Source organism: Chionomys nivalis, chromosome 9 (genome assembly GCF_950005125.1).
Source record: "Chionomys nivalis chromosome 9, mChiNiv1.1, whole genome shotgun sequence".
Lineage (NCBI taxonomy): Eukaryota > Metazoa > Chordata > Mammalia > Rodentia > Cricetidae > Chionomys > Chionomys nivalis.
In genome coordinates, this window is record NC_080094.1 from 4,666,279 (window position 1) to 4,738,367 (window position 72,089).

The 72,089-nt window shown below is 45.7% G+C and overlaps 2 protein-coding genes across 6 annotated transcripts in view; both read right to left on the reverse strand.

Moving 5' to 3' along the window:
• Window positions 1–19,971: 19,971 nt before the first annotated feature.
• Npepl1 (aminopeptidase like 1) lies at window positions 19,972–57,919 on the reverse strand. Its single transcript, XM_057780222.1, has 14 exons — window positions 57,886–57,919; window positions 56,883–56,956; window positions 52,928–53,522; window positions 52,237–52,422; window positions 51,681–51,851; window positions 49,157–49,246; window positions 48,684–48,765; window positions 47,065–47,207; window positions 23,175–23,252; window positions 22,141–22,241; window positions 21,759–21,882; window positions 21,377–21,553; window positions 20,916–21,026; window positions 19,972–20,577 (listed from the first exon to the last, which is right to left on the reverse strand). The coding sequence occupies exons 3-14, from the start codon at window positions 53,075–53,077 to the stop codon at window positions 20,416–20,418; spliced, it is 1,575 nt and encodes a 524-aa protein (XP_057636205.1). The 5' UTR covers window positions 53,078–53,522; window positions 56,883–56,956; window positions 57,886–57,919; the 3' UTR covers window positions 19,972–20,415.
• A 4,361-nt stretch (window positions 57,920–62,280) lies between these two features.
• Stx16 (syntaxin 16) overlaps window positions 62,281–72,089 on the reverse strand; it is a 25,950-nt gene continuing 16,141 nt past the window's right edge. For 4 of the 5 annotated variants that reach the window (XM_057780227.1, XM_057780226.1, XM_057780224.1 and 1 more), the window contains 5 exons: window positions 72,027–72,089; window positions 71,047–71,138; window positions 70,494–70,637; window positions 69,454–69,534; window positions 62,420–67,652 (listed from right to left, as the gene is read on the reverse strand). The exon at window positions 72,027–72,089 is cut by the window's right edge and continues 103 nt beyond it. In XM_057780227.1, the coding sequence (XP_057636210.1) occupies window positions 67,548–67,652; window positions 69,454–69,534; window positions 70,494–70,637; window positions 71,047–71,138; window positions 72,027–72,089 (485 nt within the window). In that variant the 3' untranslated portion in view covers window positions 62,420–67,547. The other variant, XM_057780225.1, reaches the window with a different exon arrangement.

Sequence of the window (72,089 nt, forward strand, 5' to 3'; positions counted from 1 at the left end):
CAGAATTCTTGGTCACAGTTGTTTACTTTCAGAGCTTAGAATGTTCCTTTCCATATTCTCCCAGCCTTATGTTTGCTGATGAAAACTCTGGGGTAATGCTGACATTTCTGCAGTAGTCTGGGAGTTGACCCTTTTCCATGCTGCTTTTAGGATTATTTCTATACTTTGTATTTTTCACATCCTAATTATAATACGTCATGGAGAGTTTCTTATTTGGTCACATCTATTTGGAGTTCTGTGTGCCTCTTGTATTTGGATTCCTGATTTTTTCCATAAACTTATGGGATTTTTCTGCTATAATTTAACTAGCCTATCTATTCCATTTAATTTTACCTCTACTCCTTCCATACCTTAAATTGTCAGGTTTGGCCCCATGGATGCATCCCAGTCTTCTTGAAAATCTTGCTCATGCTTCTTTTTCCCCCTTATATAAGTCTGTCTATATTAGCATCTTAACTCTATCCTCCCTAAGTCTGTCTATATTAGCATCTTAACTTTATCCTCCATAAGTCTGTCTATATTAACATCTGAATTTTATCCTCCATCCCTGAAATTCATTCTTCTGCATGGTCTTGTCCATTAACTTTTTAAAAATTTGATTGACCATCTCTTCCATTTCAAATCTTTCTGTTTGCTTCTTTTCAATGTTTCTACTGCCTCACAAAGTGCTCACTGGTCCCTCTGGAACCAGAGGTCTGGTCCTCTGAATTCTTGCCTTTTTGGTCATAAGCCTTAATCTTCAAAGGCTGAGCCACCTCTCCAGTCTGGTCCTCTGCTTTCTTAAAATTGGCACTTACAACTATAAACTTATATTCCATAGGTTTTTGGTAGGTTATGTTTTATTATCATTAAATTTTGGGGATGACTTCTCCAAAGAGAAGTTCATTCATTCATTGTTCAATAGTTTGTTGTTTAAACCTCACAATTTTGTGTTTGTTCTGGGATTTTTCTTGCTGTTGGCTTAGTCTTATTCTACTGTAATCAGAAAAAATATAAGGTATTATTTCAGTTTTTCTATATTTGTTAAGATTTGCACTATATCCTAAAAGATGATCTATTTTACAGAAAGTTCCATGGACTGCTGAAGAAAAAAGAATATTCTACAGTATTTGGATAAGGTATTCTGTAGATGTCTATAAGTCCATTTGGTCTAAGATCTAGTTCAGGTATTCCTATGTTTATATTTGTTGAGATCATCTGTTGATTGAGGAGAATGACATATTGAAGTCACCCACTATGATTGTGCTGGGTCAACCTGAGATTCTATATACAGTATTATTTATTTTATGAAGTTGGAGACACTCATACTGGGCATATATGTTTAGAATAGTAATTTCTTCTTGGTTTATTGTTCCCTTAATCAATAAGAAATGACTATCTTCATTTTTTTCCCAGCAGCTTTGGTGTGAAGTCAGGTATTTCAGTGGTGAAACCTGCTTGCTAGCTAGGGTCAATGGCTTGGAATATCTTTGCATCCTTTCCCCCAGTGCTGAGATATATTTTGTGAAGACAACACATAGTTGGTTCCTGTGTTTTGATCAGTTCTACTAGTCTGTGTCTTTTGATTGAGAAATTGAGGCTACTAATATTTATAATTATTCTTAAAAGTGGTGTATAGATTCCTGTTATTCTGTTTATTTTGTAAGGGTTGCATTGCTTTCCTTTACCTCTTGCTTAGAGCCCTATTCCAGCCTGACTCTTGTTCTTTCCTGTGGAGACTCATTTGCTCTCTCGTCTACAGAGTTCTTACAAGTGTCCTCCGTAGAACTGGCTTTGTGGTCATAAATTCCTTTGGCCTGTTTTTATCATGGAAACTTCTTATTTTTCCTCTAAGTGTGACGGAGAGTTTTGCTGGGTATAGTAGCCTAGGTTGGCAGTTGTTGTCCTCTTCCATAGCTTTAAATAGAGCATTCCAGGCCCTGCTGACTTTCAAAGACTTAGTTGTGGAATCTGATGTGACTTGTGTTTCTCTCTTGCCACTTTCAACATACCATTTTTGTTCTCAATATTTAGTATTTGAGGTCGTTAATCTTGGTTGTGAATTTTGCTGGGCATGCCTGTAAGGGGTTTTTTTTTTGTTTGTTTGTTTGTTTTAAATTAGAGTATTTGAGGTGGGAAGACCCACCCTGAATCTAACTATACCTTCTAGTGGCAGCCCGCATCCAATGATACAGAAGAGAGCTCTTGCTATTTGCCTGCTTCCTGTTCCTCTGGCAAGTTTGTCTATCCTGTTGCTGCATCATTTATTCGATCCAATGTCCTTAAATTGATTCCAATGAAGACTGAAGACTAGGAGCTCTCCAGAAATCCTCCAGACCTCCAGCACCAGATTGGGAGTGCTGAGACATCCAGCCTCATGGACTGAACACCTACTGTATCCTTAGCCTTGCCATTGTGAGACACCACTGTTGGACCGCCTGGACCACATCCTGTGAGCCAGTCTGATAAGCCTCATTCACTTTATCAATTCTAGCCTTTAGAGAGTGTTTTCAATATAAACGGGGAGGGAAGGATCCTTTCTGGTCTTGTCTGGTTAGTGTTCAAAATGCCTCCTATACCTGAATTGGCTTCTTGTTTCCTAACTCTGGAAAATTTTATGCTTTGATTCTTTTGAAAATGTTTTCTGTATCTTTAGAATGACCTTTTTCTTCATTTTCTACACCTGTAATGCAAGCAGTTTGTCTTTTCAGAGTTTCCTGTATATCTTGGCAATCCTAACAGTCATTCTTTTTGGTCCTTTAATTTATTAGACTGTTTCTGTCGCCCATCAAGTCTTCAGACTCAGATATTCTGCCTCCTCCTTGATCCATGCTTTTACTGAGATGCTCTCCCTCCCCCCCAGGTTTTCTTTGGCTTCACCTCTTCCCCCCCCCCAGGTTTTCCGGGCTTCACCTCCCCACCCCAGGTTTTCCATGACTTCACCTCCCCACCCCCAGGTTTTCCCTGGCTTATTATACTGTGTTTTTAGCATCTCAGATGAATTTGCTCCAGTGTTTTCCATCTCTTTGTGGAAGTCCTCTTCGTATCATCTGCTGCCTTCCTTCTCTTGCTCAGCTGTTATGTGTTATGTCTTTGAATATACTTATGATCATCACCTGAGTTCTCTATCTGGGATTTAATTATGCTGCCTTAGCTTCTTGTGTTTCTTCAGTTAATGCATTGAGATTTATGACTCTGTTGCTACTTCTTTACTTGGCTTAACTTTTTCAGCTGTATTTTTTTAGTTGCAGTACCTGCATTGTTCAAATGGGATTTGAAGGTGGTAATTCAGGAAGTAATTCTGCAGTTTGGAGCCCCCGGTACCTGGTGTAGTAAGTGGTACAATATCCCCTGAGCAGGGTATTAATTTAGGAAGTAATTCTGCAGTCTGGAGCCCCCAGTACCTGGTGTAGTAAGTGGTACAATATCCCCTGAGCAGGGTATTAACTGGGGAGCATTCACAGATGTTTGGCATTGTCACAATAGTTAATTAATACAGTGACCTCTTAGACATCAAAAAGACTGGAGGATGCTGGGAGTGCTGGCACACACCCTTAATCCCAGTACTCAGAAGGCAGAAGAAGGTGGATCTCTGTGAGTTTAAGGCCAGCCTGGTCTACAGAGTGAGTTCCAGGATAGCCAAAGCTATGTAGAGAAGTCTCAAAAAAATGGCTGGGGAATAAACAATCAAGGATAGTATAGAATGTGCGCAGATTTTAGTTAAGATTAGGAGTGGGAGGGGATGGGTAAGGATAAGGACTAGACCAACCTTGAAAAGATGGGGTCGGTAGCAATAAGGATTAAGTATTAGATCAACTTTGAAGAAAAGAGAAAAAAATCAAAGTGGGTAAAGTAGCTGAGAGATGAGAGCTGGGTACTGTCAGGTCTACAGATTTTAGGGATTGTTGAGCTAATATACAAGGTGATAACTAAGAAGTAAAAGGAAGAACTAGAGGAATCTCAGTGGTTAGAGCACTGGCTGCCCTTACAGAGAACCCGGGTTCAATTCCCCACAGCCACATGGTAACTCACAACCATCTGGAGCGGTAGTTCCAGGAACTGGATGCCGTCTTCTGGTCAAGCACACATGGTGCACAGACATATGTGCAGACAAGAGCTCACAGACAAAAAAACCAAAATAACAAAATTTAAAATATTTGAAAGAAGTAAAAGGAGGAGGACATACAGACAAGAGAAAGAAGGAACAAAGAACTGGGAGCGTGTGTGCTGAGAGGATAATAAAGAATATCGTCTAGCAGACACGGCAGAGAACCATGAGCCTAATCCCAAAGTAACGGAGTGATGTGTGAATAAACGCAAAACCATCAGGAGACATCAATGTAAAAGCAGAAGGTAAATTCATTTAAACTAAGAGCTAAAAGCATACCTGCAGGATGAATTACTGACACAACTCTCCTGAGTTGAAAGATGACATTCTCACATCCCTCTGGTTCTAGTAGGTTCCATGTGGTGCTGTATGGCCAAGGGGAAATGAGAGCTGTTGATCTCTCCAACCTGAGTGTTTTTTGGGATCTCTGGGGTTCTGGGAGCTGGAGGCCTGCTTTCCTGGGTGGTTTCTGGCCCAGGGCTGTCCTCTGAATCCTTGGCATTCTCCTGTCCTATGGTGTTCCCTGATTTCTTCTGCTTTCATGGCCCTGGAATGTTTTCTGGCCCCCTGTTGTTTAATTTGTGGGTACTTTATATATTCTGGGTATTGATCCCTGTTAGAATTGTACCTGGCAGAGACTGTCTTCCCTCACAGCTCTCTCTTCTCTGTGGTAATTGTTTCCTTTGCTGTGGGGAGCTTTTGGGTTTGATACAAGTCCATTTGTCAATTCCTGCTATTCTTCCCTGAGCAGTTGGAGCCCGTTCAGAAAGCAGTCGTTCATCTATACTGAGTCTAGAGGTGTTTCCCACAGTAGCTTCAGAGTTTCAAGTTTACGTTAAAGTCTGTAATACCTTTTGATTTGGGTACAGAGTAAGGAACAGGCTTTGTAATTCTGCCTGCAAATACCCAGTATTCCTAGCTCACATGCTGAAAGACTGCCTTCCCCCAATGATTTTGTCCCTTTCATAAGAAACCAGGAGCTGTATTGACAACTTAGCAGGTAAGGCACGGGCTGTGCAAACACTATATCTTGAGTCTGGTGCTCATGAATGGCGGTGTGTACATGGAATCCCAGTGCTGGCACAGAGAGACAGAGAACTCCACAGGGCTCTCTGGCCAGCCAGCCTTGCGTGACTGGTGAGTCTCAGGTCCCAGTGAGAGATTCTATCTCAAAACAAGGTGGTGGCTCTTGAGGAATCACATCCAAGATTGACTTCTGGTCTCCACAAGCATATGGACATAAATACATGGGCACACACACACACAGGTGCGCGCTCTCTCTCTCTCTGTCTCTCTGTCTCTCTCTCTCTCTCTGTCTGTCTCTCTCTCTCTCACACACACACAGATGCACACAGGCACACATACCACATGCACCCTCACTCAAGAAAGAATTAGATAGTTGTCACTGTGAGGATTCATTTCTAGGTCCTCTATCCCATTCATGTGGTCTGTAGGTTTGTTTTTGTGATGGTACCACAACATCTTTGTTACTATAACCTGATATTGTAATTTGAGATCAGACATCGAGATCTTTCCTTTGTTCTTCTTTTTTAAAATAAATACCCATTTATTTAAGCTCAGTGTTAAGTTTCTAGATGGTTTTTAAAGCCTACCCAGTTCTTTTTTCTTCATTGTTTTATTCAGCCACACATTTTTGTCTGCTCCCTCCCTTCCTCCCTTCCCCTTCTACCCTGTCCCATGACCCCCATGCTCCCAATTTAATCAGGAGATCTTGTCTTTTTCTCCTTCCTGTGTAGATCTATGTGTGTCTCTCTTAAGGTTCTCCTTATTCTCTAGGTTCTCTGGGGTTGTGGCCTGTAGGGTGGTTTTTCTTTGTTTTATATCTAAAGTCATTTATGCATGAGTACATATTATATTTATCTTTCTGGGTCTGGGTTACCTCACTCAGTATGTTTGGTTTTCTAGATCCATCCATTTGCCTGCAAATTTCAACATGTCATTATTTTTTACTGCTGAGTAGTACTCCATTGTGTAAATGAACTACATTTTCTTTATTCATTCTTCAGGTGAGGGGCATCTAGGTTGTTTTCAGGTTCTGGCTATGAAAAACAATGCTACTATGAGCATCATTGAACACATGTCCTTGTGGTATAATTGAGCATCCTTTGGGTATATACCCAATGGTGGTATTGCTGAGTCTTGAGGTAGATTGTTTCCTAATTTTCTGAAAAATTATGATACTGATTTCAAAAGCAGCTGTACAAGTTTGCCCTTCCACCAGCAATGCAGGAGTGTTCCCTTTTCCCCACAACCTCTCCAGCTAAGTTGTCATCAGTGTTTTTGATCTTGGTCATTCTCATAGGTGTAAGATGGAATCTCATAGTTGTTTTGATTTGCATTTCTCTGATGTCTAAGGATGTTGAGCATTTCCTTAAGTGTCTTTCATCCCTTTGAGATTCATCTGTTGAGAGTTCTCTGTTTAGGTCTGTACTCCATTTTTATTGGACTATTTGTTGTTTTGATGTCGAGTTTCTTGAGTTCTTTATATATTTTGGAGCTCAATCCTCAGTCCAATGTGGGGTTGGTAAAGATCTTTTCCCATCTGTAGGCTGCCTTTGTTGCTCTTTTGTTCAAAATTGCTTTCTCAAATTCTAGATCTTTTGTGATTCATTTTACCTTAATATTTATTTTTCTAGCTCTGGGAAGAATATCTTTGGAATAGTGGTGTATATATTATTGAGTCTATAGATCCCTTTTGCTTTATCCTATAGTCATTTTCATAGTGTTAAAATTTTTATAATATTTTCTTTTTATGTGCATGGGTGTTTTTTCTCTGTGTAACACCTATGTTTTCAGTGTCTGTGGAGGTGAGAAGTAGGTGTTGGATCCCCTGGATGTAATGCCAGACTCTTTCTGAATTTTTTGTTTAATATAGGCTCTTAAAACTATAAATTTTCTTTTTATAATTGTCTTCAGTGGCTCCCAAGTTATGGGTAAGTCTTTTTCTCTTTCATTTAATTCTTCATTGGTCCACCATCTCTCAATCTTATGTTGCTCAATCTCCCCATATTACTTTCTTATTAAATTCTGATTGTATTCCATTATGGTTTGATAAAGTACAAGAAACTATTTCAGGATTTTTGTTTGTTTTTTGCATTTGTTAAGACTTTTCTTTGTGGCCTAAAATATGAGAATTTCATAGAAGTTTTTAGGAACTTTTGAGATGAACGTACAGTCCTTCACTGCTCAGGGAAATGGTCTGTGAACAGCAAATGCCTTTCAAATTCATCTGGTGTCTGCTGATGTCTAAGTCTGTCGTTTCTTTGTTGCTTATTTTCTCTGGGTGATCAACCTTCTGATGAGGGCAGGGGACTGAGATCCTAAACTGTTATTGTGTCTGGGCCCATCTGCTCGTGTATGTCCAGTAATGCTTGTTTTGTGGACTAGGATGCCCCGCTACAGCCCTAGCACTGAGTAGATTATAGTTATGTACTGAGAGATAGGAATACACACACACACACACACACAGGCACACACACAGGCACACACACGGGCACACACACATGTATAGATATTTAACAATTATTGAAAAAGAGGTCATGAATTTGAAATAGAGCAAGGAGTATGTGGGAGGATTTAGAGGGAGAAAAAGGAAGGGGAAAATGGTGAAATTATACTACAATATCAAAACTCTATTACATTTATTTATTTTATCTGTGTGCATGCATGTCTCTCTGTATGTTTTCAGGGCTGACCATTTGGTATTGGGTATCCAATCGGTGTGCTCCTCCCTGGGAAAGACTATATCTTCAGCTCTGTGCATTTCAGCACATCTGCCTAAACACGAGCTGACCAAAGGTAACAGCAATAGACAAGCTCACATGGACAGGGGACGCCTCATAAGGGCTCAGCCCTACATAAAGAAATTTTAAAGAAAAATTTGGAGAGGAGAGATGGCTCCGCAGTTAATAGTATGTACTGCTCTTGCAGAAGTCCCAGCTGCCCTGCTGGGCAGCTCACAACCATCTATAATTTGCAGCCCACCTCTGACCTCTGTGGGACTTGCACTTACATAGATACATACAGATAAACATAATTGAAAACAGAATTTAAGAAAAAAAGAAAAATATTTTTCTGCATCGATCTCTTTCATTGAGTTCAGGGACAACACTGTCCCACGAGTCCCCGAGCCACCCACCTCCTGATACATTTTGTTTTCCTCTCCGTTCTTCAGACGGAACCATTTCTGTTGGCCTTGAACCAGCTCACTGACCCTGCCCTCCATCTTCTTCATCCTGCTGTGACCCCACTCCGGGTCATTATTTCAGATATGGTCTCCTCTTCAATTCTAGAACTTTGATCTAACTGGTTTCTAACTAGCCTTTGATTTGATAATAATTTTTCATTTACAAACATTTTCAAGATGAATACTGTTCATTTCCACCTACCCCTCACCCAGAACTTTCTCTCTGACTCTAATGCCCACGTCATGGTATAGCAGGTATGCCCGTCAATGCTAATGATGGCTTGATGACCTTGGGGACCCTGGTGCCTTGGGAAGGCTCCAGTCCCTGCAGAGGCTGCACCAGCTCTTGTACACTCGTGTCTTTTATTTTTGTCACTGGTCCCGGAGGTCACATTACATTCAGTGGCTCTCTTTTATAGCTTTTTCTCCTTTGTTTTTCCTTTGATGTTTCCATTTACATCAAGATTTTCAGTGCTACCTGAGTGAAGATTGCTCAGACAGCTGATTTCCGGTCTTCAATAGTGTCTGCATGGAGGCCACCTCATAGCAGCTTGGCCACCACTGTGTTTGTTTCTTTGTCTTGTTGTTTGGTGTTTTCGTTTCGTCCATTGATTTTCTTCTTGATAGACTGAGTAATGTTTTATTTTTTTCCTGGATATTTGTCTGTGTTGTGTAAGAAAAATGGGTAAATGGTAAAAACCATTTGGAGAATGTACATTTTCTCTTCTTCCTCCTGCTCTCTGTGTACTCTTCCTGTCCCCCTTCCCCTCCACCTTTCTCCCTCCTTTTCTTGCTCCTTCTTTTGTCCTTACCCCCTTCTTCTCTCCCACCCTTCTTCCTACTCCTCTTTTTCTTCCTTGGGCAATCTAACAACCAGTCCCACCTCATTCGCACTGCAAGCTCCAGGTTTCTTCCTGTAGAAGCTGACTTGGGCGTTAGCTGTGTCCTCAGAGTCTGATGGTGCTCTTTGTGTCTCTCAGAGACTAGCCTGGCCTTGACTGATGGTGAGTGCTGTTGCTCAGACCTTTGACCTCCAAGTGCTTTCGCATTGCATTTTGGGCAAGAAGAACAGGGCTCTTCTGCTAGAGTCTAGCTGCTCTGTGCCAGAGGCTGGAGCATCTTCAGGGGCAAAGCTCGGGCAGCCTGCTTGTCCCTTGTATATCAGTTACTCTTCCCACTACTGTGACAAAGGCAACCAAAAGGTCAAAGGGTTTGTTTGGCCTACATTTAAAGGGACACCGTCCATCACGGCAGGACACCACAGCCGAAGGAGCTTGAGCATCTGATGGAACTGCAGCAGCACCAGGAAGCCCATTTTCTCGTTTTTAGGCAGCTCAGGACCACAGCCCAGGATCTGGTATCACCACATTCTGGGTGGGTGTTCCCTCCTCCCTGGAAACACCCTCATTGTGTGTTTCCATGGTAACTCAAAGTCCAGTTAAGCTGACAATGAAGATTGACCATCAAACCTCAGTCTCCTCCTTCAGTCCAGTGGCATTTTTAGGCAATTGGCTTTTGTATTATTGAAGGTTCACATTTATTTCTAGATTTTCAACAATCGCTGACACTATGCTCGGCCCTTGGGTATCTCCTAGAGGTTCAGATGCTTACTATTTTCTCCAGTGCCAAGAGAAAGGGTTGGGTTGTGAATGATGGACTCATTGGGACAAAGATCACATGGCAGGATGGGGAGGAGCCTCGAGCAGGTGCAGAAAGGTGCCCTGGTGCACCTTAACTATACACTCCATAGAACCTCCTTTATACCAGTGGCTTCTCTGTGGGAAAATGGGTTCCAGGTACATGGGTGAGTGGAGACCACTTCTGAGGAGGCTGGGCTCCTTCACGGATATGGATTCTGCTGAACTCTTTGCTCAGAACTCCTCATGAAGGCTTTCATGGCGCTCCAAGACTGGCTCAGCTCCTGCTACACTCCACCTCCCAGCTCACCGCTTTCCTTCATCCTACTCTGCTTCCCAACGACAGGGGCCTCGGTGCTGTCCCACCAGCCTGTCACTGCCTTTCCTAGCTGCACACTCATTCCTTCTGTCTGCATAAATTTTCCCTATCTTCTGCTCCATTAAAACTTGCATCTCTGTACTCTTAGCTCAATTAGTTGCCCCTTAAAAATAATTGTGTGTGTGTGTGTGCTGTGTGTGGATGAGCACGTGTGTCATGGGGAGCATGTGGAGCTCAGAAGCAACTTTGTGCAGCCAGTCATCTCCTTCCTTCTTGAAATGTGCTCAAGAGATCAGACTTGGCTTATCTGGCTTGCACAGCAAGTACTTTTGCCCACTGAGCCATCTTTCCAGCCCACCAGCTGTCTAGTCTTTGAATGATGTCTCCAAAATGTCCTCATCACATCACCTGCCAAGGTTTTGGGGAGGCTGTCGCAGTCTTTAGTGTCTTCATTTGTGTGACAATTTGATGAAGACCCACTCCCACCCCACCCCAGCTAGGCTATGGCCATCATGAAACTGGAGATTATCTTTTCAACATTGCCTCTTGGCATCTGACACTGAGGAGGAGTAAGACGCATGCTTGTTGGATGAATAAATATAAATGCATTCAAAGGTGAGGAGAGGGATGACGTAGCCCTCTCTGCTGTCCCCACATCTGCCAGCTGTTTATTTATAGCGTGGGAGGAAATGGGACCATGATGTCTCCCAACCACAGAAGGATGTGATGTCTTCCTTTGGGGGTCTCAAGGAGCCGTGTGTGGCTGTCTTGTTTGGAGTTCCCAGGGCTGAGTGACGGCTGATTGGAGCAAGCAGAGCAAAGGGACAGAGGTGGGTCATCTGGGAAGGGAGGAAGCTGAGACCCAGGCCCTGGCCTCTGTCCCTCTGGGCTCTTCCCTCCCCGCCTCAGTAATGTATCTCTGGGCAAGAACATTTAAACATTTAGCCAGTGCATAATGGATGCCTAACACATGGAGAAGGAAGCTACAACATCACTGGTCAAACGCTCAGCTTTCCAGGAGGGAGCTCTGGAGATGTCCTCCTGGCTCAGGAGGGGCCTTGACTGAAAGAGTGTCCCATCCAGCCCAACAGCTCTTGGTGGGGAACAGAACAGGTGTGTTCTGTTAAGAGGATACCTCAACAGATCACCAGGCATGCCACACAAGTGCAAGACTTGGGGGGAACTCCAAGTCTCCAAGTTACTAAGACGAGAGTGTTGGTCCGAGTTCTGCTGGCTTCATAGCCCATGCACTGTCCCCAGACCAGCCGACTTTCCCGGCAGAGTAGCCCAGAGCCCATCCTTATTTAATTATTCTTTGTATGTGTGTGTTTATATCTGTGATATGTTCAGGTATGTATACACATGTGCATGTATGCATGTGGAGGGCCAGAGGTCAACTTTTGTGCCTCAGAATCTGTCTTCTTGTTTGTGTTTTGAGACAGGGTCTCCTGCTGGTCCAGGGTCTGCTGTTTAGGTTAGGATCAAAGAACAGCTCCTGTCCCCACCCCTAGAACTGGGATGGCAAGCAAGCCACCTTGCTGGCTTTTTATGTGGGTTCTGGGGATTAAACTCAGGTCCTCCTGATTGTGTTGCAAGCACTTTACCAAGTGAACCATCTCCCCAGCCTCTACAAAAATATGTATTATTTTTTATTGTGATAAAAATATACACAACATAAAATTTACCATCTTGCTCAGTGTTGAACTATTACAACCACCCCTACTCCCACCTCCAGAACGCCATTGATCCTGTTCAACAAAACGCCATCAAACTAGTTCTCTCTCCTTGCTTCCCTCAGCCCTGAAAGCACCCTTCTTGTTTCACCTTTGAACCGGTGAATGGGATGGTAACTGGCTTATTTCACATGGCAGAATGGTCCCAAGGTTCATCCACATTGCTGTTTGGGTCTGGGCTGCCCTCCTCTCTCAGGACCACTCCACACACATTGTAGATGTTTGCATTTACGCCCTCATCCCTCCACACCTGTTACACTCGCTCCTGTGTTTAGCTGCTGCGAACGACATAGCTACAACCATGGCCTACATACATCTCTCTGAGACCCTTGCCTTCGCTTCTTGGAAGATGTCCTCAGAAGGAGAACTGCTGTGTCATGGGATAATCGTACTTCAACTTTTGGAAGAGCAGCAGGCTGTTTCCCCAGTGCTCATGCCACGCGACATGCCAGCCCGCGTGACGGCTCCAATTTCCCTCCAGCCTCATCAACATTCATTATCTCCTGGGTTCCTTGCATAGCAGCCGCCCTAATGGGTGTGAGCTTGTATCTCGCTGTAATTTTGTCTTGCATTTTTCTAACCATTAGTCACGTTGAACATCTTTTCATGCGCTCATTAGCCATTTGTGTATCTTCTTAGGAAAAATGTCTATTCAACTCCGTCACCCGTTTTTGAATTAGGCTGTTTTCTGTTGTCACTGTTTCCTAAAGGCTTTGTTGTTGCTGCTGCCTTTGAGATGAGCTCGCACTGTGTAGCCTGACCTGGCCCCCAGCTCACGATTCCCCCACCTCAGTCTCCGAAGTAGCTTAAATTATAGGTGCCTGCCATTGTGCTCACCTAAATTGGTCTGTCTCGCTTTGGGGGAATGAGAATGGGGAGAAGAACCAGGGCTTTGTGTCTGCTAGACAATGCTCCGCTACATAATTTGAGTTATAGGTGTTTAAGTATTCTGGGTCAGTCCCTTATTAGATATGTAATTTACAAATGTTTTCTCCTTTATATTCAGTTAATAGTGTTTTGGATATGTCTGCTTGAGGGTGTGTATGTGTTCAAGCACACTTGTGGGAAGACGCACATGGAGGACAAAAAGCAGCTTTGGGTATCACCCTCTATTTCCATTGTACCTTTGGAGAGAGATGGAGTGTCTCACTGAACCCAGAACTCACGGGTTGAGCAATGTGAGATGACCAGCAGGCCCCAGGGCTCCTTCTGTCTAAAGCTCCCGATGTTGACTGTATCTGTACATGGAGCTGGCGATGACCTATGGGTCTCTTGCTTGTGTCAGGTAGTTTCATGCTCCAGCCATAGGAGTTCTTTGGGATGCACAACATTTTAGGATTTTCACCAACTGTGATTTTCTTTTCTCTTTTCTCATCTTTGTTGTTGCCAGTGCTATTGAGGTCACATCCCAGACATCACTACCAAACAATGCCACGAGGCTTTTGTAGGGCTTTTGGATGCAAAAACTGAGGCTCAGAGCACTGGGCCACATGCATAGAGCATCCTGAGTATTTGCTCACTGGTGTCTTGGAAGCGCCATCTCTGGCCATACACAGTCTGGCCCACTGGACTCGTTTCTCACGTGCAGTTTTTGGGACGCTACCCTGTATCGGGTGGGACAAATGGCAGAGGGTATGAGTCAGATCTTGTTGCTCATAGGGTATCCTGGGTCTCATGTCCCTCACTCCGCACTCAGGCATCAGGGATCTGTGTAACCTTGGGTCTCTGTAGACGCTGGATAGGACAAGATCATAGCATATAGCCAAGGGTCGTGGCTGTCTAGCAAGCTGAAAACTGCTGGTGACATGTTAGCTATTCTTGGGATGGCTCATGGTACCCTATGGTTGGGATAATGCCAGTCTCTGAGGTAAGCCCTAGGCTTTATGTTCTCCCCAGGCAGGTCCCCTGGAATCTACACACAGCTTCCTCCAGCCTTCAGCAAGGCAGTTTTGTCTTCTTTTAACAACTGATTTCTAAGGTTCAGCATGGGAAGACACTCCCAAGAGAGGGGTCTGTGGTTCAGGGTGTTTACATGCAGGTGGGGCCTGCTGCTGGGGAGTGAGGAAGCTAGTTAGAGCTCCAAGCCGTTGAGTGCATAGCAGACTAGGCACGGGTATGAATCTCACAGAGATTCATCCAGACCATGACAAACAAGGAAAGGTTCGTGGGAGGGAATGAAGGTTCATCCTCCCCCCTCACTACCCCAGAGCAGGGTAGGGCCAGTCAACAAGAACAGATACTTCTGGCTGGAGGCGCCTTTTGTTCTGACGGCAGATTGGGAATAAGAAGCAGGCTTCTGAGCCTTTTGAGTTGGGAGGTTTGATTTTGCTTTTCTGACTACATCATCCTCCCTGGATTGATCTAAAAAAAAAAAAAAAAAAAAAAAAAAAAAAAAAAAAAAACCCTCAGGACCACAGCAGGGCCCAAAGGAAGCCAAAACGGCCTTCAGATCAGACATGGATATGGACAGGTCTTCTCCTCTAAGGATGGTGGGGTTTGCACCTGTCCTCTCTGCCAGTCCCCCTAGCAGTGGCTGGACCACAAACCCCAAGCCTCTTGAAGTGGAGAAAGTTCTGGGCTCTGGAGGACCAGCCTGGAGGCAGCCCCCCTCCGTCTGAGCCCTATCTTGGTGCTTCGCAGCAAGACCAGTGTGGGGGCGGAGGCTGGAGTGAGCCAGCTGCAGGGCTTGTCTTCCGAGAGCTCAGAGGATGACAGTACCCCACATGTGCGTGGGGCTGGTACTTTTCCAAGGGCTTTTAAACGCATTATCTTGTTGGAGGCTCATTTGAGGCAAGGACTCAGAACAGACTGGAAAACAACTCATTTACCGAGTCCTGAATGGAGAGGAAGCTGAACGCAGTGTGTATTTTTGCTGGATCTCAAACCAAAACAACCTTTTGTTAAAGAACAAACAAATAAACAAAAATGCTCAATGCTAATTCACCAGGGAACACAATCTAAACTGGAGGCTCTGGGCAGGAAATCACAGTAGAAAATTCAACAGGCATTTACTGGGCAGGAGGGGCCTGCTGGGATCACAGGCCAGCTCCCCATGGAAAGCGTTTGGGGGGCACAACAGCATGTCTTTGCTGCCAGGGCACAACCTTCCAGGAAGACCTCCAGCTGGGGAACTCACTGGAGGTGTTGGCAGGAAGTGCTTTAGGAGTGAGCTAGGAGCAGAAGTGGTGGGGGGGGGTCAGGGTGGTGTAGGGAATGTACCTGAACAGGATATCCTCTTGGGAAGGGCTTGGTAGAAAAGGTTTAGGGACAGGTGTCTGATGTTACCAGCCTCTGAAGGAATCACACTGAGATGTATTCAGTAGGGGTGTGGGGGGGTCCCCTAATCATTCATTGGTACAACCCCTGTAGAAATAACTTCCAGGTGGCTCCCTTCTTTTAAAAAAATATTTTTGTATGTGTTTGTGTGTGTGTATGGATTCACACGTGCATACCTGTGTGTGTGTGGGGGGGAGGATGTGGATATGTGGGTACTCGTGTTTACGTACGGAAGACAGAGTTTGACATTCAGTGTTCTCCCTCAACTCTATGTCTAATTTGTATCCCACTCATTTGCTGGACAGACTGATCAGCAAGCCCCAAGGATCTTCATGTCTGTACCCCTCAGAGGTGGGACTGAAGGCACACGCTGCTGTGCCTGACTTTCCCATGGGTGCCGTAAATCCAGGGCCTCCTGCTTCCATGCAAAGACTACTGGCTCGGCCATCTCTCCGGCCCTACCTCTTCTATCTCAAAGGGCCTCAGAGGTCACCTCAGCACTCTTTAGGAGCAGGAGCATAGACAACTCCCTAAAATACTCATCGTGTCTTGGAAGGGGCCATTCTCCTGCTGCGGTGACTTGGAGAAGCCCTGGACCTTCCAAGGCCCAAGTAGCAGCAGGTGATTGGATCTAGCACTGCTCTTGCCTCGGTTCCTCCCTAGCTTTGAGGGGATCTGTCCTCTGGGGAGACAGTTGGAGGCAGTGGTGCTCAGAAGTGGTGCTATGGCAAGGGGTGGATCAAAGGGTGAGGGATAGCTTTCGCTGTCAACGTTACATAACCTAGCGCCATCTATGAAGGGTCTCCGTGAGGGATTATCTACAGCATGGGTTGCCTTAAGTTAAATAATTTGGGAAGGTACAACCTACTGTGGGTGGCACCATTCCCTAAGCACCTCGAGCTGAGTACAAGCATGCATGCGTTCATTTCTCTCCGCTCTTTACTGTGGATGGGATGGGACCGGCTGCTTCAGGCTCCGCTGCTATGGCTTTCCACTATGTAGCTGGGAATTCTAAGCTAAAGTCCTTTCTCACCTAAGCTGTTTTGCCAGGTTTTTAGCAAGAGAAAGGGAACTAGGCAGGGTGCTAACTGGATTGGTGGAATAGCCACTGAGGAGCTCATACTGAGCGCTGGGGTGGCAAGGCCTGATGGGCAGGAGCAGGTTTTGAAGGGCACTCCCTCTGCTTCCCAGCTGCCACGAGGTGAGCAGCGTCCGCGGCTGTCCGTTCCCACAGCTGCCTTGTGTCTGCTGAAGATCAATGCAACAAGACAAACCGGATGGAGCCCTCCGAAACCACGAACCCAGATGAACAGCTCTGCTTTCCTATTGGTTCCCTCGGGTATTTTCATCAGCTATGGAAAGCTGTTCAATGCCCTTTTGCTGGCACAGAGAGGGAGAACTGATTTGGGGAAAGTGACTTCTTATGTTTTTTTTTATTTTTTTTATTATTTTTATTTTTTTTAATTAAAATTTCCACCTGCTCCCCGTTTCCCATTTCCCTCCCCTCCTCCCAAATATTGCCCCCTCCCCCCAGACCCCTCCCCCTATCCCCACTCCTCTTCTCCTCCCCCCACACCATTCCCCCTCCCTCTCGATACTGAAGAGCAGTCCAAATTCTCTGCCCTGCGGGAAGACAAAGGTCTTCTATCTATGTCCAGGAAGGTGAGCGTCTAAACAGGCTAAGCACCCACAAAGCCAGTTCATGTATTAGGATCGAAACCTAGTGCCATTGTCCTTGGCTTCTCATCAGCCTTCATTGTCCGCCATGCTCAGAGAGTCCAGTTTCAACCCATACTTATTCAGTCCCAGACCAGCTGGCCTTGGTGGGCTCCCAATAAATCAGTTCCACTGTCACAGTGGGTGGGTGCATCCCTCGTGGTCCTGGTTTCCTTGCTCATGTTCTCCCTCCTGCTCCTCATTTAGAAAGTGTGGAATATATACATATTAGAGTACTACTCAGCGGTAAAAAACAATGACTTCTCGAATTTTGCGTGCAAATGGATGGAAATAGAAAACACTATCCTGAGTGAGGTATCCCAGACCCAAAAAGAGGAACATGGGATGTACTCACTCATAATCGGTTTCTAGCCATAAATAAAGGACATTGAGCATATAATTTGTGATCCTAGAGAAGCTAACTAAGAAAGTGAACCCAAAGAAAATCATATAGTCATCCGCCTGGAGAGGGGAAGTAGACAAGATTGCAGGGCAAAAACTGGGAACTTGCGGGTGAGGTGGCAAGGGGCAAAGGCGAAATGGGATGAGAAACATGAGAAGGGGAGGATGGGAGGAGCTCGGGGGATTGGGATGGTTGGGATATAGGAAGGGTGGATACGGGAGCAGTGAAGTATATATCCTAACTAAGAGAGCCATCTTAGGGTTGGCAAGAAACTTGACTCTAGAGGGGTTAGCAGGTGTCCAGGGAGATGTCCCCAGCTGGTACCTTGGGCAACTAAGGAAAGGGAACCTGAAATGACCCTATCCTATACTGATGAATATCTTGCATATCACCTTAGAACCTTCATCTGGCGATGGATTGAGGTAGAGACAGAGTCTCAATTTGGAGCAACGGTCTGAGCTCTTAAGGTTCTTATGGTTCTTCAACCTGCGTGGGGTACCTTCATGGCTGTTGACAACACCCTTTTCATACAGCCCACTTCCTCAAGGTATAGCATGGAGACTGGCCGGCTGTCTCCTGCAAGGCAATGGTCCAGATGAGGTACTTGGGCCCATGGTTATAAGGACTATCCAGACACTGGGTGACTGGGGGCACAGGACTGTCCAGAGAAGGTAAGCTTGAGCAAGATACCCCTAGCCAGAAAATCCATGGCTTCCAGCCCCCACCACCATTCTTCTAAGCATCTTCAGGCCATTTACACTGCTCCCTAAGGGGTCTCAGGTATGTGTCTCCATGTTCCCTTAGCACTGGGAACACACAGGCTCCTGGTACTGGCTCCGCCTAAAGCTCCCTAAGTTAACAGAGAGGAAAGTCATCTGTGCTCTTCCAAGCTCCCAGCATGGAAGCTGAAGGCTCTACTCCCACTTTTCCACGGTCAGGATGCCCTGCCTAGGGAGTGGTCCTACAAAGGGTAGCCTGTGTCTTTCTGTAGCATTTAACTTAAGACAACTCCCCAAAGACATGCCTCCAGGCCAGTTCAGTGGAGACACTCCCTTGCTTGAGACTCCTCTCCAGGTGGTTCTAGGTTGTGTCAAGTTGACAGTTAAAGCCAACCGCCATCCTCATGGTGGTGGTGGCGGCCTAGCTGCCTCTGCACGTCTTCCCCATCCGCACAGGGAAGGCACATGTCAGAATTCTGTGCAGTTCTCCAGAGCCCAGGCTGCATGACTCTAGGGGTGTCCATGTGCCCCAATAGTTGTCTTGTGACTCCACTGGGGTTCGAGCAGCACTTGGGGAAGCAGTTGTACCCTTAAGCCTTCTGGCCCTAGGGAAAACAGAGCCTTTGGCTCACCCCTGGAAGCCCCAACACTGGGCATGCCATCCATGCCCTGAGCCTGCAGCTGGTCCCCAGCTGGATTCCTAGCCCTGTAGCCGCCTTTGTGTCCACACAAGGGAGACTCAGTTCTTGGGCTGCTCTGTGACCCTGCTTCCTGTGTGCACATGGGCACAGCTCCCTAGATGGGAAAGGGGAATGATGGTGCCAGCTGCCCCAGAGAAGGAGCCAGACCACCTCGGTGACCCCTGCCTCCTCTGGGGTGTCTCTAGGGGAAGCTGGCGAGAGCTGCCTACTGCAAGCAATTAAGTGAACTAATGACCCATGAAGGCTCCTGCCCTCCAGCCTGACCATGCCTCTCCCTGCGCAGAAGCCCACAGTTTCTCACTCATTTGGCCACTGCCCACAATGACTAGAAATTGTCACACAGGATTTCTCATTTAGGGCTGGGACCTAGGAGTTGGCTTTTGACTTTCCAGGTCCACCTGGGGCTATGCATACAGTAAGCAGCTAATAAACATTTGCATGGCGTCAGACCCAGAAACAGGCGCCTCCCTTCCAAGGCAGTCAGACCTGGTGCCTGAGAGCGCTTCGGCTGTAGTTGTCAGTGGACTCGGGACATCCCAGTGCATGCATTCTGCAAACCTACAGACAGGCCCTGGTCTCATGGCCCCTTAGAGAAGGTGTAGGAAGACCCGTCCTACTCACTGGGGCCTAACCCTGATTGCCTCTCAGGCAGTCTGGGATGCACTGTGTGGGAAAACCAAAGAAAGCAGGAGAGAACTTATTCCCAGATACTATGAGGCCGGCCACCCCTGCAGTCCCTGCAGTCCCTGCAGCCCGGGTGTGCTGTACAGACCTCGAACCTGGCTGGGCTCCCAGGAATCAAGTGGTTTCCAAACCAGGCCCTTTGTGGCCTAGGGCTTCTCTGGTAGGAACTGGGGAGACTCAGGTTCAGAGCTGAGGAAGTCATGTCCACCCCAATATGAACAGAGGCTCTCTGAAGTCATCTCACAGTGTATGGAGACAATCGGAAAACCAAAGCAGCTGGCCAGCAGGCCTAGGCCTGAGGGCTGCTGTCCTCTGCCCTAGACTCCAGAGCTCTGGGCTGGAGTTCAAACCAGTTCAACTAGCCATCTCAAGAGCAGATGAGAGCGTCTGAGGGCTGCTGGCAGAGCAAGTCTGCACCTGTCTCTGACAGACTCTGAGCGAGTTATCAGACAGGGGAGCAGGGAAACATGAGCAGAGACAGTGGCGTGTTGTGGTCGTATTTAATTCAACTTCAAGTGAACTGGAGGGGGCCGTGAGGCTCTTCCTGCTTCACAGAACAGGGTCTCTAACAGTCAGTCACATCTATCAAGACATAGGCTGGCTGGCCACCCCAGTGAGCCCCAGCTAGAGCAAGGGCCTGGATCAGGAAGCGCACTCACTACAAAGGTGACCTGAGGTGGTTCGAAAGACCAGGTGTGGGACAAGAGACAGTGAGTTTGCAGAAGCCGACCTAGGAAGTCTGTGACACTCTTCCCCGGACCCCACCAAACCCTAAGCTGTCTTCTAAGAGAAGAGCAGCCACACCCACCACCACAGGTTACAGAAGGAGAAGCCAAACTCATCTCAAGGTCTAATCTTGCAATTACTTCAAATCAGTCAGTGTACAGTGAGGTAAGGAACCGCGTCACCAGCTGGGAAGCAGCGCTCACATGCTCACACGAGCCTGCGTCTCTTCGAGTTACGCCCCACATCATCGCCCTCCTGGGCATCCACCTCAGAGCCCAATGGGGACACCAGGTTCAGCAGCGGGTCCTCAGAGGCACGGCCAAAAAGAGCCAGTAGGAGAGCCACACCAAAGCCCGTGGCTCGCTCGCCCTGTGGACAGAGAAGGTGTAAATCCTAGGCCACGAGGCTGCAAATGTCCTGACATGCTCAGAGGTGGTGGGCAGAGCCTAGTTAGAAGCCATAGCTCAGAGTGAGAAGGCCAGTGCCTCCTGTTCAGCTCAGGCGAGGCTGACAGGGAAGGAGGACTGCGACATAGCAGTTACTCAGGGATGAAGAGACCAGAGGTCAGGGAGACCACGGCTGGCTGGAGGCTGGGCCACAGGCAATCTGACACACAACACAGAATCTTTCTGATGATCTCAGAAGCAGCTCTGAGCCAAGGGGACTCGGGTCACCTGGCCTTGAGGAGCCCCCCGGGAGGCACTTACAGCATGCACCGGAGCTGCGATGTCCAGATGGACCCAGACCCCAGGCCAGTCAAATCCGATGTGTGCAGCAACGAAGAGGCCAGCACAGGAGCTGGGGCTATTGTCTCGGTCCTGAGGACAGGAGGAGGACAGCTGGTGACATCCTGTTCCTAGCAGTGGGAGGAGTCTGGAAAGTCTATCTAACCTACCCTTATCCTGAAGCCTTAGGCACAGAGATACCTGCTGACCAGATGGCTCCAACCTAGAACAAGGTTTCTATCTCCTCTGGGACACGGGAGGACCACAAAGAACATGAAGGGGCAACTAAGTCAGACCTCAGTGTGGAGTCTGTTCACCAAGCATGTTAACTGAGTGTGTCCTGAATGAAGTCACACCTGACCTCTGCACTGTTCACACTGGTCTCCTGGCTCACAGACTCCCCAGGGGCACAGCTCTGCACATTAGTGCAGGCCCACACCTACCGCCACGGAGTTCTTCATGTCAGCCACGGCAGAGGTGAACTCGCTGAAGTGCAGCTCAGGGCAGTAGACCAGCGGGTGGACCAGATCCCCGCACTTCCGGCCAGCCTTCACGCAGGCTACCTCCCACTCAGCACTGTTGGTGAGCACGGCTGCATGGTACTTCCCTGTGGCAATGCCCTAGGCAAATGACACAAAGGAAGCAACCATGCCAGGGAGGACAGAAGAGAAAGAGCCACAGGCAGCAGAAACACACCATGGGGGAGGCGAAAGAACAGGGCCGGGAACAGCAACAGGACGCACGTACATTTCCTTGTCTCCCAATGACAGCTGCCAATTGGAGTTCAGGCCTATGGGGGCTGCAGGGGCGATGTGTGACACTCACCTGTGCTCCAGTCAGTGTGGCCATGTCCACGATGATGTCAGCTCCCAGGTCTTTGCAAGCATACGATACCCCATCAGCTAGCACCAGCCTGCCCTCAGCATCTGTGTTGTTTATCTCTACAGTCCTGGGTGTGACACAGACCCCAGTTCAGGAATTCAGCTGGCCAGAGTGCCGAGCAAGCAACCCCCTTTGTTACTGGAGAGCCCAGTCCCTGCAGCTCCCCCATCTCCGTGACATGTGCCCTCCCCAGAACATCGCAGGTGGGGGGCAGGGGTAGGCTTCTCCCACACCCTGGGTTAGGCTCAGACTGACCTAGTCTGGCTCTGGGAGGAAGCCCAAAGTCTAAACAACAGTTCCAGAGCTGAGAGAGGGCTGGCCTTACTTTCCTGAGTACAGAAGGTGAATGTCATCAGGTCTGGTGGCATTGGGGCCCACCGCATTCTCAGCCAAGCAGAACACAGCATGGAGGTTATCTTTGAAACCCTAAGAGGAGAAGCAGGTTGAGAGGTCCCATTACAGACCAGAAGTTCTGGAAGGGGTGAAAGGGAAGGGAGAGCCAGGTGCTCTCAGACCTGCAGACAGTAGCAGACAGACAGACTGGTAGGGCCCCCAGGTGCAGGAAGCAGGGCTCAGAGCTGAAGGTACGATTGGGGAAATCCTTGCTAGAAGGGGCAAAGCCCTCTAGGGTTCAGACCATGCAGCAGACTTCACTACACAGCATATGAAGAACCTTCCATTTGAGCAATCCTCCTGCCTCAACCTCGTGACCATCATTCTTACCCCAAACAATTGCTACTGAGGGACTGATAACTTTACTCCCACAGCTCTTCCTACCAGTAGTAATCCCCCCCATTTCTGCATTCCTTCAGTGTGACCCCTACAGTGTGGCTGTGCCGCGCGGCCAGGACAAACAAGCGGTCCTCCATACATCAGGTATCCTATGGGCCGCATCACTGCTGCTGTTCATTCTGAGACTCTTTCTGAGGCACACTCCTTTTCAAGACGATGGAGGGAGAGGCCAGGGCCAAGTAGACAAGTGAGTTAACCAGGGGAGGGCAGGGGGTCTTGTGTGTATGCGGGTGGGAGGGGCTCGCAGAACCCTTAAGCTACTGGCTGCAGCTACCTGTAGGTCCAGTACCCGTCTTGCCCATCAGTGAGTACTGCAGCACTGGCTGGTGAGAAGTCCAGAACCGACTTGCTGAGCATTTCCTTGCCAGCATGTCTTAGATGCCAAATCACCGACAGGAGAGAAGGACTTCTCCACACATGTCCAGCCATGGCTGCTTCCTTCAGCAGGCACTCTAAGCTAGGCCTTCTTACCAAACAATCCCTGCTAAGTTCCACGCTCAGGGAAGTGGAATCCTGGAGAGAGGAGGGCCAAGTCTGAAGGAGGAAAACGAGAACTCATGCCCTTACCTGCTTGATGGCGGCTCTGAAGGCTCCCAGGATGGCTGCGGCACCCCCACAATCTCGCTTCATCCCTGGCATAGTGGTCTAGAGGGACACAAAGAACCAGAAGAGAGGGAATGAGCCACACGAACATGGACCCAGCTGGCAGCAGGCTCGCAGGCTCCAATCTGCACAGCACACCAGGGCCTTGTCTTGCACAGGCCTCTCTGAGAGCCGTTCATGAAACGCGCCACCCAGAGAGAGTCTTCTACCAAAGCAAGAGGAAGAGAGGTTCAGAAGTGGTGGTGATAGACCTTGTGTTTCTGTGCAGCTTTAGAGCTACCGAGCAATAGATAATACAATAGAGGGTGACCAAGAAGCTACCCACTGGCCAGATTCACCATGGCTGGGTTCTCCCACAGAGTCCTTGACCACAGGCAATCTTGGGAGTCTACACTCAGGACCTCTGTCTTCTTCCTCACCCAAACTCCATAAAGACTGAGTCTCACGTGGAGTGAGCCACCCAGCCAGCACCTCAAGAGGCTTGGCCAGGCTTCCCAGTGGCAATCAGAACTGTGGGTCCCTCCTCATACACAAACTGGAGGTGAAGTGTTTGCCAATAAGTTGTTTTGCCTGTGTTCCCCACTTACCTCAGGTTCCTGCTGTGCCTACTAAGGAGGGACTGGGGTAACCCCAGACTCATGTCTATCCCATCCTACCTGAGCATAGGCTAGCAGCCACTGTGAGCGGCTCTGGTATCTAGGAGTTGGGTCCAACCACAGTCAAACAGATTGTGCTTGTCTTCGGTGCCTCCATCTCCATTCACAGTGAGGACACAGCTTACTTTGAATCCTAGTTCACTTGTCCTCCAAGCAACAGCCCTGGATCCTTGCCCCTCCTGCCACAGACACTCACACTCCTCACGGCCCTGCTTCCAGCTATGCCTGCAGTGACAGCTGAAGCAGCCTGCACTGGCCTTCACTTGCCCAGCATTGGAGCTTTACTGGGGAGGCCTAGACTAATGCCAATTCTTCTCCATGTTTACTAGTTAATATCTGGCTGCAAAGAGAGTATCTTAGTCATGTCTTAATACATTACCATCAAGTCATCAGTAGGTGGTAACGACACACTGCCGTATTCAGTTCACTGGTGGGTCTAAGCTGAAGCCCCCCGACACCAATGCAAATATCACCTCTTACGAACTACCTATGTTATTACACGTGTTTCTGCTGTATAGGTTTCCAACTCCAATTGACAAGTTCTGATTTAAAATAAATACAGGACAAACGCTCACTATTTGCTGATGATAAGACAGACCCCAAAAATTCTACCAAGGAATTCTGACAATTCATAAACACTTTCCATAAGGTAGCAGGATACAAGATAAACTCAAAGAAAAATCAGAAGACCTCCATTATACAGATGATAACAGGACTGAGAAAGAAAGCAGAGAAGAATCACCCTTCACAACAGCCACAAATGAAATACATTGGAGTAACACTAATCACACATGGAAGGCCTGTATGAAAAGAACATTAAATCTTTGAAAAGAAATTGAAGAAGACATCAGAAAATGGAAAAATCTCCCATATTCTTGAAGAGGTAGAATTAACATAGTAAAAATGGCAATCTTACCAAAAGCAATCTACAGATTCAATGCAATCTCCATCAAAATCCCAGCAGAATTCCTCACACACCTTCAAAGAGCAATATTCAGTTTCATATAGAAAAACAAAAACCTCAGCAGAGTCAAAACAATCATGTACAATAAAGGAACTTCTGGAGGCATCATAATCCCTGAATTCAAACTCTACTACAGACCTACAGGAATGAAAACAGACTGGCATTGGCATAGAAACAGACAGGAGGAACAATAGAATTGAATCGAAGAACCAGATATCAATGCACACACCTACGAACACCTGTTTTTGACAAAGAAGCAGAACATTTAAAATGGAAAAAGAAAGCACATTCAACAAATGGTGTTGGCATAACTGGATACCAACATGCAGAAGAATGAAAATAGATCCAAATCTATCACCATGCACAAAACTCAAGTCCAAATCGATCAAAGACCTCTACATATAACCAACCACACTGAACCTCACAGAAGAGAGAGTGGAAAGTACACTTGAACGCATTGGCACAGGAGGCAGCTTCCTAAGAATGACCCCAGTAGCATAGACACTGAGAGCAACAATTAATAAATGGGACCTCCTGAAACTGAGAAGCTTCTGTAAAGCAAAGGACACAGTCAACAGCCTACAGAATGGGGAAAGATATTCATCAACCACACATTGGACAGAGGGCTGATCTCCAAAATATGCAAAAATCAAGAAACCAGTCATCAAAATTAAAAACAATCCAATAAAAAATGGAATACAGACCTAAAGAGAACTCTCAACAGATGAATCTGAAATGGCTGAGAACACTCAAGGAAATGCTCAAAATCCTTAGTCATCAGAGAAATGCAAATCAAAACAACTCTGAGATTCAATCTTATACCTGTAAGAATGACCAAGATCAAATACACTGATGACAACTTATGCTGGAGAGGATGTGGGGTAAAGGGAACACTCCTGCATTGCTGGTGAGAGTGCAAACTGGTACAGCACATTGGATATCAGTCTGGCAATATCTCTGAAAATTGGAAAACAATCTAACTCAAGACTCAGCAATACTACATTTAAATATATACCCCCAAAATGCTCAATCATACGAAAAGGACATGTGCTCAACTATGTTCATAGTAGCATTGTCATAGCCAGAAGCTGGAAACAACCTCAATGCCATTCAACCAAAGATAGAATAAGAAAAATATGCTATATTTCCCTTAATGGAGTATTAATGAGCTGTAAAAATTAGTGATATATTAAAGTTTGCAGACAAATGCATGGATCGAGAAAACATCATATTGATAGAGGTAACCCAGACCCAGAAGGGAATATACTAGGTATTCATTCACAAGTGGCTTTTAGACATGAAGCAAAGAAAAACCAGCCTATAGTCCACAATCCCATAGAACCTAGACAACAAAGAGGACACTAAGAGAGAAATACAAGATCTAATCTACATGGAAAGTAGAAAAAGTCAACATCTCCTGAGTAAATTGGAAGCAGGGAAAACATGGGAGAATGTAGCAGTGAAAGGGAGAGGAAGAGAGGGGAGCTGAGAAAAATTATATAGTTCAATAAAAAATTAAAAAAAATAACATGTCTGAGGGTGTTAGGGAAGGTCAAATGCTCACTATTTGCTGATGATATGATAGTTTACATAAAGCAATCCCAAAAATTGTACCAAAGAACTCCAACAATTCATCAACACAGTCAGTAATGTAGCAGGATACAAGATTAACTCAAAAAAAAAAAAAAATCAATGGGCCTCCTTTACACAGATGATAAATGAGCTGAGAAGGAAATCAGAGAAGTATCACCCTTCACAAGAGCCACAAATAGCATAGAATGTCTCGGAGTAACTCTAACCAAACAAGTGGAAGGCCTGTATGACAAGAATATTGTTGGAGGAGAGAGCTTCTTGGTTACTGGACACCCAGCTGCTCAGCCCCGAAATAATCACACAGAAATTGCATTAATGAAACTCTGCTTGGCCTATTAGCTCAAAATTCTTATTGGCAAACTCTTAAATCTTAATTTAATGCATTTCTATTAATTTGTATATCACCACGAGGTTGGGGCCTACCAGCAAAGCTTCAGCACAACTATCCGTGGCAGCGGATCCATGGCTTCTCTCTCACTCTGCCTTCTATCTCACACAATTCCTGTCAGCTCTCCCTGCCTACCTAAGTTCTGCCCTATCAACAGGCCAATGCAGTTTCATTATTCATTGATAGTAATCACAGCACACAGAGGGACTCCCACATCACAACACTGAATCCTTGAAGAAAGAAATTGAAGAAGACACCAGAAAAGGGAAAGATCTACCATGCTCTTGGGAAGGTAGAATGAACATAGTAAAAATGGCAATCTTACCAAAAGCAATCTACAGATTCAATGCAATCTCCATCAAAATCCCAGCAGAATTCTTCATAGAACTTCAAAGAATAATACTCAGTTTCATATGGAAAAACAAAAAACCCAGCAGAGTCAAAACAATCCTGTACAATAAAGGAACTTCTAAAGGCATCACAATCCCTGACTTTAAACTCTACTACAGACCTACAGGAATGAAAACAGCCTGGTATTGGTATAGAAACAGACGAGATGACCAATGGAACCAAATCAAAGACCAGGATATCAATGCACACACCTATGAACACCTGATTTTTGACAATGAAGCAGATCATTTAAAATGGAAAAAAAAAAGCACACTCAACAAACGATGCTGGCATAACCAGATATCAACATGTAGAAGAATGAAAATAGATCCAAATCTGTAACCATGCACAAAACGCAAGTCCACATGGACAGAAGACCTCAATATATAACCAACCACACTGAACCTCACAGAAGAGAGAATGGGAAGTACACTTGAACGCATTGGCACAGGAGGCAGCTTCCTAAGAATGACCCCAGTAGCATAGACACTGAGAGCAACAATTAATAAATGGGACCTCCTGAAACTGATAAGCTTCTGTAAAGCAAAGGACACAGTCAACAGCCTACAGAATGGGAAAAGATCTTCACCAGCCTCACATCAGACAGAGTGATGATCTCCAAAATATATAAAGAACTCAAGAAATTGGTGACCAAAATAGGAAATAATCCTTTATATATAAAAAAGGAACAGACCTAAACAGAGAACTCTCAACAGATATATATATATATATATATATATATATATATATATATATATATATATATATATATATGCTGTTCAATATCCTTAGCCATCAGAGAAATGCAAATCAAAACAACTCTGAGATTCCATCTTACACCTGTAAAAATGGTCAAGATCAAATACACGGATGACAACTTCTGGTGGAGAGGATGTAGGGTAAAGGGAACACTCCTCCACTGCACTTGGGAGTGAAAACTGGTACAGCCATATTGGATATCAGTCTAGCAATATCTCTTAAAATTACAAAACAATCTACCTCAAGACGCAACAATACTACTTGTGGTATATACACAAAGGATGCTCCATCATACCACAAGGACATGTGCTCAACTAAGTTCATAGAAGCATTGTATGTCATAGCCTGAACCTGGAAACAACATAAATGCCCCTTAACCAAAAAATGGATGAGGAAAATGTGTTATATTTGCCCTATAGAATATAATCAGCAGCAAAATACTACTACTAATACTAATACTAATAATAAGATATGTTGACATTTGGAGGCAAATGTATGGATCTAGAAAACAATGTATTGAAAGATGTAACCCAGACCCAGAAAAACAAATAAAATATGTATTCACTCATAAGTGGCTTTTAGACATGAAGCAAAGGAAAACCATCTTACAGTCTACAATGCCAGAGAACCTAATCAACAAAGAGGACACTAAGAAATACTTCCAAAATCTAATCCACATGGGAAGTAGAAATACTCATGATCTCCTGAGTAAAATGAAAGTGGGGATGGGGGGATCATGGGAGAGGGTAGACACGATAGAGAGAGTAAGAGAGGAGAGCAAAAACAAATATATGGTTCAATATAGAAAATTAAAAAATAACAGTCTCAGGGTGGTAGGGAAGGTCAAAGAATTTGCTGATGATATCAAGTTTACATAAAGCGACCCCAAAAATTCTACCAAGGAACTCCTTCATCAGTAATGTAACAGGATACAAGATTAACTCAAAAAGATTAGTGGCCAACCTTTACACAGAAGATAAATGAGCTGAGAAAGAAATCAAGAAGCATCACCCTTCACAATAGCCACAAATAACATAAAATGTCTCGGAGCAATTCTAAGCAAACATGTGGAAGGCCTGTATGACAAGAACATTGTTGGAGGGGAGAGCTTCTTGGTTACCGAACACCTAGCTGCTCAGCCCCGAAATAATCACACAGAAATTGCATTAATGAAACACTGCTTGGCCTATTAGCTCAAAATTCTTATTGGCAAACTCTTAAATCTTAATTTAGCACATTTCTATTAATTTGCATATCACCACGAGGTCGGGGTCTACCAGCAGTTTCAGCACGTCTAACTCTGGCAGCGGGTCCATGGCTTCTCTCTCACTCTGCCTTTTTCCTTCCAGAATTCAGTTCGGCTCTCCATGCCTATCTAAGTTCTGCCCTAACAACAGGCCAAGGCAGTTTCATTATTCATTTATAGTAATCACAGCACAAAGAGGGGACTCCCACATCAGAACAATAATGCTTGAAGGAAGAAATTGAAGAAGACACCAGAAGGAAAAGATCACCCATGCTTTTGGGTAGTTAGAAATACTTACAAAGTAAAAATAACAATCTTACCAAAAGAATCTACAGATTCAATGCAATCTCAATCAAAATCCCAGAAGAATTCTTCACAGACCTTCAAAGAACAATACTCAGTTTCATATGGAAAAACAAAAAAAAACCAACCAGAGTCAACACAATTCTATACAATACAGGAACTTCTAGAGGCATCAAAATCCCTGAAATCAAATTCTACTACTGAGCTACAGGAATGAAAACAGCCTGGTATTGGCATAGAAACAGACAGGAGGAACAATAGAACTGAATCGAAGACACAGAATCAATGCACACACCTACAAACACCTATTTTTTGACAATGAAGCAGAACATTTAAAATGGAAAAAAGAAAGCACACTCAACAAATGATGCTGGCATAAGTGGATATCAACATGCAGAAGAATGAAAATAGAACCAAATCTATCGCCATGCACAAAACTCAAGTCCAAATCGATCAAAGACCTCAACATGTAACCAACCATACTGAACCTCACAGAAGAGAGAGTGGGAAGTACAGTTGCACACATTGGCAAGGAGGCAGCTTCCTAAGAATGACCCCAGTAGCACAGACACTGAGAGAAACAATTAATAATTGTGACCTCCTGAAACTGAGAAGTTTCTGTAAAGCAAAAGACACAGTCAACAGCCTACAGACTGGAAAAGATCTTTATCAACCACACATTGGACAGAGGGCTGATCTCCAAAATATACAAAGAACTCAACAAACTGGCCATCAAAATTAGAAATAATAAAATAAAAAATGGGGTACAGATCTAATAGAGAACTCTCAAGAGATGAATCTGAAATGGCTGAGAACACTCAAAGAAATGCTCAACATCCTTAGTCATCAGAGCAATCCAAATCAAAACAACTCTGAGAGTCCATCTTACATGTATAAACATGGCCAAGATCAAATACACTGATGACAACATACGCTGGTTAGGATGTGGGGTAAAGGGAACACACCTGCATTGCTGGTGAGAGTAAAAACTAGTATAGCACATTGGATATCAGCCTGGCAATATCTCTGAAAATTGAAAAACATTCTAACTCAAGACTCAGCAATACTACATTTAAATATATACTCAAAAATGTAGAATCATATCAAAAAAACATGTGCTCAAGTATGTCATAGGAGCATTAATTCTCATAGCCAGAATCTGGAAACAACCTCAATGCCACTCGACCAAAGATTGAATAAGGAAATTGTGCTATATTTTTCAAATGGAGTAGTAATGAGCGGTAAAAATTAATGATATATTAAAATTTACAGACAAATGCATGGATCTAGAAAACATCATATTGATAAAGGTAAACCAGACCCAGAAGGGAATATACTAGGTATTCACTCACAAGTGGCTTTTAGACATGAAGCAAAGTAAAACCAGCCTACAGTCCACAATCTCAGAGAACCTAGACAACAAAGAGGACACTAAGAAAGAAATACAAAATCTAATCTACATGGGAAGTAGAAAAAGTCAACATCTCCTGAGTAAATTGGAAGCAGGGAGAACATGGGAGAGGGTAGAAATAAAAGGGAGAGCAAGAGAGGGGAGCTGAGAAAAATTATATAGTTCAATATAAAAAATTAAAAAAATAACATGTTTGAGGGTAGTAGGGAAAGTCAAACTCTCACTATTTGCAGATGATATGATAGTTTACATGGTGCTACCCCAAAAATTCTACCATTAAACTCCAACAATTCATCAACATCATCTGTAATGTAGCAGAATACAAGATTAACTCAAAAAAATCAGTGGCCATCCTTTATATTGATGATAAATGAGCTATGAAAGAAAATAAAAAAGCATCACCCTTCACAATAACCACAAATAACATAAAATGTCTTGGAGTAACTCTAACCAAACAAGTGGAAGGCCTCTATGACAAGAACATTAAATCTTTGAAGAAGAAATTGAAGAAGACACCAGAAAAGAGAAAGATCTCCTATGCTCTTGGGTAGGTAGAATTAACATAGTAAAAATGGCAATTTTACCAAAAGCAATCTACAGATTCAATGCAATCTCCATCAAAATCCCATAAGAATTCCTCACAGAACTTAAAGAATAATATTCAGTTTCATATGACAAAACAAAAAATCCAGCAGAGTCAAACAATCCTGTACAATAAAGAAACTACTGGAGGCATCACAATCCTTGACTTCAAATTCTTCTACAGACCTACAGGAATGAAAACAGCCTGGTATCAGCATAGAAACAGACAGGAGGAACAATGAAACCGAATCGAAGACCAGGATATCAACGCACACACCTATGAACAGCTTATTGTTGAAAAAGAAGCAGAACATTTAAAATGGAAAAAAGAAAGCACATTCAACAAATGATGCTGGCATAAGTGGATATCAACATGCAGAAGAATGAAAATAGATCCATATTTACCGTCATGCACAAAACTCAAGTCCAAATGGATCAAAGGCCTCTACATATAACCAACCACACTGAACCTCACAGAAGAGAGAGTGGGAAGTACACTTGAACGCATTGGCACAGGAGGCAGCTTCCTAAGAATGACCCCAGTAGCACAGACACTGAGAGAAACAATTAATAAATGGGACCTCCTGAAACTGATAAGCTTCTGTAAAGCAAAAGACACAGTCAACAGCCTATAGAATGAGAAAAGATCTTCACCAGCCTCATATCAGACAGAGTGATGATCTCCAAAATATATAAAGAACTCAAGAAATTGGTGATCAAAATAGGAAATAATCCTTTATATATATATAAAAAAATATTCTCCCAGAAGAATTGCCATTTTTACTATGTTAATTCTACCTACCCAGGGGCTTGGGAGATCTTTCTCTTTTTTGGTGTGTTCTTCGATTTCTTCCTTCAAGGATTTAATGTTTTTGTCATAGAGGCCTTCCACTTGTTTGGTTAGAGTTACTCCAAGACATTTTATGTTATTTGTGGTTATTGTGAAGGGTGATATTTATCTGATTCTTTCTCAGCCCTATTATCATCTGTGTAATTGAGGACCACTGATCTTTTTGAGTTAATCTTGTATTCTGCTAAATTACTGACGGTGTTTATGAATTGTTGGAGTTTCTTGGTAGAATTTTTGGGGTTGCTTTATGTAAACTTGATATCATCAGCAAATGATTAGAGTTTGACCTTCCATATCCCCCCGAGAAATGTTTATTTTTTTTAATTTTTTATATTGAATTATAATTTTTTTCTCCTCTCTTTCTCTTTCTTTAGCTTCTACCATCTCACATGACTCCCTGCTTTCATTTTACTCAGGAGATTTTAACTTTTTTACTTCCTATGTGGATTAAATCTTGTCTCTCTTAAGTGTCCTCTTTGTTGACTATGTTGTCTGGCATTGTGGACTGTAGGCTGGTTTTCCTATCTTTTATGTCTAAAAGCCACTTATGAGTGAATACATATTATATTTGTCTTTCTGGGTCTTTGTTACCTTTTTCAATATGATATTTTCAAGATCCATACATTTGCCTGCAAATTTCAATTTATTATTATTATTATTCCTGCTGCTGATTATACTTCATAGGGTAAATGTAGCACATTTTCCTTATCCATTTTTCAGTTGAGGGGCATTTAAGTAGTTTTCAGGTTAAGGGTATGACATATAATGCTGCTATGAACATAGTTGAGCACATGTCCATGTGGTATGATTGAGCATCCTTTGTGTATATACAAAAAGAAGTATTGCTGAGTCTTGAGGTAGATTGTATCCTAATTTTCAGAGATATCGCCAGACTGATATCCATGCAGCTGTACCAGTTTTCACTCCCAACTGCAGTGGAGGAGTGTTCCCTTTACCCCACATCCTCTCCACCAGAAGTTGTCATCCGTGTATTTGATCTTGGCCATTTTTACAGGTGTAAGATGGAATCTCAGAGTTGTTTTGATTTGCATTGCTCTAATGGCTAAGGATATTGAGCATTTCCTTACGTGTTCTTAGCCATTTTATATTCATCTGTTGAGAGTTCTCTGTTTAGGTCTGTTCCTCTATTTTACTTTGGATTATTTCTTATTTTGATCACCAATTTCTTGAGTTCTTTATATATTTTGGAGATCATCACTCTTTCTGATGTGGGGTTGTTGAAGATCATTTCCCATTCTGTAGACTGTTGACTGTGTCCTTTGTTTTACAGAAGCTTCTCAGTTTCAGGAGGTCCCAATTATTGTTTCTCTCAGTGTCTGTGTTACTGGGGTCATTCTCAGGAAGCTGCCTCCTGTGCCAATGCGTTCAAGTGTACTTTCCACTCTCTCTTCTGTGAGGTTCAGTGTGGTTGGTTATATGTAGAGGTCTTTGATCCATTTGGAGTTGAGTTTTGTGCATGGCAATAGATTTGGATCTACTTTCATTCTTCTGCATGTTGATATCTAGTTACGCCAGCATCATTTGTTGAATGTGCTTTTTTTTTTTCCATTTTAAATGGTCTGCTTCTTTGTTAAAAATCGGATGTTCATAGGTGTTTGCATTGATATCTGGGACTTTGATTCAATTGTTTCTCCTGTCTGTTTCTATGCCAATGCCAGTCTATTTTCATTCCTGGAGGTTTGAAGTCAGGGATTGTGATGCCTCTAGAAGTTCCTTTATTGTACAGGATTGTTTTGACTCTGGTTTTGTTTTTCCATATGAAACTGAGTATTGTTCTTTGAAGGTCTGTGAAGAATTCTTCTAGGAGAATATCAAGACTCAGCAATACCTCTTGTGGTATATACACAAAGGATGCACAATCATACACAAGGATATATGCTCAACTATGTTCACAGAAGTATTATATGCATTACCCTTAACGTGGAAACAACCTAAATGCCCCTTGACTAAAAACAATGGATAAGGAAAATGTGCTACATTTACCCTATGGAGTATAATCATGGTTAAAAAAAAAAAAAACAAAAAAACCCGATATGTTGAAATTAGCAGCCAAATGGATAAATCTACAAAACATCACATTGAGAGAGGTAACAAATATACTGAGTATTTACTCATAAGTGGCTTTTAAACATGAAGCAAAGTAAAACCAGTCTACAGTCCACAATTCCAGAGAACCTAGTCAACAAAGAGGACACTAAGAGACACATAAGAGATCTAATCTACGTGGGAAGTATAAAAAGTCAACATCTTGCCTGGTGGTGGTGGCGCATGCCTTTAATCCCAGCACTCGAGAGGTAGAGGCAGGTGGATCTCTGGGAGTTCGAGGCCAGCCTGGTCTACAAAAGCTAGTTCCCGCACAGGCACCAAAGCTACAGAGAAACCCTGTCTCGAAAAAAAAAAAAGTCAACATCTCCTGAGTAAATTGGAAGCAGGGTATCATGGGAGATATATATATATAGAAAAAGAGGGCAGAAAAACAGAAGGGAGCAGAGAAAAAAACTATATTGTTCAATATAAACAATTAAAAAAATAATATGTCTCAGGCAGTGAAGAAGGTCAAACTCTCAATATTTGCTGATGATAGGATAATTTACATAAGCAACCCAAAAATTCTACCAAAGAACTCCTACAACTCATCAATGCCATCAGTAATATAGCAGGATATAAGATTATCTCAAAAAGATCAATAGCCTTCCTTTACACAGATGATAAATGGGCTAAGAAAGAAATCAGAGAATCATCACCCTTCACAATAGCCACATATAACATAAAATGTATTGGAGTAACTGTAACCAATAATTAGAAGGCCTCTATGACAAGAACATTAAATCTTTGAAGGAGGAAATCGAAGAAGACACCAGAAAAGAGAAAGATCTCCTATGTTCTTGGCTAGGTAGAATTAACAAAGTAAAAATGGTAATCTTACCAAAAGCAATCTACAGATTCAATGCAATCTCCATCAAAATCCCAGCGGAATTCTTCACAGACCACAAAAGGACAATACTCAATTTCACATAGAAAAACAAAAACCCAGCAGAGTCAAAACAATTCTGTACAATAAAGGAAATTCTTGAGGCATCGCAATCTCTGACTTCAAGCTCTACTACAGAGCTACAAGAATGAAAACAGCCTGGTATTGGCATAGAAACAGACAGGAGGAACAGCGGAACTGAATCGAAGACCCAGATACCAATGCACACACCTATGAACAGCTTATTCTTGACAAGAAGTAGATCATTTAAAATGGAAAAAAGAAAGCACATTCAACAAATGGTGCTGGCATAACTGGATATCAACATGCAGAAGAATGAAAATAGATCCAAATCTATCACTGTGCACAAAACTCAAGTCCAAATGGATCAAAGACTCAACATATAAGCAAACACACTGATTATCATAGAAAAAAAAGTGGAAAGTACACTTGAATGCATTGGCACAGGAGGCTACTTCCTAAGTATGAACCCAGTAGCACAGACACTGAGAGAAACAATAACCTCCTGAAACTGAAAATCTTCTGTAAAGCAGAGAACACAGTCAACAGCCTATAGTACGGGAAAAAATTTTCACCAACTCTACATCGGACAAAGAGCTGATCTCCAAAATACACAAAGAACTCAGGAAACTGGTCATCAAAATTAGAAAGAATCAAATTAAAAAAATTCAGTACAGACCTAAATAGACAATTCTAAATAGATGAATGCAAAATGGCTGAAAGATACTTAAGGAAATGTTTAACATCCTTACCCATAAGAGCAATGGAAATCAAAATAACTCAGAGATTCCATCTTATACTGTAAGAATGGCCAAGATCTAAAACACTGATGACAACTTATGCTGGAGAGTTTGTGGGGTAAAGGGAACACTTCTCCACTGCAGGTACAAGGGAAAACGGGTACAGCTGCATTGGATATCAGTCTGGCAATTTCTCTGAAAATTAGGAAACAATCTACTTCAAGACCCAGCAGTACCACCTTTGGGTATATACCATAAAAATCTTCAATCATACCCCAAGGACATGCGCTGAACTATGTTCATAGTAACATTATTTGTCATACCAGAACCAGGAAACAACCTAAATGCCCCTTGCCCTAATAATGGATAAGGAAAATATGCTAAATTTACCCTATGGAGTATAATCAACAGTAAAAAAAAAAAAAATTAAATGTTTAAATTTGCAGCCAAATGGATGGATCTAGAAAACACCATATTGAGAGAGGCAACCCAGTCCTAGAAAAACAAATATAATATGTATACATTAATAAGTGGCTTTTAAACATGTAGGTATGGTTTTAAACATGTAGGTATGGGTGGTCCTTCAGTCTATATGTTACTTTTATTGTTTAATGGATAACAGAACTGCTTTGGGCCTATAGCAGAGCTACAGGGGAACAGAGCTAGGCAGGGAAACTAAAGTGAATCCTGGGAGGAAGAAGGCAGAGTCAGAGAGACACCATGGAGCTGCCTGAGTCTGACATGCCAAAACTTTGCCTGTAAGCCACTGCCACATGGTGATACACAGATGAATGGAGATGGGTTAAGTTAATAAGTAAGAGTTAGACAAGAAGAAGCTAGAGCTAATGTACCAAGCAGTGATGTAATCAATACAGCTTTGGTATGACCAGGAATCAACAAGCAGCCTCCTTCTGCAAACTGGCACACCAACATGGTGGACTAAATCCATGTAAAACCAGAGAGAGAGCTCAGGAAAGAACTCTAGAAACAACAACAAACAAACAAACAAATTTAGCCACCTTTTTTTTTCAGCTGGCAGCTTGCCGCAGCTCCTTTAAGAGAGGTTTTCCTGATTCAGCCATAGTAGGAAAAAAGACATGCCGTTTTGAAATGCCAGCTTTCTGAACCCTGCTGTCAGTGCAAACTCTGACTCTTTCTGACAGGAGGACAGGCTACAGAGCATTTGAGTGGGGTTTGTGAGCAGTCTGCTGCAGCTTGTTCAATGATGGCAAGAACTGGCTGTGTGCCTGAGAATGGGGCTGTGTGCATGGCTCTCAGAGGCACCAGTGGCTCCACCACGCTGTACGGGGCAGGCAAGCAGGTAGTACCATATATAGCATAGTAATGGCACAGCATAAATTTTAAAAAAGCACTTAGCATTTTAAAAAGTGCTCTTGGACAGTTAAGAATTACAAATATGCAGTTAAGACAAATCCAGATGAGCCACAGTATTGGATAAATGTACATAGGCTTGGGAGAGAGAAGAAAAGAGTATAGGGAGTCATAAAGTTAATGCTTTAAAAAAGGGGGGGGTAAAGTCTTTAAAGAGAAAGAGTACAGATAGTCATAGATTAAAAGGAGTAACGAAAAATAAACCACATAAAAATGGAAAATTCACAGAGCATCTGGATTATATATGTTATTGTGTTTTCTTCGAATATTTTGACTGTGAAGGAGCTAAGTACAGAGAGACATTTCAATGTGTGGGCTGCCAAGCTAAACCAGCATGTATATTATAAAGGTATCTTGACTTGACAATTTGAGTCTAAGAATATGTTGCTTTCGAAAAGCGGTTCTTCTCTTGTTTCCACAGAGGATGAGAACCGGTGGATTGCTTCCAGACTGGTGTGATGTGATAGAGCACAACCCCCTGAAAGGTTGCCATGAACACCCTCAAAAAATTACTCTGCCCAACTGCTGACCGAGATGAACTTACCACAAAGGATACACCATGGAACACCTGATTAATAGCACCCCCAAACAGCAGGAAGAAGTATGGACAGAACTAAACCCATATTCCCAAATATTGTTTATAATTGTTTGTTTACATGTAAAGGGGGATATGCTATAGAGATAAATAATTTGCTTTGGTATGGATCTTAATTTATTGATAAAAATTTAAGGTAAATTTTGTTATACAGTATACGTATATTTCTGCTCTTGAATAAGATATTGTGTTTGCTTAGTTCATTTAAAAATGTAATGTATAATTAAGAAATATAGGTTAATAGTCTTCTATAATAGTCAAGATTATAGTCATGTTAGTTAGTTTTTCTAGATATATAGAGATATATTTCAGTTAGTTAGGTATTCTTCAACTCTTTCAGAACCCTTCAGAATAAAAATTTAGGACTTTTCATGACAGTGAAACACATCTGCTCCTGGCAGCACCAATCTACTTCTGGGGGATAATGGACATTGAAGAGGCTACATAGGGAGATGGTTAGCCATTTGGGCAAGAGGCTGTTCTTGACTGGACTGCCTGACTGGACATACAGGACCAACAGGGAAATGCCTGCTGAACTTGCCTAAAGGTGAGAAAGGGCTTTTGGGGTTCCTGCTTCATGAAAGAGACTGAAAGACATTCTGCAGGACACAGAAGAAAATGGATGACAATCTGACAATATAGGTGGAACTGTTTTTGAAATTTTCTACTTCATGGAAAAGTGTGCAGGATACTATGAGCCTTTAGGCTGAAGATAGAAACACCAATGATACAGAAAAAGCTTTGGGTAACTGTCCAGGCAGCTAGATGACTCTGTCAATTCTAGAGTTTTAAAAGTTGCTTACAATGTACATCCTGTTTAATTAGGTAATATATCCTCTGGAGTCTTTGATGGAGTTGAAGAATTAATCGTTATAGTTTTCCTTAGTTATGATAAAACATAAAGTAGATATAAATGTTGTAGCTGTAAATCTCAATTGATACCTGTTTTGTTATATGTAATTTTACTATGTTAAAGTTAAAGTCTTCCTTTATGTTTAAACAGAAAAGGAAAATGGTGTGGGAGGTCCTTCTGTCTATGTGATACTTTTATTAGTTAATGAATAAAAAAACCATTTTTAGCCTATAGTAGAGCTATAGGGAAACAGAGCTAGGCTGGGAAAACTAAAGTGAATGCTGGGAGGAAGAAGGCAAGTCAGAGAGAAACCATAGAGCTGACAGAGTCAGACATGCCAAAACATTGCCAGTAAGCACCTGCCACTTGGTCATACACAGATTAATGTAGATGGGTTTAGTTAATATGTAAGAGTTAGCCAATAAGAAGCTAAAGCTAATGAACCAAGCAGTGATTTAAATAATACAGTTTCTGTGTGATTATTTCAGTTTTGGGTGGCCAGAAACCAAAAAGCAACTCACTCCCTCCAAAGATAGAAAGCAAAGTAAGCCAGACTACAGTCCACAATCCCAGAGACCTAGACAACAAAGAGGACACTAAGAGAGAAATACAAGTTCTAATCTACATGGGAAGTAGAAAATGTCAACATCGCCTGAGTAAACTGGAAGCAGGGGATCATGAGAGAGGGTAGAAGTGGATGGGAAAGAAAAAGAGGGGAGCTGAGAAAAATATATAGTTCAATATAAACCATTAAAAAATAACATGTCTAAGGGAGATGGGGAAGGTCAAACTCTCACTATTTGTTGATGATATGATAGTTTATATAAAGGGACCCCAAAATTTCTACCAAGGAACTCCAACAATTCAGAAATACCAGGAGTAATGTAGCAGAATACAAGATTAACTCAAAAAGATCAGTAGTCCTCAGTTACACAGATGATAATAGAGCTGAGAAAGAATCAGATAAATATCACCCTTCACAATAACCACAAATAACATAAAATGTCTTGGAGTAACTCTAACCAAACAAGTGGAAGGCCTCTATGACAAAAACATTAAATCCTTGAAGGAAGAAATCGAAGAACACACCAAAAAAGAGAAAGATCTCCCAAGCCCCTGGGTAGGTAGAATTAACACAGTAAAATGGCAATGTTATCAAAACCAATCTACAGATTCAATGCAATGTCCATCAAATTCCCAGAAGAATTCATCACAGACCACAAAAGGACAATACTCAACTTCGTATGGAAAAACAAAAAAGCCGGCAAAATCAAAACACTCCTATACAATACAGGAACTTCTGGAGGCTTCAAATTCTTCTACAGAGCTACAGGAATGAAAATAGCCTGGTATTGGCATAGAAACAGACAGGAGGAACAATGGAACAAATCAAAGACCCAGATATCAACGCACACACCTAGAAACACCCAATTCTTGACAAACAGGCAGAACATTTAAAATGGAAAAAAGAAAGCACATTCAACAAATGATGCTGGCATAACTGGATATCATCAGAAGAATAAAAATAGATACAAATCTCCCGCCATGCACAAAACTCAAGTCCGAATCAATCAAAGACCTCTACATATAACCAACTACACTGAACCTCACAGAAGAGAGAGTGGGAAGTACACTTGAACGCATTGGCACAGGAGACAGCTTCCTAAGAATGACCCCAGTAGCATAGACACTGAGAGAAACAATAAATGGGACCTCCTGAAAAGCAAAGGACACAGTCAACAAGACAAAATGGCAGCCTACAGAATTAGAGAAGATCTTCACCAACCGCACATCAGACAGAGGGCTGATCTCTGAAATATTCAAAGAACTCAAGAAATTGATCATTATAATTAGAAATAATCTGACAAAAAATGGTGTACATACCTAAATAGAGAATTCCCAAAGATGAATCTAAAATGGATGAGAATGCTTGAGGAAATGCTCAACATCCTTAATCATCAGAGCAATGCAAATCAAAACCACTCTGAGATTTCATCTTACACCTGTAAGAATGGCCAAGATAAAAGACTTCTGATGGAGAAGATGTTGGGTAAAGGGAGCACTCCTCCACTGTAGGTGGGAATGAAAACTGGTACAGCTGCATTGGATATTAGTCTGGCAATATCTCTGAAAATTAGGAAACAATCTACTTCAAGACTCAGCAATAATACCTTTGGGTATATACCCAAAGGATGCTCAATCATACCACAAGGACATGTGCTCAACTATGTATGATCATACCAACATTGTTTGTAATAGCCAGAAACTGGAAACAACCTAAATGCCCCTCACTGAAACATGGATAAGGAAAATGTGCTACATTTACCCTATGGAGTATAATCAGCGGTTAAAAAAAAATAATAATGGTATGTTGAATTTTGCAACCAAATGGATGGATCTAGAAAATATCATATTGAGAGAGGTAACCCAAACTCAGAAATACAAATATAATATGTATTCACTCATAAGTGGCTTTTAGACATGAAGCAAAGTAAAACCAGCCAACAGTCCACAATCCCAGAGAACTTAGAAAACAAAGAGGACCCTAAGAGAGACATAAGAGATCTAATCTACATGGGAAGTGGAAAAAAGTCAACATTTCTTGAGTAAATTGGAAGCAGGGGGATCATGGGAGAGGTTAGAAACAGAAGGGTGAGGAAGAGAGGGGAGCAGAGAAAAAATAGACAGTTTAATATAAACAATTTAAAAAATTAACATGTCTTAGGGCGGGGGGAAGGTCAAACTCTCCCTATTTGCTGATGATATAATAGTTTACATAAAACAACCCCAAAATTTCTACCAAGGAACTCCTTCTTCAGTAATGTAGCAGGATACAAGATTAACTCAAAAAGATCAGTAGCCATCCTTTACACAGATGATAAATGAGCTGAGAAAGAAACCAGAGAAACTTCACCCTTCACAATAGCCACAAATAACATAAAATGTCTTGAGTAATTCTAACCAAACAAGCGGAAGGCCTCTATGACAAGAACACTAAATTTTTGAAGAAGGAAATTGAAGAAGACACAAGAAAATGGAAAGATTTCCCAAGCTCTTGGGTAGGTAGAATTAACATAGTAAAAATGGCAATGTTGTCAAAAGCAATCTACAGATTCAATGCAATCTCCATCAAAATCCCATAAGAATTCTTCACACATCTTCAAAGAACAATACTCAGTTTCATATGGAAAAACAAAAAACCCAGCAGAGTCAAAACAATCCTGTACAATAAAGAAACTTCTGGAGGCATCACAATCCCTGAATTCAAATTCTTCTACAGAGCTACAGGAATGAAAACAGCCTGGTATCGGCATAGAAACAGACAGGAGGAACAATGAAACCGAATCGAAGACCAGGATATCAACGCACACACCTATGAACAGCTTATTGTTGAAAAAGAAGCAGAACATTTAAAATGGAAAAAAGAAAGCACATTCAACAAATGATGCTGGCATAAGTGGATATCAACATGCAGAAGAATGAAAACAGATCCATATTTATCGCCATGCACAAAACTCAAGTCCAAATGGATCAAAGGCCTCTACATATAACCAACCACACTGAACCTCACAGAAGAGAGAGTGGAAAGTACACTTGAACGCATTGGCACAGGAGGCAGCTTCCTGAGAATGACCCCAGTAGCACAGACACTGAGAGAAACAATTAATAAATGGGACCTCCTGAAACTGATAAACTTCTGTAAAGCAAAGGACATAGTCAACAGCCTACAGAATGGGAAAAGATCTTCACCAACCACACATTGGACAGAGGGCTGATCTCCAAAATATACAAAGAACTCAAGAAACTGGTCATCAAAACTAGAAATAATCCAATAAAAAAATGGGATACAGACCTAAATAGAGAACTCTCAACAGATGAATCTAAAATGGCTGAGAACACTTAAGGGAATTCTCAATATCCTTAGCCATCAGAGCAATGCAAATCAAAACAACTCTAAAATTCCATTTTAAACCTGTAAGAATGGCCAAGATCAAATACACTGATGACAGCTTACACTGGAGAGGATGTGGGGGAAAGGGAGCACTCCTCCACTGCAGGTGGGGGTAAAAACTGGTACAGCTGCATTGGATATCAGTGTGGCGATTTTTCAGAAAATTAGGAAACAATCTACATCAAGTCTCATCAGTACCAGTTCTGGGTATATACCCAAAGGATTCTCTATCATACCTCAAGGACATGTGCTCAAGTAGGTTCACAGGAGCCTTAATTTTCATAGCCAGAACCCCAAAACAACCTAAAATCCCCTTGACTGAAGAATGGATAAGGAAAATGTGCTACATTTACCCTATGGAGTAGTAATCAGCGATCAAAATAATGATATGTTGAAATTTGCAGCCAAATGGATGGATCTAGAAAACATATTGAGGGAGGTAACACAGAACCAGAAAGACAAATATAATATATTTGTCTTTCACTCATAAGTGGCTTTTCAACATGAAGCAAAGTAAAACCAGCCTACAGTCCACAATCTCAGAGAACCTAGACAACAAAGAGGACCCTAAGAGAGACATACATGGATCTAATCTACATGGGAAGTGGAAAAAGTCAAGATCTCCTGAGTAAACTGGGAGCATGGGGATCATGAAAAATGGTGGAAGAGGATGATAGTGCAAGGGAGGGGAGCAGAGAAAAATGTGTAGCTCACTAAAAACAATAAATAAACAATACAGGTCCTCATCAGAAAGAGTCTTATCTTGAAATGCACAGAGGGGATTTTGCAGTCCTTACTGTATTACCTCAGTCCTGAATCTTAGCTGGATACATTTTTTGTACTTTAACTGTGTTGCTTTCATAACTATATGCATCTTTCTGACCTCCTTATCCTGAAAGAACAGGTTTTGGAGATGTAGAAATGGCTCCACAGGCTTGGCAGCAAACCATTTTACAATGACCTACCCAGAGACTGTCTGTGACAGCTGTGCATGGAACATGGTGTGCCCCTGCACACGTGTCACCTCCTAAGCAGAGTGCCAAGCTTTCAGTAAAGCTCAACTGCTTACACGAGGACTCCAGCCCCCTCCCGTCCCGGTGTCACTTCTGCCATTATAAAGGAAAAGGATCTCAATGCTCGGGTGCCATCTGCTCTCGTCACTTTGACACACACATGCAGGAAAGCCATGCTGGCCACAGTGTCACAGCCCTGGTCCAGTGGAGGCTGTAGCCTGGCAGTGACTAGGTCTGGTCATTCTTCATGCACTCCTGGAAAACCACATCATGGCAACCTCACTTGTAAAAAGCCCCTACAGGATCGGTACCGCTAAGTCTGGAAAGGCTCCTGGAGCTGGAGATATGTCTCAGAGGCTAAGAGCACTTGCTAAGTGGACTGAGCTCAGTTCCCAGCACTCATATGGTGCCTCAGAACCATCCATAGGCTCATTGTGGTGCATGGACAGGCAGGCATAACACTCATATGCATAAAATACATCTTTAAAAAAAGGTTTAAAAAAAAATCCCACCTGTGTGTGAGTCACTGTCCCTGGTGCAAGATGACACACTTTCAGGTCAGTCAGAGCACAGGGCAGCCATGATAGTGACAGACCTAGCCAGCCACTGCTGGCGGCAGCACCAAGAGATGGTTTCCAGATGAGGTGTGGACACGGCAGTAACAGGGCAAGCCCTCACTGGGAGACTACAGGGATGGCACTCACCTCCGGCACTGAGGCAAGCTCTCCAGCACAAGGGGGTAGTTTGAGAAACTCGTGTATGCCACCTGACAGCCTCCCTGTGCTCAAGGACTTCTCTGATGAGCTAACGGTGACATGCAGGAATGTGACGCTTCTGGTAGCAGGGAGCACACAGAAAGGCACTGGCATGCACAGCTCCGTGTGCTGACAGCCTCCAAGAGATCTAGCCGTCATGTACAAAACGGAAATCTGAAGCTCAAGACAGCTCATTTACTGCTTCGGGCCCCATATCAGAACAATCGCTTAAAAATACTTGTCAAGTTTGGATAGAATAGCAAAGACTGTTCAGGGCCATGGGACATGACTCCTCCGTTATAAAATGTGTGCGGCCAGACTGTCTGGATGCCTTCCCGCAGAGACAGCGTGGCAGCCGGCACTCAGAGCAGGCAAGATAAGGAACCTAGATGTCCCGTTAGGTCCCCATGAAGGAGAGATTGACAGAATGTCCAGTGTCCCACATGGAACCATTTCTCATTTGAAAGTCACATTATCTTCACCACGCTTTACTGTTCATGGGGTTTTATTTTCAAATGAACCCCAATTTTAATTGCCTGCACGGGGCTTCCAGGCAATTGCCAACATCACCAACCAAACTCGCTTGGGATTGGTACTTTATGGAGGTGTGATGAGGTCAGTAGGGACCTCTGATGCCTCCTAGGACCTGCCACCCCACTGATCCCCATCTCCCACTGAACTCTCTGTGGACAGAACGGAGAAGGGCGGTGCCAGCGCTCCACGTGGTTTGCTCCTGGGCCACTACATGCTCCCTCTTACTGATCTGAGTTTTACGACCGGCCCTTGAGTGGGGCTGTGGGGGCAACTGCAGGTCAGGTCTAGGATTTTGTGTCAACCCCTGGAGCCTCACTGTCTCGGCCCATGCCTGGTGCTCAGTAAGGCTCAGAAAGCACCCCTGCTCCACCCTGAATTCAGATGAAATGTTTCCAAGGGTTGGGGACAAGTGGGCTGATTAAGAACAGCCAGTGTGCCCACCATGGTCTTTGTGCCTACCATATGTTTGCAAGTTAGTCTGACCATGGGAGGACAAAGCTGCTGTCTCAGTGTGGAGGCTGAGCTGGACCCTGTGCTCTGGAAGCTTTTTCAGTTACCTGGACCAGTCTACGGACTCTTGGAAGCCATACAACATGGCCAAGCGAGAGGACCTCAGCCCAGAGCTCCTCCTGAGCAGCAGGAGTTAGATGCACACCTGAGGGGTCTGTTCTAGAGAAGGCACAGTCCATGCTCTGACCCACCAAGACCATGCGAGAGTAAGCAGGAGTTCACCTCCCATCAGAAAGAAGGTTACTGCAGACAGCAGCACTCAGGGTTGCTGTGCCAGGTGCAGGGACAGGTGCATGACCATGTGTAGGGCCACGTGCATGACCAGGTTCAGGGCTGGGTGGGGTTTTCCAACAGCAATAAAGCTGTTACCCTGCTTGTACTCGATATTGGGAACTAAACACTCCTCCCCCAAATCTTCAGTTGCTTGAAGTTTAAGCAATTTTTGTGGTTACTGTTGCTTTAAACCATATTAACATGGTCTCCTGCGCTCACCCAACTTTTCCCCTTAAGCAGCCTGTTCTTTGTGGATGGAGTAAAAAGGCTGCTGCCCCTGGCAGACAGGCTCGCGAACGCTACAGAGGAGTAAGACTGCTGAGCTGACTGCAGGGTCTGGACAGCTAGGCCTCAGTTCCGGTTCAGAAGCCTAGCTGATGAGAAAAGTGCGACCGACCCCAAGGCCCACCATTCTCCCATTCTCTGCAAGTCTTAGAGTGTGGTGTTTGAGATATTTTGACACACAGAGATCTGAGCACATGGCCACCGCTGCAAGTTCTAGAGTATAAACTAGGATTTGTTTTTTTCAGGAGCTTCTGGTGTCAATTGCCTGGGGTGACAGAAACGCCTCAGAGTTAAAGTAGGAGTGTTCTGGGGTTCTGAGCAGGACTGACAAACAGCCCTGGCTCCCGTGTGCATCCAACACAGATATGTGCAAGCCGGATGACATCAGATTCACAGGACGAGAGACCCGAATAAGCTTCTTTAATGCTGTAGTCCATTAGCAATTAACAGAGACCGAGATGGAAGCTGGTTTTGTGAGTTTTTCCCTATTAAAATACATTAATGATATTTGAAGTGTTAATATGCTGCCGCTCTCTTTATTTGGACTGGAATATTTTTCTTTTCAAAATTTTCAACTGGCAAGATAAAATGTGTGGAATTCAATAAAAGAGAGTGTTTGCTATTGGGGTTATTTTTAAACCTGTATTATTAGTTCCATTCCCTGAGTAGTCCTGGAAATAATTGTGTTGGATAGAAGAGGAGGGATTTTAAATAAAACAATCGCCCACTCCTGATACCTCATGCATTAGGTACTCGAACACGCTGGTCTGAACTGCACCCCAAAACCCACATCTTACCTTCCCTTTGATGCTAAGACCACCGGTATCATAGACGATGCCCTTGCCCACCCAGGCAATGGTCTGTGTGGCTCCATCAGGGGTGTGGCTGAGGACCGCCAGAGCAGGCGGATGGAGGGCGGCTTTGCCAACCCCATAGATTCCTGTGCAGGAAAAGGGAGAGTGTGAGGTGCAGACTCACCAGTGGAGACTTCTGAGGGCCCTGCAGACTCTGGTGTTGATGCTAACTGTCTCACCCAACTCACCCCCCAACTAGGGGCCAGTGTGGGATGGGGGACTGTAGGTCCATTCCAACATCTAAGACCGCAAAGTACTGTTAGGCAAGAAACTCACTGAGGGAAAAAAAATATCTGTACCATGTCCAGGAGGAAAAGTCAGGACAGCAGTGTGAGATGATTCTTGGGTGATGCTTCAAGGCCTCTCCCACCCACAGGGGTCCCTCTACCCTGAGCTCCGAGACCTCCTTCTCCAGCCGCTCCCATGGCCTGTGTAACATAGCCTCCCTTGCTCACTCGCCACTTCCCAAACAAAGAGGAGCCCACTGAGCACAGAGGATAGACCTCAGGGTCTATCAACCACGATGAGGGCGAGAATGGCCATCTGACAATCTCCTACCCATCCGGCAGGACCCACGGCAACTGCTACCTCTCAGAGAAACTTCAACACAAAGGGGCTCTGCCTCAGTGATCATGTGTGTGGTGGCGCGTGGGGGGGTATTGGCATGGCTAAGACAGTCGACCTCCAAGGACACCAATGATGAGCACTGGCATCCTGCGGTCCCCTTTCCCTTGACTGACATGGTCCTAGGGCATCTGTAACAGCATTCAGAAGCAACAAGGCCTTCTCAGACTAGGTGGACATCTTGCTTGGTCACGATTCACAGCTGTCCTGACACCTTGCTCTGAGGCACTGTGACTGTAGCTCCCTGGGCCCAAGGCTAGCCAGCAGCCTGCAGCAGCTACTTTCTGAAGTCTACCCAGCACAGTTGTGGCCAGAAAAAAACCCAAGTCATGAGAGGTTTGTGACCAAGAGAGCTGCTTTCTGAGCCTAGAGGGACTTAGACCTTTGAAGGACCTCGTTACACAGTCATAGGCCACTGCAATGGTGACCTTTGCCTGCTCAGCCTAAAAGCACCTCAAGAAGCCCAGCTTTTCCTCCAGCCTTTAGGTTCAGAGAACCGAGAAGGAGGTGGCCTTGGGAGAGGCATGTAAGTGAAGACAGCCCTCATTGAATGGATGTTAGAGTAAAGATGTTCTATACAGAGAACACTATCCTATCTGCTAGGATGCCGAAAATGGCCACAACTTTGTGTATTCGAGGAACAGAAGGCCCTGCTGAGCTGGCTCTCTGAGCAGTGGTGTGGAAGGAAGGAAGAGACCAAAGACAGGGGAAGGACATGGGTTGAGTGGCTCCCAGGATCAGCTTTAGAGCCTGGAAGGCTGCCCCTGCCTCCCCCAGGGATGCTCTGCTTCCCAGTTCAGTCTGGGACTGAAACCGAGTATGATCCCCTTCAGGTCCCAAGTAGGAAGAGATTGGAGATCCTGTACCAAATACCGTCCTTGCCACCTAGATACCCTCAGGCTCTCCTGGAGGAATGGGGGGGCGACAACTCTACACACCTCCAAATCCTCTGGTCTTCAGCTGCTCATCCCGGATGATGGTGGGGGTGATCCCCAACTCCTTTCCAACTTGGCTAATTTCCTGGATGTATTCATGGAAAAAACAACATGAGACATGTAAAGAAGGCTTGACTCAAGGCGAGGCTGGGCTTCACGCCAAAGATGAGTCTACCCATGGCTGCATGGTGGGAAAGGAACCACCTCAGAGGCCAGGGGCTGCACCTCTCATGACTAAGCCCAGGGGAAAGGCTGGCCCTGCACATTTAGCTTCCTGCAGATGGTGGCCCCAGTCCTACAGATGGCCTCGGTGAGGCCCCATCCTACCCATGCCCTCAGCTGAGGAAGCTGGCCTTTTGAGCAAGGTGGACTCCAGAATTTGATGGAATTGGCCCTGGAATTTTCTGGCCTCTCCTTGTGGACCAGACACCCTCCCATCCCAGCTTGGCGCCTCTTCTAGCAGAAGGGCCACGAACCTCAAGGAAGATGTCTGTGTTCATCTCGTTGCACGGTGTGTCCACAATGCGGGCAGCTAGCCTCACGCCTTCTGTGGCATTGGTTAAACACTAGGGAAAAAGACAAAGTTCATCACTGGGACCCTAGGACAGGGTAGGGAGGAATGTCCTTTACTCATTCAGTTCCCCAGGGACCAAAGACTTCAAAGACATGAGACTCTAGGAGGATGCTCTGGGCTGCTCACAGGCAGGTAGGAACGGGGGCTTTGGAGATCCCCTACACATCACCCCAGGATGTTCAGGGGTGCCTTCCATGAGTCCCTTGTCTTCCTATCACCCTGTCTTCCTAGTCACTGCTGTGAGAGAAACAGGACCAAGCTCTGTCTCATGGAACTCATGAGTCTCAGAAGACCCAGGAGAAGACAGGAACCTGATGCCATAGACCGCACCAGACCTCTGGCCCTGAGCTAAGGACAATTCAGAGCCAGCCCGACAGTGAGTGAAAACGCTAGAGGTATCCAGAGAAGTGTGGTACCATGTCTCTGCAGAGCCAGCACAGCCCTAGACCCCAGCTGCCCATCTTTCTCTGCCACAGGGCCTGTCTTCCTTTTAGCTGACTTGAGCGGACCTCTCCCTTCATTTAATCATATGTACCCTGAACCTCTGAAGCCAGGGACAGCCGGCTACGTCAGCGTCTCTGTGCTGGCCTGAAGAAACAGATATTAAGGGGCTTGCGGAGGCGCAGGGCAGCAGCTTGAAGTTCATCATCACCTCCCCCGGACTTGTATGTCAGGAGGGCAGGCGCAGGTCGATTCTGCCAGCCGGCCACCGCCCCCGCTGTCTGATCATCACTGGAGCCACTGCCTGGCCCAGGTAATTAAACCTCGAAGGCTCTGAGTAGAGACCAGGGAGCTGACAGCTCAACTATGAGCTGTGCTCGTGAGGCTCCTGCCACCTGTCAGCGGCCGGCGGCCTGTGTGGGATGTGTGTTGGGCCGAGCACCAGCCTCAAGGGAGGCAGGTATGACCCTGCAGACCCTCCACAGGCACGGAGCTCCACACAGCAATGAGTGAGAGTGAGGGGACTAGAAGCCTTAGTTCCTACACGACAGAAAAAAAGCTGTAGTATGGAGAGCGACGGGCTGTGTCCCGCCACCCAGCTAGCTTTACCGGCAATAATTACACGGAAACTGTATTCTTTTAAGCACTGCTTGGCCCATTAGCTCCAGCCTCTTATTGGCTAACTCTTACATATAGATCTAACCCATTTTTAATATTCTGTGTAGCACCACGAGCTGGCTTACCAGGAAAGATCTTAACCTGCGTCTGTCTGGAGTGGGAGAATCATGGCAACTCACTGACTCGGCTTCTCCCAACATCCACTCACTTCTTCCGTACATGCTTGTGTGCGGCCTGCTACATGCCAGGCAGTGTGACTGACTCTCAGGTGACTGGGGGGCAATACCAGCGGAGACAAGGGTAGAGCAACAAGTTAAGAGTCCGCAGGGCCCACAGCTCTAGGAAGGGGGGGTCGAGAGGACACCCTACTGAGGAGAAAGGAGGAGGCAGCACAAGACCACAGGGGGTCCAGACATGAAGACGTCTGACTGGCTGAAGGATGCAGGCAGCTGCTGCGGGAGGGTAGGAAGCGGTGCAGAAGGGATGGGCTAAGTGCAGGCTTCCAGGTGGGGAGCTGGGAGAAGTGGGTGGGCCCATAACTCAGAAGGAACTCTCCAGGGACAGGAAACAGATATGGTCTCAGTGGCCATTGCCAGGTAAAGTCCAGAGGCAGCAGACACCTCCCAGAGTGAGACACTGAGGGCAGAGGGAAAGGGAGTGCAGGGGGATGAAGGCAGGTTGGGGGAGCAGCTGAGAGTCAGGGGCTTGAGAATCGGTGTGCATGCTTCGAGGACAGATGGCCAAACCGTGGCCCTCGGAAACCAACCAAACCAGGTTGGGTGGGTGGGTAGAAGGAGGAGGTTAAAACGCCAACCAAACCAGGTTGGGTGGGTAGGTAGAAGGAGGTTAAAAGGAGTAAAGCAACTAGACTGTTGTCAAGAAAGCAGAAAGCAGATTCAAGATGGTAGAGGTGGTGCATGGCCCCTTTCTAACTCTGTCAAGGAAACAGAAAACAAAGCCCTCAAGTAGGGGTTTGCTCGGGTTTGCTCCTGAGACCAAAGTGGAGGGACAAGCTGGTCTCTGGCTGTTGGGTGGAAGTGAAGTCAAAACAGTGGGGTTGGGGACAGCTTTGTGTGAAGACAGACAAGGCTAGGCACCTCCGTTGACTGACAGCTTGGGCATGGTTTCCAGCGTACACAGGAGGTACACAGCTTCAGTGAGACCACACACATAAAAATGCTCTCCAGCCAAGGGTAAAACAACCCAGAATCAAAACACAACCATACCAGGTACTGAGCAGGCACTAAACAAACACTAACAAGAGAACGGGGACCTGAAAACGTAACATGATACTGTCCTGCAGAAAAGGGAGGGGAAGAGCGCACCACCGGAGCTCCCAGTGGGCATTGTGACCTCTAGACACCCACTTGCAAAGTGGACACTTCCACCGGGCCATTGTCTTGTCCCACCAGGAAGAACTCAACCATGACAGTCCTCTTCTCTGTGCGCCGGGATGCCCCTGAGCGGTGTGTGAAGAGTGGGAAGGCCCGGGCCAGCGCACAGGCAGAGGCAAAAACCTCAGGCTGCTCACAGACCATCTGTAGTGAGAGAGAAGCAGGGTGCGGCTGAGGCTACAGAGAGATGACATTGGGACCCTTCAACACCAGCCCTACAGGGGACAAACCCAGAGGTCTGGGACCCACAGTAACCTGAGGCCACGTGAGAAACGTGTCTGCCACCAGACGTTGTCTGCTCTTTCCCAGACAGACAAGCAGGGCACAGACATAAGACCGGGCCTCAATAAAGCTAAGCTGGCCTCTCTGATTCGTAACGCAAACTGATCTGGTGTAAATCACTTCGTGGTTGGAGAGTTAGAGTGGGAGTCACGTGGGCGAGAATGCTCGATCTGAGGCCTGAGGTGGGCCATCGGCCTTCTGAGTACCCTGAAGGGTCAGCGCAGTGGGGCCCTGGCTCAGCACTCACCAGGATACAGCGGTGGGTTCCGGGAGGCAGGCAGGTTCGCACAAGCCTGGTGATGAAGTGGGCGGCAGAAGGGCTGTTATGCCGGCTCACCCTGGAAGGCAGGGCTGCCACTGTGGCACAGTTCAGGTAGAGGGGGCAGCTGTCCGTGGGGTTGGGGTTGAGCGTGGCCAGAGCTGCCTGCCAGAGCTAGATCAGAAAGGAGACGTGAGACAGGCCAGGCTTCAAAATGTGTGTTGTGTCAGGAGATGCCCTACAGGCCACGCCTGCTTGTCTACAGCACCCAGGCTGCCACCAGGCAGCTGTGTGACTCTCTGGCGCCCTTCCACCCTCGTGGGACTGCGCCTCGGGCTGGCAAGGCCTGTCTGGGGACCCTCTGCTTCAAACACTTGGAAGCCGGGCTCCTGGGCCTTGGCCAGTTTCCATGGAAGCGGGCGGGTCTCGAGGCCAGAGGCCACGCGAAAGGCTGCCACTGGGTTTTCTGGAAGGCCAGGCCCGGCAGCACGGATGCAGGTGGCTCGGCCTGGGCAGGCCGGCGACACGGGCCGAGCCTCGCTGAGGCCAGAGCCACCGGGACAGAAGGCCTGGCCTGTCGCGGGCCTGCGCCCAGGGCCCGGCGGGACGCGCGGGCGAGGCGGAGCCTGTGTCGCGGGGCCTGGGCTTGGCGGGCGCATGGCGGCCGCGGCCCGCTCACCTCCTCGGTGACCCGGGGCTGCAGCTTCCCGCGGACGTGGCTCCAGGGCACGCGGTGCAGGTGTTGCAGCTGGCCCAGCAACAGCAGGGGCCGGCTCTGGGGGTCCGCGTCCCCGGCGCTCGCCTGGAACTGCAACCCCACGCTCGCCATCTTCCCCCCCAAACTCCCAGCCCGGCTGCCCGGCACCCAGCGCCCCGCTCCGGCCCGGCTCGGCGCCGCCCCGGCCCGCCTGGCCTCGGCGCCCCGCCTTCGCTGCGGCTGCCGGGCCGCGCAGCCCTGCAGGGCCCACCCGGGGCGCGAGGGGGCGCCGGCGGAGGCGGGGCGCGGGCCGCACTGCGCCTTCCGGGCCACCGTTGGGGACGAGTGGCGCACGAGTCCCTGGAACCGCTCCAGCTCCTACCCAGGCGCCTTCCAGTTGGTTCCTGGACTCGATGTTGTCTCCCTTGCCAGAGGCTGCCGTGGCCACTGGGCCGGACACTTAGGCATGCAGGTCCCCCCTTTTTCAGCGTGGGCCGCCTCCTCAGTCTAACTCTTGGCAGAAAGGTCACCGTGCAGCAATAGGAGCAAGCTGCTCCTGCAGCCTGCACTTGGTCACCTGTGTTGGGGAAGAAAAGCTGACAGAGTGGGGAGGTTATGGGAAGTAGTCATTTGAAAGGAGCCAGCTGCTACCCAACACTGCCCAAGGTCTGGACTGCTCCAGACACAGTGCTGGTGCCCCTGAGCGACCTCCAGTCTTGTATGTCACTCTTAATCTGAATTTCTTCTTTATTATCAGTCTTTACAAGTAGCAAAGCCAGATGGCTCAGTGAGAAAAGGACCCAAGACCTGAGTTCTAACCCCAGATCTAGAAGGAGCAAACCAACATCTGTAAGTTATCCATGGACTAAGAGGCAACCACTCACACCCACAAGCACACCCCCCCCACACACACACAGAAAGAGAGAGCGAAAGACAGAGACAGACAGACAGAGACAGGGAGAGAGAGAATATAAATAAAAAAATTAACCAGCAAAACCAGATTCACAGCACGGTATTCCATCCCACTAACCCTGAAGGCACCACTTGCCTTGTGTCACTACCCATAAGCCATCTATGGTGTCCACTGGTGTCCAGTCCCTCAGGTTTGAAGGGTTCTGTGGCAGCACACAGGCCAGAGCAGACCAGTCCTGAAGACAGGCATGGAAGGGGCATCACAGACTAACAGCTGAATGAGCCGAGGGAATTCCTTTGAAATACTGGCTTTCCTGACACAGAAGGCAACGTTAATTGGATCTTACTTTCTTGAAAAAGATTTTTTTTTTTGCAGCAACTGCATGTTTTCACACATTCGTAAAGGGTACTAAGTGTTCCTCGAAGATCTATCCTGATTTCACGGTGTTTGCAAATACAGTGCGAGGCACGAGGCACTCAGGAAGGTGCCAAGACAACTTGTAATCTACTAGAGGGTGGCAGGATCAAGCTGGTCCCTGTGGGGGAAGTCGGACTCCACAGGCCGGTTCCCAGTAAGATGTTTCCTGCAGGAATGACCCTGGGGGTGGGGGGGGTGGACAGACATGAGTTTGCACAGAGTGCAGAATGGGAGCTGAGAAGCATTTCAGAGGGGTTGGGGAGACAGGCTGGTGAGGAAAGTGTGTGTCGTATAGGCATGAGGGTCAGAGTTTGAATGCACTTGTGTAAAAAGATGGGCTGTGATCCCAGCACTCGGAAGGCAGAGGCCAGAGGATTTCTGGAGCTCGCTGACCAGCTAGTGTTAGCCAATTGGTTAACTTCAGGTTCAGTGAGATACTACCCCAAAAGGAAGGTGGGGTCTTGATGGCTCTGTGAATAAGGCTCTGTCACCAAGCCTGATGACCTGAGTTCAGTTCTCAGTTCCCTCATGGGAAGAGAGGACCAACTATGATGCGCAGTCTTGGACCTCTGTTAGCACTGTGTCACACTCGAGCACACACACACATAAACACAACATAGACAGCTGTAAAGACAAAACTCTGCCCCCAAAACAAACAAACAAACAAAAGCAAAGATGGAGATTCAGTAAGGGAAGATACCTAAAGTCAGCCTTTGGCCTCTATGTTCTCTCTCTCTCTCTCTCTCTCTCTCTCTCTCTCTCTCCAGCCTTTGGCCTCTATGTTCTCTCTCTCTCTCTCTCTCTCTCTCTCTCTCTCTCTCTCTCTCTCTCTCTCTCTCTCATCTGAAACATACACTCTCACACCTGGTACACTTACACACACTCTCTCTGTCATCTGGAACACACACACACAACTGGAACTCAACTTACACCCTCTCTCATCTGGAACACTTACACACATGCTCATCTGGAACACTTACACACACACTCATCTGGAACACTTACACACACACTCATCTGGAACACTTACACACACTCATCTGGAACACTTACACACATACACTCATCTGGAACACTTACACACACACTCATCTGGAACACTTACACACACTCATCTGGAATACTTATATACATGCTCATCTGGAATACTTATTACTCACTCTCATCTGGAACACTTACACACTCATCTGGAACACTTACACACACTCATCTGGAACACTTACACACACACTCATCTGGAACACTTACACACTCATCTGGAACACTTACACACACTCATCTGGAACACTTACACACACTCATCTGGAACACTTACACACACTCATCTGGAACACTTATATACATGCTCATCTGGAATACTTACATACTCACTCTCATCTGGAACACTTACACACACACTCATCTGGAACACTTACACACACACTCATCTGGAACACTTACATACTCACTCTCATTTGGAACACTTACACACACTCATCTGGAACACTTACACACACACTCATCTGGAACACTTACACTCATCTGGAACACTTACACACACTCATCTGGAACACTTACACACACTCATCTGGAACACTTATATACATGCTCATCTGGAATACTTACATACTCTCATCTGGAACACTTACACACACACACACTCATCTGGAACACTTACACACACACTCATCTGGAACACTTACACACACTCATCTGGAACACTTATATACATGCTCATCTGGAATACTTACATACTCACTCTCATCTGGAACACTTACACACACACTCATCTGGAACACTTACACACACTCATCTGGAACACTTACACACACTCATCTGGAACACTTACACACACTCATCTGGAACACTTACACACACTCATCTGGAACACTTACACGCACACTCATCTGGAACACTTACACACAATCATCTGGAATACTTATATACATGCTCATCTGGAATACTTACATACACACTCTCATCTGGAACACTTACACACACTCATCTGGAACACTTACACACACACTCATCTGGAACACTTACACACTCTCATCTGGAACACTTACACACACTCATCTGGAACACTCACACACACACTCTCATCTGGAACACTTACACACACTCTCTCATCTGGAACACTTTCAGACCCCCCCCCATATCTATGGATAGAGGAAATGACTTCTGTGGATCACGAAAATGAATGGGATGCTTCTGTTCAGCCAACATTTATTGAACACTCACTACATGCAGAGGAAGGGGGGATGTTAGATGTTTCATATGAGCAAGACTTCTTGATTCCTAGCTTTATGCCACCCCTCAAAATTGAAGAAATCCAAACCAATGATAGCATCCCACTTGGGAGCGTAGCGATTCCTTCAAGACGACACGTATGAGCTCCAGGTAAGTCTCAGGAAACAGTCTCCCTCTCATGGCAGACGTCACAGGCAGTAACATAAACAACATGGGGGCTGCTTTGTTTAGGAGCATTTTTATGAAGGTATTAATCCACAGCTCAGGGTACACCTCACCGTCAAGGAAAAACTCAACCTCTACGTAATTTTCTTTATTTTAAAACATGAAAGTTTAAGCCAAATGGTCAGACCTTGCAACTATGATTTTGCAACTTACAATTTTGATGACTTGAAACCAATTCCACACCCAACGGGGCATTCAGCTCAGAAACAGCAGGACAGTAGAGACTTCTGGAAGAAAGCAGAAGAACGGCTTTCAGGAGGTATTAAGTCGCCTTCTGGGACACAGTTCTAAAACCCCTATGTGTCCCCTAAGGTCATTTAGACACACTGATCCACAAGTTTTCCCATGCTGGTGGATCTGGCATGAGAGGCAAGCCTCGTGATTTCTAGCATCTTCACTCATTCGCCTGTCGGGTATACATTCACGTATTTACTTTGGTGCTGGAAACTGAGTCCCAAGGCCTCATCACAGTAGGCCAGCTCTCTGCCACTGAGTCCCATCCCTAGATCTCTTCATTCTTCTTTTCATTTTCAGGGTCCTATGTCACTTGACTGGTCTTAAGCTCATCTCTAGCCTAGGCTGGCCTTGAATTTGCAATCCTCCTGCCACAGCCTCCTCAGTTCAACAGCAAACATCAGTTTTGGACAGTCCAAAGAGAGTACTAGTGAGTGAAAGCTACTTAAAGGTGTGGATGGAGGAGTCACACAGCCACCAAATCCAGACACCCAGTCGCTGGGAGAGGACTGAGGCAGGAAAGACCCTGTGGGCTGGGATAGACCTTTGACTTGGGTCTTGAGGGATGAGTTGAAGTTTGCTGGCAGTCTGATACTGCTTCAGGAAGTAACTGTTTATAGGGTGCCCTGGGGCAGTAAAAGACACAGTCCACTTGGGTCGGAACTCATGTGGCTGGACCCAGCACGTGCCTAAGACACACCCTTAGCCATAGGCTTACACTTGCCCTTGTACACCAGCTTGCAAGTGCCACAGTTAAGACTCATGGGAAATAAAATCAGGCTCATTGCTGGTTGACAATAATCTATAATGTTAGCACAAAGGAAGTGGGAGCCAGGTCTGTTCTGGTGATCCCTTCTGTGACACTTTCCTCAAGCTACCAACTTAGAAGTGAGCCCAGACCAGGGAAGACCAGAATGCTTACGTGACCTTCCTGAATGCTGCCTCAGGCTGTGACGTCTGTCTCGCCTTTCTGTAGCACGTCCCAAGTTCCCTAAGATGAGGAAATGCCTTCTCTGCACGGCTTGCTGTAACTGGTGGTAGGAGATGCTTCACCTCTGCTCACATCAGAGTCCCCTGAAGAAAGAGGAGCTCACTGCCGTGGAAACCACATTTCTCTAGAACACTGAAAAAGTGGAAACAAAAACAGAAACCTTCACTAACTATGGGAAGCTGAAAGCTAGAACAAGACCTTTGCATCCCTCAGCAAGCCACGCATGTTTATAATCTATGCATAGTCATGTGTGCTTGTGAACATAGTTTCCTATCAAATTGCACACCTCAGACTGTGTCATGGGAACAAGGACACTGGCTGGACCACATCACCCCAGCAATGGCCCATGTAGACCTGTTAGGAGTCGACACTGTCCTCTAACACCGTCTCCGTAAGTCGTCCTCGTTGTCCTTAGACATCCGCTGTGGCTTCTGCCTTTAAAATCCAGAATCCAAGCAAGGATCAGGCGTTCCATTTTGCTGTCATGTTCTCTAGTCTCCCTGAATCCGGAATAATCCCCGCCTCTGCCTCTCAGAACACGGACATGTCACGTAAAAGCCCCAAGTTTGCATTTGTCTGCTTCCTCACGATTGGATTTGGGTTAAAAGTGTTTGGCAAAAATCTATATTATGCTTTTCACTGTCCCTCATGAGGCGGCACAGGATCTAAGTGCCGCTTACATTTGGTTTAAGTGGGGTCTGAGGGATCTCTTCACAGTAAGAAGATAGTTCCCTTTTATAAATGAAAGAATTAAAAATCAATGCCTGTTTTAGAAACCAAATTCTGCCATACATAACCACCATTTCTGTCATTTGTTTTTATAAAAAATAATTTTTTAAGACAGGAACTCATATAGCCTACAATGCTCTTGAACTCGTGTACCTGAAGCTGATATTTAACTTTAGATCCTCTTGCCTCTGCCCCTCAAGTCTAGGCTTGCTGGTGTGTGCCGTTAGCAGCTGGGAATAAGCTCAGGGCTTCATGCATGCTAGGCAAGCACTCTACCAACTGGGCCGCGTTCCCAGTCCCTACTTCCCTCATTTAATATATGCACAGCAGCAAAGGGCTCTGGCTTGCACTGTTGGTCTTGTTTCCTCAGGAGAGAAAGAAGGAACTAACTGTGATCTTATTTTGTTGATTCGGTGTTCTGAGCCGGGCACCAGGACAGACGGTTGTTTCATCTGCTGTGAGGGGCAGAGGCTATCTCCCCTACTAGAACCTTTCTCTTTTCCTAGTGGGGAAACTGAGACCCCTGCCATGGCTGGAGGGACACTTTGGGGCTGCTGGGATGTCCCGGGAATACCAACTCAGTGTCTTTAGTGTCAGCAGATCCAACCCTTGTCCTCCACTAGGTGCAAATAATGGTCCTGTGGCTTCAACCTGTAGGATGTTCTTTCCAGCTACTTCTGAGCAGTGATCTCCTTCTCACTCCCTGGGACTGGCTACAACGTTTAAATCCAATATAGAATGAAAATGCAGAATTTCTGTCTCCAAAAGGAGCAAGGCAGGGAATTACACCAAGCCTGAGGCCCTAGGATGCCAGCACCCTGGTCCATGCCCTTAAGAACACTCACAGGTACCTGCCTGTCTTCAGTATAGTTGCTGTGATCAGTAGCAGCCCTGTAGTGCTGGCTCATATGTCCATGTAACTAACATGTTCTTACAAGTGTTCGCTGTTGTTGTCTGGGATTATAAAATGATTAGTTCACTCTATTCCTTCTTGCCCAAATTCTAGCCAGCCACTTCTCTAGGACGCTGTATCTCCTATGGCGGGCACTGGGAGTGGTTGGTTAGGCAGGAGTGCCCTGGATCCCACATCACTGCTTGCCATGGGGTCCTGGCTTTTGGTCCTTTTTTTGGGCTGAGATGGGACTTGGAGACGCCGTCCATGATGAGCCCTCTGCAGCCTTCTTCCTGCCACCCACCCACCTTCCCAAGGATGATCATTTGCTCTCCAGCCAGTACAAGCAGCACCAGGCTCCATTCCTGACCACACACCTGCCATTTCTTTGTTCTTTGTATGCTTGCAGCATGCCCACCAACATGTTGCTTCATTTCTGTGTGGTTTATCTATGACAGGCACTTAGGTTTGTGTTTGTATTCAGGTGAAGGTTTTCTCTTCTTGCTTCTTGTTGTATTTTCTGAATACATGAACCATTTATACAGCTCAGAAATTCTAGCTGTAAAAAGGAATGCTGGAAAAGGGGTTGTTCCTGTCCCTGCTTCTATTCATCCCTCAGAAATCACCTCTGTACCCCCACAGGTAGCTGTTTCCATTAGTTTCTGGTTTATCTCGCCTGCCTCTTCTTTATAGCTCCTACCTCCATGCATCTGACACAAAGGTACCACACAATCTTTGCACCATGCTTGAAAGGCAGGTCATGCAATCTCATCTCTTCGACTCTCTTGACTCTCCACCATCAGCAGGACAAGAGAGAACGTGTGTGTGAAGACGGACTAGTGGAACCATTCGTTGACAAGCTGAACCTGGTCCTCTGACACCAGGTCTAGAGACTTCTGGAGAAGAGGAGGGGCTGAGCTAGTCCCTGATTAGGCTCCAAGCTCGAGGCAGCAATAACCCTCATGTCTTAGGAACTCAATTCCTATTTACCTCTGAACACCAGCACAATTATTTCTGTAGTTGCAAAAGTTTTCAAGGGCATATTGAAGACCTAGAGCCTTGGGACTGGGGAGGCTGCAGGAAGGAAGGGGAGATGATTAACAGCAACCACAGTCCCACAGTCCCTTAAGCAAACTCAACCTGTGAACAGAGAGACTTAGAGAAAAGCAAAATGGGGGTGAATGTTTCTTCTGATCAAATCTTTTCCTGAGGAAAAACCTTCCCCGGCAGGATCCTGTAAGAAGGCGGATTCCTCCAGTGTATTGAAATTAGTCATCGCAACCTGCGTCACATTTACTTCCCAAACACCCTTGTGTTTATTACACGTCTATCTGTGCTTTCCGACGCAGCCCTTTCAAAAAGAATCATAAATCTGTTGCTGAGGATTTGGGCAATTGAGTGGTGTGAGCAAAGGGTGGGGGAGGCATGGAGCTAACCTGAAATTCTTTGTTGTTGTCTGGAGCCGTGAGCAATAGGAAGCAAATTCAATATTTTCTTCTCACTGGATCTGGAAGGTCCTTTATTTTTAAGCTGTTTCAAAGTTATGGATGGAAAATTCTAGATTTTTATGTAAGGCTATTTATGTGTGTGTATTTATGTATATGTATATGTATATGTTATAGAATGGACATTCTGGAAGGGTCTTTATGTAAGGCTGGTTCACAGCTATGGTGTGGACATTCACAGCTATGGCATGGACATTCTGGAGGGCCCCTCATTTCAGAATGGTTCATAGTTAAAAATGGAAAGTTTTGGAAGGTCTCTTACTTCAGTTCATAGTTATGGATGGAAAGTTCTAGAAGTCTCTCATTTCAGGCTGGTTTGGTTATGGGTGGAGCTTACTGAAATGCATCACATTACAGTGCAGGGTGGAATGCTAGACCTTGGCAGTCTGGAAGCTTGAGTGGATACTCCAGCCCACGCACAGAAGAAAGCATTCCACACAGTCTCACGGTTTCCCGACATCTTCGTGATACAGTGACACCTCACACATCACCCACGAGAACTCTGAAAGGGCATTCTGAAGCCTTTCTCTCTGGGTGACAGGTACATACTCTGCAAGGGCCATTTTAAAACCAGGATTTATTTGTTGCATTGAATTAATCTGCACATGAAACTGGACAGCACCAAATCTTCAAATGAGATGCAACTTCCCATCTCCCAGGACTCCCAGGGCTACAGAAGAGGGGACATCCAGGTGTTGTGACCCACACAGAATCTTCAGGGAGGATTCTGAAAGCTTGGGTCAGTTACCAGCTTGGGGAGTCAGGAGGTCTGGGTCCCTGCTCTGCTGGTTTGTCTGAACTATGGGCTGGGGGCTTGGACAGCTGGGAGCCGTGCAAACAGAAAACATAAGCCTCCATAAGGCAGACATGAGGGCTGGAGCTCTGTGTAAATCTAATTATTAGCATGAACCGAAGGTACTGTCACTGTTCAACTCATCCGACCTTTTAAATGGATAACCAACCTTGAGGCTTAATTGGATTTTAAAAAAAAAATCAATTTCTAGCCATCGCATAGTGTTGAAATGAAGTACCGCATTCTCAGACAATTGTAAAATCAGGTCTACCCGAGACTATTTTTTATTATTTACAACTTTAAAATGACATTATCCATCTCCGTGAGCATTCTATGCACACATATACCTTTTGTAAACAACTGCGAGTTCACATGTGCGGCCACTGGGCCTGCCAGCACACAATCACTCTTCTGTTCAGCAGCAGGCTGATTCGTCAGCCGCAATCTCTTCGCACCAATTACACAGAGCTCAACTGGGGATAATGGCTCACCACTGTCTGCGAGTCTCTCTTAGCTGCAGCCTGGCATCATCTCTGTAATAAGAAAAAACCCTGGAGGAAGCTTTTACCAAATCACATCTTGACCATTAAATCTTTCTTGAAGAAGGTCATTTAATTTTATGGAAAGAAATGAACAATTAAAATGGAGCGCTGGTCTAGAAATGAGGGGCTGACAATTCCAGGTCTGAGTTACATCAGCCTTGTCACCATGGCACGTCCTGGTATGGGTCTCAGTTTCCCCATCTGGGAAAGGGGAAGGCACAGAGATCTGATGCCCTGGGTCAGAACGTGAAGTTAAAAAAACAAGCATTTGATTCCCTCAGCACTTCCTGGGAGAAGGAGATCAAATGATCCAAACAGGGCCCTTGGCCTCTATCACATCTGTAAATGAGAAACAGTGATTACTAATGGTGGAATTTGGATGGTTAGCTTAAAGCAATTATAGAATTATAGTTGACAAACAGAAAATGCTAAACCCAGTGGTGTGCTTTACTGAAGCCTGATTTGAATGTGCATTATCAAATGGAGCCTTGTTTAAATAGCCCATTTTTGCCAGATTATGGGATGGAAAGTGGAGGACCACACAATTATCGCAGCATTCAGGACAGTCCAGAGAGCTCATTTGCACAATTGGACAAATGATTATTTTCTTTTGCCTCAATTGGCCAGATAATTGTCCACGAGTCTCTGCCATTTGGCTCTGTGGAAGGCCCCTTGATGTGGTAAGAAAACCCAGCATTGCCGGGTTTAGCCTGTCTGAGGGTGGTATGGAGTTGGGGACAAGATGCACACAGCTGGCGTCCCTCAGTCTAATTCTGACCCCCGGATAGGAAGCACTTCTACACAAGCTGTCAACATGTCCGCTGGTGCCCTCATTAGCTGTTCTGACACCCGTCAGCTTGCAGGGTCTGCTTTCCTTCAGTACAAAACAACTACGCGAAAACATCAGACACAAGGTGCAAGGTGCTGTGTGGGTGGTCGAGAGAACGCAGAGAAAAACCAGAGATTTCAAAGGGCCAATAAACACAGAAATATACAACTGAGACCCACACATCAGGCACTGAGCAGAGATAAGCTCCCAAATACACATCAGATGGACCAGCGCTGCCTCCTTAGAAGAAATTACATCCTCCTGTACAACCACAGATGCCGCTGGCCCTTTATCTACCTAATGGCAGCTCACCATGAAAAGGTTTCTTCACATGGTCCCCACAGGGCAGAGACAGAAGGGACCCTGACCATCAAAGCAAGGAGGCTCACAGTTGGTCTGCTCTGCCATGGCATTCACGTGCATCACGTGAGTGGGCTGCTTATGACCTTGCAATGGCAGACAGATAAAGAAGGCTGCTCTTATTTCACAGATGATGTTCACCACGATTAGCAGAGTGAGTCCACATACACCCAGTCCTCTGACAGGCAAAATGAGACTCAAAGGGTCACACAGGCCAAATGCCCACCAACCCTGACCTAATGCCCAAGTTTCAGAGCAGTCTGCCTAATGGCAATGTCCATTAATAATTAATTAATGGTATGTGCACACTCCGGTGTGACCATTGTAAGCCCAGATCACTAAAGACCCCGTTGACCATTCTAAGCCCAGATCACTAAAGACCCCGTTGCAAATATAACTGTGCTCCTGTTCTAGAGCCACCCACAGCCCTGAACTTGTCTGCCATAATCCCAGCACTTGGGAGGTAAAGACAAGGTCACAAGTTCAAGGGCAACCTGGACTACATAGACCCTGTCTCAGAAAACACACCATCCCCTTGCAGCTGCCAGTCTCTCCGTTTACAGGCCTTCCCACAGCAGGACGTAGAGACCGAGCATCACCACCACGGGACGATGGCTGTCCTTTGAGAGTGAGGGACTTCTGGGCTCCCTAATGGTTGGTGAGAAGGAAGGGACCACACAGCAGAGTGTAGGACACCATCTGTGGCTCAGCAAGCTCTCTGGAGAGCACTCAAGACTGACCACCCGTCTGACAGGACTCACTGGCAGTGAGTCACCCAACGCTGGCCTCCATCAAGTCTGTCTCCCAGGTACGCATGCAAATGAGCATCAACACTCTGCTCTGGCCTTGGAAGAAGACCTGGACATTCCTAGCAGACACTGTTCCTTAAGTTTGTTTTTCCATACTGGAGGAAGGCATCTGTCAACGCTAGGTCCTAGAGCCTGCACGTGCAAACCACTTTGGGCACAATCCGAGGACTGCCAAATATGCTCACATAAAGTGTGTTTTCATAAAGAAAAATAGTTATGTCTTTTATGTGGTTTCCCTTTTTGTATATTGGATAGCAAATTGATTGGTCCCTCTGCAGGCCTCCATTTGATAGACAAATTGACTTTTAAACACTGAGGCAGAGGCCTCAGGCACGAAATAAACAGCCATGGCCCCAGAGACCCCAGATGTGGCCAGGCCCTTTGCTAACACAGACACATGTGAAAAGAGTATGACCCATCATTAAAATTAATACTAGGAATGCGGGATGCTCTTCAGTCTGTGAGATCGCTTTATTGTACAAAGTTTCCAGTAACAGTAAATTAGTCAGGACAAAAAAAAAATAGTCATTTTGGATAGAAGCGCTTCACTAATTGCTTTATTTAAGCACACAAGGAAAAAAGTCTTATCTGGCCAATTAGGTTGGAGGGTTTTATTACCTTTAAGAAGCCATTAGCTGGGATGAAACACTGCAAGCACTTGTGTCAAAACAAATAAATAATGCTCTCTCAATTAGCAGAGAAAGCGGTACATCCGTTAAATTAGACACACACTGCTTCACACAGTGGCCCAGCCAGCACCCCAAACCCCTCCCCGGCCCAAAAGACAGAGAGCAGTTTAGGCTAGTCTTAGGAAAGATCAGGGGCCCCAAAGGCCCAGCACTTGTCCCCTTCCTTCCCTCCACTCTACTGGAGTCACCGAGGACCATGGAAGAAGGTAGTGTCCAGGCCTTGGGCTTCTTCCCCAGGGCACTTCCCAGGCACAGGGAGAGATGTGATTATCACCTCCACAGCCAGACTGAAGGGCAGGATGAACCCACAGATAGTGGCTGTCGGCAGATAGAAGAGTCCTCTTCCAAAGTCAGTTATCCTGAGGTCCCTACCAGCACCCTGGCACTAATTCTGCTTGTGTCCTCACACGTTTCTGATCTTCCCCCAAGAACAGGCTCAATGGAAAAGTGCAATGGGGAGGGACCCCAAAGAGCTAGCACACATGGCCTGTCCATGCCCCCTAAGGATGGCCATCAGGGTGGCTAGGCCCAGATCAGAACCATACTGTCTTCAAGCACAAGGGGACAGTCCCTCTTCCCACAGGTCCTTAGAACAATTTCTAACCAGAACTGTTAGGTTACCCAGAAGGGTTGGGGGAAAACTAACTCCCCCCGCCAAAAAGAAAAAAAAAAAACCCTACTTAGGAAAATAAATATAAATAAATGGTGATCCTTTTTTAAAAGGTCACTGTTCTTCAAGGCTTTCATAATTACTCAGCGTGGCCTCCGCAGATTGCTTACAGCAGGTCCCTAATTTGACCAGTCCACCCAGGAGCAGTTTGTCTAACCTCAGAAATCAAGAAAAGAGGCCTGTAGGCCCCCCTTTCCCGATTCTAAAGTGATGGGGTAGGTGCTAACTCCCCTTCCAACCCTCCCTACTAATGTCGTCAAGGAGTCTGGTAAACCTTTGGACCCCAGTGTCCCACAGCCTGAGCAGGGAGGCTGAGCTCAGGGTAGCTCTGCACGAGCTGGAGTTCTGAACTCCCCTTGCAGTGAATCTGTAAATACACACATTTGTCTACACACACTCAACAGGACCATATTCTTAAATAACATAAGAGAAGCAGAGACAATTTTAAAAGCTATCGAAAATGACACAAAGACCACTAAAAGTATAGCAGCATCAATGAAGACGGCAAGTCAGACACACACCCTCATCTTCAGACTCCAACACTGCCCACATCACTCCAGTCCTGCCAAGCACCCAAGCACCAGAGTTAACCGGTAGATAAACAGAAGTAAACAGAACCTTACTCTAGTGATCTGATATGCATGTGGTACACACGTGGGCACACACACATACACACACAGCAAGCACACACAGAGGGCTTCCCTAGTCGAGGCTCTCACTGTCCTCAGGAATATACCTGCTTTCTGGGCATTGTTAAGTGGCAATGGAAGAGTCGATAAATCAAATCATGGGTAGAATATTTTACTTTGAAATGGAGTGATGTTTGGTTAATAATAATTCGAGATCCACTAATCCTAAATGGGGTGACCCATTTAAAATGGCCTCTGTGTGAATCTACAGTTCATTAAGGGGAGTCAGGTGTGGACAGGTGATTACGTAGCTAGAATGTAAGTAATGGACTGAGGAAGAATGGCTGGGGACACACTGGCTCAATCTAGTTCTTGATACCGTCAAGTTTTCTTGTAATGTGAGCTCAGTTCAAATGATCAACTCTCTGATTCAGGAGGTTTTGCTTAGTAACCCCTCTTGGTTTACAGCAGAAAAATGCAGTGCAAAATTCTGAATGAGGAATACGCTATTTACAATTGATTTAAACGCATGAAGCTGGTTTAACTGGCCCGTCTAAATGTGTTAATTAACATCAATGATGGTTTCTTATTTTTCACACTTTGTTACTCTGATCGTTAACAGTGATGGAAAAGCTAAATTAAGTTAATGGGGAACGGATTATAAATTCTTGAAGGACGTCTTGGTTTGTTTTCGGCTGGGAAGATGAAGAGGCAGTTTGCCTCTACTCATAAATTTTTGGTACCAAACTTCTTAAAAACCAGATGGCTAAAAAAAAATTTCTGAAAAATTATTGAACATGCTGCTCAGACGTGAGCGCTAGCAGTAAGCACATGCACACCACACTGGTGCCTCAGCAAGGCCTGCAAACCTGCATTCCCTCACTTTCTACAAAGTGTTTAGATCACAGCTGGCCACAGGGCCAGTCTCTTCAGCAACAGCCTCAGGTCCTTAAACCCTGGACAGAGATGGAAACCCACAGCCATGCCTGCACTCCAGTCCACCAAGAGAGGGGCATCCACAGGAAGGCCCGCTGCCCGCTGTTGGGCCAGTGGGCTGTGCTCTGTAGGCAGTACAGTGAAGTGGTGCCAGCCAAGCCCTCCTACCCAAGGAACCCATGCAGTAGCACGCTCCAGAACTTGGCGCCACTAGCGAGACTTTACGCCGATGAGGACCACAATGAGGACCACGATGAGGACAACCAGGATCAAGATCACGAGCATCTTCCGGTTCTTCTTTTGGTACTGCTCTGCCTACAAAAGAGGAGGGAAGGCATCATTTCCCCATAGACCTCACACCGGCCTGGGCCCTGCAGGGTGGCCCTCCCTCAGTGTGAACATTCAGATCTGCTGTGAGGACAGAAGCCAGCCTAGAAAACCAAGCTCAGCTCAGGCTGCTTCTTCCTACTCTGGCTTCTCAGGAAGGTCCCCCACTCCCAGGATGAATAGACACCTGTCTTTCTTCCCTGGACAGGAAAGGGTGACCAGGAAGCACGGAACCAGTAGCCCCAAGAGGCCCTGTCTCTACTTCCTCTGAATTTGGAAAGAGAATACCTTATCGTCTGAGGAAGAAATGGTGAATGTGCCCATTTCTGTTGGTTTAGGAGACACCTGAGGACCAATCCCATCCTTACCCATGACTGACGGCACACAGACAAGCTCCCAAAGCCCCATCTGCAACCTTCCCCTCTGCCAAAGTCACTGCCCACTATACCCCTCTCTCCTACAGAAGCATTGGGGTCACTGTCCCCTGCACTCACTCCCCCCTTCAATGTGTCCTTCACATGGCTGATGACTGACACAGATCCCCACAGGAGAGCATGCTCAGAGACTGCTGAGACTGTAGCTTAGCATCCTTAGGGAATCTACCACTCACCCAGAGAAGTTCCTCCTCACCTAGTAACAGGACAGGAGACTACCTTGAGAACTGGCCAATAGAAGCAACTCCCAAGTCTCAGCTCCCTCCCCACAGTGTGGGCTGAGGACAGGCCTATTCCTCAGAGCAACCCCAAGAACCAAGGAGCCAGTGCAGACCACACACTGGGAAAACTGCAAAACTCCAGACCAAAAGAAAAGTCACAGCTTCCGTCAGACCCAGTCTCCCATGGAGAAGAAGCACCTCCCCCTGGGTCTGCATCACAGCACAAAGCATATTCCCTAGGAAACTCCAGGGTTGACAGGTAACTTAGCAGTACCTCAAACACACTATGGAGTGAGAAACCCAGGGAGCTCCTGCTTGTGAGACAAGGCTGACGCCTCCATTACTCTAAACACCCACTAAGCAAGACCTGTCCCTAGCCTGGGAGGAGCAGCACAGGGCTTCTGATCAGACCCTGCAACCTGGAACCATGATGAGACAGGGTGCTTTCCACTTTCAGAAGAACATGACTCGGGGCAATGCTCACCACATGGCCAGAGGCACCAGTGGGCATCAGGGACAAGTGATCTGTTAGGAGAGCCGGCTGCATTCCCCTCACAGAAGGCCCGTGCCCAACCGCACACATGACCTTGGTGTTCATGAGTCCATTTCTCATAACTGACTGTAGGATTTTTAAAATGATTTTCACCCAATTCTTAAAAAGAAATTTAACAAACACGCAAACCCCACGATAGAGCTCCCTTGACAGCAAGAGCACAGCCCATCCTACGTCTACAAACATCCCTGGAGGTGACACAGGAAAGGGTAATTAGATTTCTTTCCTTGTTGAGAGTCTTTCACCAGTAAGTTGTCAGAGGTGAACCCCAACAACCTATAAGTTACCAGCAACAAGCAGATGGCTTCTCAGCCCACACCAAGAGAGGCCAATCAACTGACTTCTCTAACAAAACTCGGAAAGATGGAAAGCAGGAAGGAAGACTCCAGGCCCACAGGAGGACACCTGCTTGTCTGGCCTCTTGATGAGGCCTGCCCGACAACCAAGCTACAGCATGACATCAGCTCCCATTTCTACCCCTTTGTGTGCTAGGCTGAGGATGTGTGACAGAAGAGATCTTCCTAGGAATTGCCAGGATTTGATAACAGTTCCTAAAGACCCACTGTAGAGAACTTTGGTACCTTGTGAAGCTGTTTCAAGCCATCTTCAGTCTTGACACAGGACTGTTCAACATTATAGTCAATTCTGTCAAGGACTGTACCCTGAGTAATAAGAGACAGTAGAGACAGACGGTCAGTTACGGCTAGGGAGACTCAACTTCAAGCCCTGAGACATGCATGTGTCACAGACCTCAGGACTCACTCCCGAGCAGTGCCAGGCACTCTGTAGAGAGTGCTGTGTCAGCTGCAGCAAGAACCACATGGATTTCTGGTTTTGATGCAGCTCCTATAGAAATCCACCTTCAGATGGACTAGGGCTTAGAGACCTGTTTCAGAGAAATGGGCTCTGGGAAGCAAAGGGCCATGGGTTTCCACTCTTGCTGCTCAAATACTGGGGCCTGGCGGACGGAGACTAGCAGCTAGGTTCTCCCCCATGGCCAGGCTGCTCCGATCACCATCTGAAATGACAGCTTGGATCCCAAGGACAGGTTATTAAACAGTCTCTTGGTTCTGAGAGGAAGCATGGAAAAAAGACGGCAATTCACAGGGAAACACAGCAGTTAACCAGCCGGCTCTGATAGGGCCTCAAATGCTCTACTCTGTAGTTGGTTTCAGGGGACCAGGACCCAAACAAATCCCTGCTGGCAAGATAATAAAACGCCCTAATCAGATTGTAACAATGAATAACGATTTAATTCTACTTAAAAGCTGGTGGTTCCAACAGCCATTACAAAACAATCTGCACTGTCAGAAGGGAATCTTGTACAATGGCAGAATTAGGCCAGGCTTGGTCAGAGTCCACTGAGCCTCCAAAGGATGCATGAACATGAATATCTTTGGGACAAAGCAGAAAAACATTAGAATTTCTATTCCTTTTTTCTTCTAGATTAAAAAAAAATGGCATTTTCACAGGGAATGATAAAAGCCCACAGTACCTGAAAACGCAGAGTCCCCCAAACACATGCAGTGTGAGGAACACACGTTTGAATGTTTTCCCAACTGGAGTACAGGGTGAAAGGACCACAGGGAAGGAAGGGCAAGACACCCCACAGGACACACACCTGCTCCACAATCATGGCTCCCAGGTCCCTGAAGATCTCATTGAGGTCGGAAATGGACTGCAGGATCTGACGGATCTCCCGTTCCCGCTCCAGCACCATCAGTGTGTTCTGCTCCACCAGGACCAGCTGCTCGTCCGTGAAGCCCTGTCCAAACAAGAGTCTCCCTGCTACGAAAGCTGTGGCAAGCCAGTACAGACAACATTTACGGAAAACAAATTCTGAAAAATGTTTTTATAAAGCATTTGGCAACAGGTAAGTTACTTCCTTGACAGGACAAACAGCACAGTACGTACTACAGCAGCTGAAGTAGAAGTGGACAAAGAAGCCACATGTGTAGCCACATGAGGCCTGAGGATGGGTCTGTGTATCTCAGGTTGTGGGAAGCACCCTCTAGGCCTCCCTGTGACAGCTGGGAGGAAGACACAGCATGGCTATTCTTGCCTGTGGTAAGGACTACTTGGTAGACACAAGACAGCAGCACTCCCTACCCCCAAATTGCACAGGAGCAAGGAACTCAGGAAAAGAGGGGGCAGATGCGGGTTTCATCACAGACCTGACCATACAGGGCAGCATCGTCTCCGTCATCCATCAGTGGCACTGACGTGTCGAAGAAATGCTGGGATCGCTCCTCTCGGTTCTTCATGCCTAACCAGACAGGAGCTCACTTTACTTGGATGCATATGACTACTGCTCCACCATTAAAGAGTAAAAGCCAGCAGCAAGGGGAGGCCCCCAAACAGGTCTGAAGAAGCCCACCTCCAGGGGGGCCTTGTGTTAAAGCACTGCAACAGCATGCAAGTGTTCGGGGTACTTGGACAGCCACTCTCTAAATGCCCGACTCACTGGATACCAAGACAGACAGTATACAACCATCTGAGACTCTCTAAGCAAAACAGAAATAGTTCTTCTAACTGATCTTATAACACATTAACACAAAGCCAATATTCTCACCTGGAAGATCTTTAGTAAGCGCTCTGGTCAGATTGTGAGGGGGAGGGGTCAGAATTAAAACAGATTTGTAGGTTGTGGAGGGGCAGGGTCTCTGGAGTAAGCGGGGTTTTACCCACTACAATGACAATACAGAAAAACCCAGCAACAGGGTGTTTACACCCTACTTTCAAGCTCCAGGGCTATGTAGATGTCCCTGTGAGGAGGAACTGGCTCTTACATGTGTGTCCTCAGAACTCCAAAGCGCACCATCACATCACAACAAGTGTTCCTCCCTAAATATGCTGCGGCTTTCCAAGTCTGCAGACAGCCAGGGCTATAGCACCACACCAGGAGCCAGGCACGAACTGTCTATAGCACCGCACCAGGAGCCAGGCCTATAGCACCACACCAGGAGCCAGGCCTTTCCTCCTCAAAAAGGGTCTCCCAGGGAAGCAGCTTCCTCTGCTTGAAAAGCTGTCAATGTACCTAACTAGCTGTTAACAATGACAGGCAAGAGCTGGATAGAGAAACAGCCCCAAAGGAGGACAGAAAACACAATGTTTCTTACTCAAGAGTCCCTCAACCAGGGCCGGCAGCACTCACGTTTCAGGTAGCTGGACTGTGCATGCCGGAAGCTGGTGGACAGCTCCTGCAGGGCCTGTGCCA

What these genes read in the sequence shown, in the direction of transcription:
- Npepl1 (XM_057780222.1), bottom strand. Translation starts at nt 53,077, where the DNA reads ATGGCGAGCGTGGGGTTGCAGTTCCAGGCGAGCGCCGGGGACGCGGAC. An exon ending in TCAGAGCCGCCATCAAGCAG is followed by an intron (nt 22,242 to 23,174) that starts GTAAGGGCATGA and finishes TTCTCCTCTTAG; the next exon opens with GGTTTCAAAGATAACCTCCA. An exon ending in CCACACTGACTGGAGCACAG is followed by an intron (nt 21,554 to 21,758) that starts GTGAGTGTCACA and finishes TCATTTGCCTAG; the next exon opens with GGCATTGCCACAGGGAAGTA.